The sequence below is a fragment of the Tenrec ecaudatus genome, chromosome 1, assembly GCF_050624435.1.
Source record: "Tenrec ecaudatus isolate mTenEca1 chromosome 1, mTenEca1.hap1, whole genome shotgun sequence".
In the NCBI taxonomy this organism is placed as follows: Eukaryota; Metazoa; Chordata; class Mammalia; order Afrosoricida; family Tenrecidae; genus Tenrec; species Tenrec ecaudatus.
This window is the reverse complement of record NC_134530.1, coordinates 204961940-205034028: the sequence shown is the minus strand read 5'-3', so window position 1 is coordinate 205034028 and position 72089 is coordinate 204961940.

Sequence of the window (72089 nt, the reverse complement as noted above, 5' to 3'; positions counted from 1 at the left end):
ATGAATCTTCAATGGCCGCTATGTTTTGTTTGTGATACTTGCCACCACGGCCATGTCTGGCTTTCTTGAGTCCATCAGCTTTGCTTTTAAATAGCTGCTATCCTTGCCTGCAAAGCTTGGATGCTTGCTAGCAAAATGGCATTTTCATTTGTTCGGCTCCATAGATTCGGCTGATAGAACTTCACAACAAATAACACATTGCTCAATTCCTGCTGTAATTATTGAGGTAAAACCATTCTGTAAAAAATCCTCACTATATTTTCTCTATTTAATGTTCTTCTCTACATGATTCTTTGTCATGGGATAGTTTGCCAATGAATATAATAGAAATAGCTTTAATAATACAAAGTATGATACATGGCATATTTCACTCAATACAGTTCATTAAAGTTTCCAATGATTTACCATTTTGTGATTTTTTTACATACCTGTTACTATCACAAGGGGATAGTATTCACATCACCACAGCTGAATATAAAAAGACCGATCTGCATCCAGATTATGTTCCTATGGTACAGATATTCCCCAAATGTTTTCCCTTTTTTTGCAGTAGTTAATGATTTTACAGTACATGATTTTACATTTATCTAGTAATGGTAATTCATGAAGTGTCATTTTACCTCCAATACTTCTGCTTTCAACACAGTAGCTGCTTTTAATGGAGTAGCTGCTTTCAACACAGCAGCTGCTTTCTACACATGTGTGACTGGTCTGCATAAGTACATTATGGTGCTAACCCTGTCATATACACCTGCATTTGAACAGGGTGTATGTGATGGGGTTAGCGCGATGATATCATGCCGGGTACTCATATGTGGGCCTATCTGCATATGGGTGACCCACCTGGAGATGGATAGAGAGCCAGTGTTTTGGTTCCTAAGACCATTGGAAATACGTGTTTTCTGATTGTCTTAGGCGACTCCTGTGAAAGGCTCATTTGACACCAAAAGGGGCCGCAACCCACAGGTTGACAACTGCTGCTCTAGTCACCCTTCAGCTCAAAAATGAACTTACTTTCTGTGTTCAGTTATCAGCCAGTACAAAAGAGGTTTATAAAGGGAGCAATAACAGTAATGAAGTACACACACTTTATTATAATGTCATTTGAGATCAAAAGGGTGGCATTCATTCATTGAAGGAAAAAGTTCAGAAGGGGAGAATGGGTTAGGGAAGAGGGGCCTGGAAACTGAAAACACCAGGAGAAACTGGGAAATGCGGCGTTTTATTGTGGGGATGACAATCAATGACCTGAAAGAAAATGTGCACGTATTGTAGGAAACTAATCTGTTCTGTAAACCTTTACCCAATTCACAATATAAAGTGTTTATTTTAAAGTCCAAAGAAATTTTGGAAAATCGGATAAAATCAGATTAAATTATATTTTTGAAAGTATTTAATTTGGTAATGTACTCTTTTACTTCTAAAGAGAATGCTGTGTATGGTATGTAGTTTTCTTCAAGAGACAGGTTTATTCATAAAAACAAAACAAAACAAAACAAACCCAAGTTTTAAAAACCTTCTTACAGGATTCTTTGATGTTTCTTTGAACATAAAGTTAAATTAAAATGGGTGTTCATTTAAATCAGTATTCCTGATTTTATGAAAACAAAACGGAGGTCAAGGGATATGGGCAATTGTTCCCCAAACCAAACTTATTGCCATCAAGTCAATACTAACTCCTGGTGACCCCAGTGCATTTCTGAGCCTGTATTTGTTTACAATAGCAGAAAGCCCAGTCTTTGTCCAGGTAGCTGTCAGTGATTTCCAACTGCCAACCATGCAGATCATAGCCCAACACAAAACCACTACACCACAAGCACATCTTGTGTGATTGTAGTGACTTGAAATTACTTGATATGGCTCTTGTAAGTAAAGCTTTGTGACTCCCACCAAGTAACTGAATGAGAGCCTGAAAATAAGGCGTATATAAGTGAGTCAGTGTAGAAATTGAAATGGAGACTTTTCTAGCCAGGGAAAGAATAGAGACACATGTAAGCAAATGAAATTTCTACATTTTAATGTAGAGATTTATTTCAAAACTTTAAAAATTAACAAATGTCCAACAATGTTATTTATGTAGTTGTTAAGTAATTCTACATATAAAAAATAGCAACTGGGAAACTTGAAAAAGTCTTGAACATACACTCACAATCAGGCAATTGTTCACTTTCATTTCTTTTGAAAGTCCTTTATCAAGTGTTAACTACACTGAATTCCCAACCTAGAATTACAACAGATTCCCCAAATTTCTAATTGTACCTGTATTATGGTGCCCAATTTCATCTCCTAAAGCACCTTCTGATTCTAGATCCTTTATTAACTATTTAAATTTGTCTATAGTACAGTGTTGTAGGATTATCTCTCTGTATGTCTTTTTTAAAAAACATTTTAACATCATTAAAGTCATATGAATTGAATAATCACACAGATGTTTGTCAACAAGACATCATTATTAACTCAACCTTGTCAAAAAATAATGTAGTGCTACTTTCTAAGGTATTGAGAAATGTAACATTAAAATAACTAGACTTGATATTTAGCTTATTAATTTATTTGAATGTCTCTCTTACTAGAAATAAGTTTTTGAACACAGACATATAATTTTTTCCATTTTGTGTAATAATAGATCCTTAAAACCTATAATAGTTTATGGTACATAGAATATATATTTGTTGCATGCATTTGCAAACAAATATAAAAAATTAGAATGGTTCTTTACATATTAAAGTATTCATTTATTTTCTCTGATAATAATCTTTAAGAGCATTCAGAAATAATTTTGATAACACATTTGTGATGTATTTTATTTACAATAAAAGGCTCTGGCATGAGTCACAGATAAATTTATTGAAGCATAATATTATTTGATATTCTTATGATAATGTTAAAATTTGGTTAAAATTTGGTAGTATTTTAAGATATTTTCTAGTTTTATAATTAATAATGTATCATTGCTTTCCTCATTATAAGCATATCTAATATAAAAATAGACTAATGAGATTTTAAATAGTATTATTCTAAATGGAATATGTCTATCATAAGAAAAGCAACTGAGAACATTAGCCCAATACTCAATAATTGTTAGCATTTTATGCATGTTAATTTGTTCATTGTAAAGTAATGAAAATCTCTCAAGAGTGTAACCTTTCTGTTCTTTAGTAATGTTGACAAAGACGTTTATATTCAGAAAAAAGTTCAAATGGCATGCAAAAGAAATCCAATTCACCTACCATTGTATTTGAGAAATAATATCTGAATGAGACAGGATTTTTCTCATTAATGTAATCTCAAGATAAAACTTTTACCTTGCAGATATTATACTCTATTATTCAAAATATGTAATAGACCTAACCCAGCTACACTTTGAAATCTTAAATCCATGCATTCCTTTGCATGCTTTCCAACTGAGGTTTCTTATGACTTTCTAAGTATTATCTCCATTTAGAACCACTGACATCACAAGTGTCTAAATATTAATTAAATAAACCAATTGAAGTTTACAAATTTATTGTTAACAAAATACTATTAATGTAGTTATTACCATTCTTTATATCGTGAAGGGATTTAGTTGGTATTTGTGTGAAATGCCTGCAGAAAACCTCTAATAAATATTATTCTACTGCTCTTCTCTACTACATTGCTAAGTCATATACATTCCTTTGTGAGTAAAATAATGCTTAGCAAGGTGTTAGTGAAATTGTAATTTTTCTTTATTATTAAATCCATGCTGATGGAAGATTGCTATTTTTCCTAGTGTTGCTGACATAGAACACAGCAGTTGATTCAACATAGATTTCATTATAATTAAATATATATATTTATAGTAATATCGTCATCCCAACATTGTCTACATTTTTCAATCCAATCTGAATACCACCAAAACCTAAGTGCATGAGTTAAGTGCAAGTGTAGGAATCTTCATCCATCATTTTTCAAAGAATGTTTATCTCCTATTTTCACTTTACTGGGCTTTATGAGTTGAAACATGGTCAGTCATAATGTGTAAATTCTAATGTTCTATGAAAATGAAAAATATTAGTACTCTATACAAATTGATTAATTATATTTACCTATAGATATAACTTAAAATATTTAACCTATACTTCCATAATTATGAATACCACTATATTAAATTTTAAAAATCTTTAACCAACTGCCACTGAGTCAATCTGAAAGAGCAGCTGGTAAATTTGAAGCCATTACCTTTCTTTTCTTTTTTTGTTTTGAATTCAAAAGATTCTATGTTTTATTTTCTCATATATTGGAAAGGAGAATGGCGGGGTGGGGGTAGGGAGGCGGGATCCTTCTTCCAAGCTCCAGTCTCCCTGTCTCTGTTTTCTTTTTTTTTAACATTTTATTAGGGGCTCATACAACTCTTATCACAATCCATGCATATACATACATCAATTGTGTAAAGCATATCTGTACATTCTTTGCCCTAATCATTTTCTTTTTTTATCTTTTCTTTTTTTACATTTTATTAGGGGCTCATACAACTCTTAACTCAATCCACACATATACATACATCAATTGTATAAAGCACATCCATACATTCTTTGCCCTAATCACTCTCAAAGCATTTGCTCTCAACTTAAGCCCTCTGCATAAGGTCCTCTTTTTTTCCCCCTCCCTCCCCGCTCATCCTCCCTCATGAGCCCTTGATAATCCACAGATTGTTATTTTGTCATATCTTGTTCTATCTGGAGTCTCCCTGCCCCCCCCTTCTCTGCCGTCCATCTCCCAGGGAGGAGGTAACATATGGATACTTATAATCAGTTCCGCCTTTCCAAGCCACTCACCCTCCACTCTCCCAGCATCGCCCCTCACACCCCTGGTCCTGAAGGTATCGTCCACCCTGGATTCCCTGTGCCTCCAGCTCCCATATGCACCAGTGGACAATCTCTGCCCTAAACAGTCCTGCAAGGAAGAATTCGGATCATGGTAGTTGGGGGGAGGAAGCATCCAGGATCTGGAGGAAAACTGTGTTCTTCATCAGTACTACATAGCACCCTGACTGACCCGTCTCCTCTCCTAAACCCCTCTGTGAGGGGATCTCCAGTGGTGGACACTTGGGCCTCGAGTCTCCACTCTGCACTTCCCCCTTCATCATTCACTATGGTATATACACACACACACACACACACATACACATATATATATATATATTCTTTTTCTTTTTTTTGCATGATGCCTGATACCTGGTCCCTTTGGCACCTCGTGATCGCACCTGCTGGTGTGCTTCTTCCATGTGGGCTTTATTGCTTCTGAGATAGATGGCCACTTTTTCACCTTCAAGCCTTTAAGACCCCAGACACTATCTCTTTCGATAGCCGGGCACCATCAGCTTTCTTCCCCACATTTGCTTATGCACCCGTTTGTGCCATGACCTTTCTTATACCTTAGCTTATTGTGCTATTTTAAGTAGCTTCATTGAAGTTTATTTTTCACATCATACAATTTTCCCATTGTACATTGAGTATACAATTCAATGATTTTTACTCTCTTTGCCGAAAGGTGCATGTCCATCACAATAAATTGGTTTTAGAACATTTACATTCCCCCAATATGATGCCTCATTGCACCTCTAGCCCCATAAATCTCAGGTACATCACTATATATTTATCTTTTTGAACGTTTGACATAAAAGGAATCATGTAATATGTGCTTTCTTATGTCTTGTTTATTTGACTTAGCATAATGCATTTGAGGTTCACCTATCATACTACATGTATCAGTAGCTTGTTTCTCTCATTGCTGAGGAGTATTCCATTGTATAGGCACACTACATTTTATTATTCCACCAGTGATAGAAGAATGGTGTTTCTAGTTTGGGGTTATTTCAAATAATGCTAATATTTACATTCAGGTAAGTCTTTGTGTATCCATGCATTCACTTTGTCTAGGTGGCCAGTGGTGTAATATCTAGTTCCATTGGGAGTTTAAATTTTCAAAACACTGCTGAGTTTTTTTTTCCAAAGTAGCTGTGCAATTTTATATGGCCAACACAAATTAATGATAGTTTCTAATTTTTCATAGCCTCATAAATATTTCTTTTATAATTTTTATTTATGAGAGATAGTTTATGGGAGAGGAAAATATTCCATAAAGATAAGAAGTTGATAAATAACATTTCATTAAGTTTTTAAAAATCACTAAAAAAGATCTAAGGTAACAAAACTATAGTCAACAATATGTGATAAAATATTTTCAAATCACATATATAAGACTTGCATTAATAACTTGCAAAAATTACTTACTACTTAATAATAACACAGAAATGAAATCTTAAATGTGTGAATAGATTTAGATTTGTAGTCAGAGATAAGAAAAGCCTAATATACATAACAATTTATATAAAACAGCATTAACCCTATCGCTGTTTTTAGATGCTATAAAATGTACTTTCTGTAATAAATTCTCCTTAGCCTTTTGGTGAAGAGATCTCTAGGTCTGTCTCTTTCAGAGTTGGTGGGTCGGCTTGAATCACTAACCACTGGTTAGCAATGGTGGCAGGGTGTGTGTGTGTGTGTGTGTGTGTGTGTGTGTGTAATACAGCGTCAAATGGAATATGGCTAATTTGTATTATTAGTGCAACACAAATTAAAACAATTTTATATCATTTGGCAATGTAGTTAATTATTTGGTTAAACCAAAGTCTCAAAACATTCTCTTACGTTTTCTAACAAAGGTTTACATCTTAGCTCTTTATGGTGACGTGAAAGAAATTACTTGGTATTGCTGTTCTATCTTTGTAATATCCTTCTAATGACTGTATAGAAATATGCAAAGAAGGTGTAGAACATTCCAAGGTAATGAATGGTCAGTTTTGTGAATCCATTGGCTATAAGAATGTGCCATCTGAAAAGTAGTAACTGAGGACACCCAGGGCTATCAAGAAAGAAGAGCCACCTACAGAGCACATGCAAGATAGTTACCTTAAGTGGTTGAGGCAGCAGAAGCAGCAAAGTTCCAGCACTGACACCATGAGAGAGAGAAGAGGGGCAGTGTCAAGATCTTGAGGCAGATTGGTGGGCTTCCTGGAACAAGAAAGGAATAAAACTGAATGCTGGGGCAGGAAGCTGAGTTACAGAGTAACTGAGTTACAGAGTAGGGTGTCATGTTTTAGTGTAGAAGAAGCTATGTAGCATTTTCCAGAGCAGGAAAAGAGAACTGGGCTCATAGGGCTGAGATGTCAAGGAACAGAAAAGTGGGGAGTGGCAGGCCTGGCAGGGAATGATCAAGGGTAAGGTAACATAAAGAAGAGGTATAGCTGTAACCTAGGTGGGGACAGAGCATGATAGTGGGGCAGGAGGAAAGTCAAGGGAAATAGAGGAAAGAGCTAGGAGGCAAAGGGCATTTATAGAGGTCTAGATGAAGACATATACATGCAAATATATGTATGAGGATGGGGAAATAGATCTATGTGTCTATATTTATAGGTTTAGTATTAAGGTGGCAGAAGGACCTTGGGCCTCTACTCAAGCACTCCCTCAATACATGAATACTTTCTTCTATTAAATTGGGATTATATGATGCTCACCCTCCCCACACAACTGCTGAACCCAGAGCATGTGAGCAAGTAAATATGGTGAAGAAAGCTGATGGTGCCCGGCTATCAAAAGAGATAGTGTCTGGGGTCTTATAGGCTTAAAGATAAACAAGCGGCCATCTAGCTCAGAAGCAACAAAGCCGACATGGAAGAACACACCAGCTTGTGTGATCATGTGGCTCCAAAGGGCTCAGTTATCAGGCATCAAAGAACAAAAAATCATATCATAGGGTGCACACCTCCATGATACGATCGCTGAGGACAAATGGGTGTATAAGCAAATGTGGCAAAGACAGCTGATGGTGACTAGCTATCAAAAGAGATAGTGTCTGGGGTCTTATAGGCTTGAAGATAAACAAGCGGCCATCTAGCTCAGAAGCAACAAAGCCCACATGGAAGAAGCACACAAGCCTGTGCAATCACGAGGTTTCAAAGAGATCAGGTATAAGGCATCATCATCAAAAAAAAATCCTACTACAGTTAATGAAGGAGGAAGTGCAGAGTGGAGACCCAAAGCCCATTTGTCAGCCACTGGAGATCCCCTCACAGAGGGGTCTAGAGGAGGTGATGAGTCAGTCAGGGTGCAACGTAGCACCGATGAAGAATACAGCTTTCCCCCAGATCCTAAATACTTCCCTCCCCCCCTCCCCCACAACTGCCATGATCCAAATACTACTTTGCAAGCCTGGATAGAGCAGAGGTTGTACACTGGTGCAGATAGGAGCTTCGGAGGCACAGGGAATCCAGGGTGGATGTATCGCCATACCTTCAGAACCAGAGGTGTGAGGGGGGATACTGGGAGGGTAGAGGATGAGTGAGTTGGAAAGAGGGAACTGATTACAAGGATCTACATGTGACCTCCTCCCTGGTGGGTGGACAACAGAAAAGTGGGTGAAGGGAGATGCCGGATAGAGCAAGATATGACAAAATAATAATTTATTAATTATCAAGGGCTCATGAGGGAGGGGGAGCGGGAAGGGAGGTGAAAAAAGAGGACTTGATGCAAAGGGCTTAAATGGAGAGCAAATGCTTTGAAAATGACTAGGGCAAAAATGTACAGATGTGCTTTATATAATTGATGTATGTATATGTATGGATTGTGATAAGAGTTGTATCAGTCCCTAATAAAATGTTAAAAATTTTAAAAAGAGAAAGGCCTCATAACATGATTTATAAAAGAGAGAGAGCAAGAGGGAATACTTTATGAGAAAGAGTAATTGTTTTGAGAATGATGATGGAAATAAATGTACAGATGTGCTTGACACAGTGGATGGATGTACGGATAGTGATAAGAGTTGTATGAGCCCCCAATAAAATGATTTTTTTTAAAGAAAAGAAAAAATATGCCAGTGGTGTGGTTGAGAAGGGAAGCTTCAGACAAACCAACACATCAACAACAAAATTATATTCTTAACAGTTTACAGTGTGTTGGCTTTCCTAATAAACCTCACAATCATAAATATTGTCTGTGAGTTGTGTGCTCATTCCAATAGATTATCAAACCCATCTCTGAGAGGGATGATTGGTGTCAGAATAAAGGAAAATAGATGAAGGAGGCATACTACATTTGTCTTGTGGTAATGATCCCTTGGCTGCTATGGACTTGGGATCTCCAAAAGCCAGAGGAAGTTAGATGTGGTGCTCATACTATTGACTTACTCTAGAATTCATTTAAAATTATTTTTGTATATACCATATGTAGTTATAAATTCATCTTGCATATCAAACTGGAATGTAATTTTTAGGTGAATCTCTCCCAATTAATTTTCATGTTGCTTTTGTTTAATAGTGACTTTGAATAAAATAACTTACATCACTATTAAATCTTTTCATTGTTACAAATTTATTTTTCTGCTGGTACCATGTTCTTATGCCAATATCACATGTATTTAAACTGAAACTATATGAAAATTTTGAAATCAGAGATAAAAGTACTCTCACATTTTTTTTCTTAAAATTGCTTTTGCTATTATAGGTGTTTGTCATTTTCATCTCAATAGTAGGATTCATTGCAAATTTCTGAAAAAGAACCTTCTGAAATATTAAGACTAATTAATTTTATTTAAATTTGGGGAGAATCACAAGTTAAAATATTGACTTCTTAATCAATAAACAAGAAATAACTGTTCATGAGTATTTATATACCTCTTTTAAAGTTTTCCTCAGCAAAGTTTTGTATATTTTAGTTCTTAAGTTATGCATTTATTTTGCTAAACTGATTTCTAGTTTTTATTATTTTTATCTATTGTGAATATAATTATATTTTTAATCCTATTTACTAATTGCTCACAGGTAGTATATGCAAATACATTTAATATCATACTTATGTGATAATTGATATATTTATATTGGTTTACCTATTTGATATTGCCATATTGTTTAATACTTACAATAGTTATTATTATTTTGGAGGGAGTTTCTTAGCTCTTTATACATACAAGATCATGTTATGTATGCATGTATACAGCTTTGCTCTTGCTTTCTTCTTTTGTTTGATTGTTTTAGTGAGAAACTCATTACTACATTGAAATGAAGAGGCCATGGCAAATATTCTAGGTTTGTTACTGATTTAAAAGGGTAAATGTTTAGTATTTTTTATAGTAGCTGTGAAATTTTTGTGGATGTCATTATTATGTTTGAGAACATGCATTCCCCTGTCACACCCATGCCAAAATCTGAGCAATGTTAGGAAGAATTTTTATCATGAAAGAGAATTGGATTTTCATAAATGTGTTTGTTGTGCCCATGTAGATATTATTGTGTGATCTTTGCCCTCTAACTACTTATCAGATTTATGGCATTAGCAAGTTTGAGGATGTTAAACTAACTTTGCATTTCTGTGGAAATTCCATTTCCTCGTGGTGTGTAATATGTTTATTGGATTCAGTTTAGTAAAATTTCACTGAGGACTTGGCGATGTCTTTGTATGAAGTTTCCTGGTTGTAGCTTTCTTCTCTTGTCGTGTCCTTTTTTTTTTATGATGTGCTTCTTTAACTCTAGTATCCAGGTGATTGCAGGCCTCACAGAATAAGTTGGAAGTGAAGCTTTCTTTTCTATATTCAGAAATATTTTATAGAGCACTGGCCATATTTTTACTCTGAATATTTGGTGAAATAATCAGGGGAGGCATTAGGCCATAGCTTTCAGTGTGCATGGGAGTGGGAGGATTTTAAAGTACGTATGTATGCATGTATATGCTAACCTGATGGCGTTAGCAGCAAGGTAATAATTTTAAATATATCAGGTTGTTCCCCAACTAATGGCGATTCCACATGCAATGGAGCACTGTAATCCATACAGTTCTCATTGTCAAATTTTGGGAGGAATCTTTCCAAACTTTCCATCACACTCTCTCATTTGGGATGCTTTACTTATTATGGTCTATTTCTTTTCTCCTGAGTCACTCTTGGGAAACTTGGGAAATTCTATAAGCATGTGAATTCTATCTTGGCTGTCAATTCTTTTGCATAAATTTGATCATGTTCTTGTCAGGTGCTGTCAAGGCCGTTCTAACTCACAGTGAACTCAGTAGGTGGAGGAGGATTACACCAGAGGGTTTTCAATGCTGTTCACCTTTCCAAAGCAAATCAACAAACCTCTTCTGAACCGCCTCTGGGTGGATTTGAGAAGTCAAATGTCTGTACAGTAATTGAGATCTTAACCATTTGAGATACCCAGGGAATGCTGACATTATTCATAGTACTCTCTTAAAATCCTTTTGTTTTCCAAAGTTTTGTGATAATGACATCTTTCACATTCCTGTCCTGCACTTTTTTTTTAAAATGGCTTTCTTGGTTAGTCTATCTAAAAGTTCCTTTTTTGTAAAAGAAATAAGCTTGATTTTCCTTACATTTGTTTCAGTTTCCTATTGCGTTAATGTCACTCCTTTATTTATTATTCCTGTCCTTCTGCTTGCTTTCAGCATTATTTGCTAAACTCTTTCCAATTCTAAGACAGAGTCTTAAATTACTAATTTCAGAGCTTTCTTCTTTTTTATGATGAAGACACTTAATGATAAAGATAGTTCTTTAAGTAAAAAATTGATGATATAATCATACATCTTGATATGCTATTTTTCTATTTAATTCAAATGAATTAACTTTTATGCAATTTTCTTGAAAATTTCTTTTTGACCATAGGTTATTTAGAAATGTGTTGTTTGAGGTTTAAATATTCAGAGTTTCCTATATTCTCTATTGTTGTTGATTTTAAATTTAATTCCATTTAGGCTTGAGAATATACTTTGCATAGTATTCATTTTTTAATGCATTGAGACATCTTTTACTCTACCATATTGCTTATCTTGGAATAACTTGATGATGGGATTAAAATAATTTAACAATTGGTCTCTGTCTTAATAACTGTGTGATATTAAAAATAATAGTATACCAAAAAGTAGTTTATTAGATAATCCAGTTACTACTCAAATAAGACCAATCAAAGAGGTACACAAAATCAGATTTTGTGATAAGAAATAATCTTAAAACATCAATGAAAAATATTTTTAAATTCTCAAAACTAAGAAACTGTTATTTTAAGACATTTCCATATTCCTTCTTGATTGATATCCTCACTTACAATAGTCTTTGTTTTTTCCAGGCATCACAGGCTGTGTGATTGATCCTTAAGCATCTTAATGTTCGATATGTTCTAAACAGGTGACTTCTCTTCTCTGAATAGATCACGTTCATCTTGGAAAACTCCTTTCTACTTCTGCTGAACTTACAGCAATGGTTCTGAAAATATTTGAAACTCTGCATATTTTCATAATATTGCTAAGTGCATAATTCACTCCTAATATGGCTTGGGAATTTGGGGCAAAATATTGCAAGGAATGACAGCATATGTTTTATGGAACACTGATTCTTTGACACTTTTATCCTTTATGTGATGTTTATTGGAGTAGAAAACACAAAGGAAAGTATAAGTAGTAATTCATCAAAAGAATAATGAGTTTTATTAAATGAATAAATAAATATTACAAACAGTTGTCTACTTTTTACACCTATAGATGGAAAGAACTTTACTAGAGCACTTAGAATACGCTGTTGCACTGAAGAATGTGAAGAAAAACTGAGAATTTCAGATTTGTGATTTCCATATTGAGATGCTACCTTGTCACCAACTGTAGAGAGAACCCTGCTTACCAGTGCCATGTTAATAAGTGGTTCACTGAACTCAACAAAAAATATTTAGGTATCAATTCTGCCAAACCAATGCAAACTGGCTGAATTCCACTACTGAATACATTCCATGCACTTTTGGAAAGTATGTATTTTGTTGTTATGGAGTCCGTAATGGTGACAATACATGTGTACCTTGCTGAATGGAATACGCAGAAATGAAGTCGACTCTACCTGTAGAAAGAAATAATGAAGGAGATCAATGTCATCCTTTCTTATTAGCTTGAATGTTAGTGATGAAAAGGCTAGCTCCTGCTACCTTGTGGATCAACCAAGACATCCCGAAACTGTTCGGTTTACTTGCTCAGAATCAACAATTGCTTCCCTTGGTTATTTTGAAACCTGAGTTATGTAAAGCATTTATAGTAATCTATGAAAAAAATTTTGGAAGATGGTTTTATGTCAAACCATTCGGAAGATAACTGATATGATAATATCATTAATATCACATACAAGCAAAATTACGCTAAAGATAATTTAAAAATATTTGCAGTAGTGCAACCAAAGGTAACTTCCAGAAAGTCAAGTCATACTTTAAAGAGGACTTAAAATAAAGAATATCATTGCTGACAAGAGATGGATCTTGACTGAAAGTAGAAAATATCAGGAAGAAGTTGACTTATGTCTTATGGACTATATAGTGACATGGTGGGAATCCTAATACAATAGAGTTAACATTGTGATGTGAAAATTCCCTAGCACTTAATTGTGTTCATGCAGTACCTATTCAAAGACCAAGATGCAGACCCTCAATCAGAATAAGGATTTCTTGAGTGATTTTACACCCCAGTGCAAGAACAATCAACTTTTCAGATCAAAAGGGAAGCATTTACACAAAGACAACATTCAGATGATTAGGAAAGAAGTAGGGATGGAAACAGGAAACACAGACAGAGGATATAATTAAGTGATGGTACATTGAGGGAATTGCAATAAGTGAGTGTAAGTAAATATGCATGAATTGTTAAGCTGATGCTCTATCTTCTCTGTAAACCTTCACCTAATTAATAAACAGTAAAATAAAATACAACCAGGAGAGGTGTATCAGGCTTGAATTATTTCACCATGCTTATCCGAGCTGTGTGCTTAATAATGATGCATGCCCTTAGAGTGCTATGATGTGATGGGAAGCCTGGCTTCATAAATGAAGGTTCACAACAACCTGCAATACGCAGATGATGCAAGCTTGTTTGGTGCAAGCAGGTGGGACAAGAATCACTTACTGATGAAAATCAGGAGCTACAACCTTTGGTATGGATGGCACTTCTCTATAAGAAAGCAAAAATCATCAAAACTGGACCAATAACCAATAAATGGGGGGACATAGAAGTTGTCAAGGAATTTATCTTTATTGAACTCACAATCGGATCCCATGGAAGCAGCAGTCAGTAAACCAGATAGCATACCACATTGGACACATTTTCTATAAAAGACCTCATTGGAGTGTTAAAGAGCAGAGAGGTCACCTTGATGATGGTTGAGAGCTTGGTGCCACAGTGGTTATACTTAGCAAGTAGCCATCAGGTCAACAGTTTCAAAACACCAGCTGCTCCATGGGAGAAGGATGGGCTTTTCTACTCCAGAAAAGAATAACTTCACAGAAACTCACAGGGGCAGGTAACCCTCTTCTATAGAGTTACTAAAAGCCAGAATTGATCTGATAGGAGTGCGTTTAGCTGGGGGACTCTAACTTTTGCATCATTTATGTATGAATGCTGGACAACGATAAGGAAGACTGAAGAAAAATGGGTTCATTTGAATTGTGGTATTGGTTGAATATACCATTGACTGCCCTAAACGAACAAACAAATGTGTTGGAAGAAGCATAGTTCAAATGTCCCTTAGCAGTGAGAAAGGTAAGACTTTGTCTGAGCAATATCGGGCATGCTACCAGAAGGGACCAGTTCCCGAAGAAAGTAAAGGAGATCAGTGAAAATGAGGAGGACATTCAAAGAGTTGAATTGACACAGTGGCTATCATGGGCTCAAGCAAAGAAATGACTATGAGGATGGCACAGGATGGGGCAGAGTTTCAGTCTGTTGTAATAGTGTTGTTATGAGTGTGAATGATTGTGATGCTATCTAGCAATAACAATCATGTGTAATATTTGCATATATTTTAGAATATTAATAAACTTTATTTAACTTATACTATTTTAATGTAATTTAGAACAGATTAGACACTTGTTATATTTTTCCTTCCATTTGTTAGTTTATCTATTACATTGACATGTTTGTGAGAAATATAAGAAAAAATAGAATTGAACAAAAATAAAACCACTATTTTTAAGAGTTGATATCTTGAAAATAAATGTGTTATTACATATTTTATTTTCTATGTTATAATTATTATTTGGAAAAGATTATGTAGAGATTGCTTTTTAACTAATTATGATTTATACTCTTTTTAAATCTTTGATTTGCCAGAGTGTGTTGGTGTAATATTATAACAATTTACAGAAAATTCTAAATAGTCTGCATTTTAAGAAATGGTGTGACTTAAAAGAATACAAAAGAAAAGCCTTAAATAAAATATAAGTAAAATATACTCTACAAAGGCATGCGCTAGATTTTTAATATTAATAATGCCTATATATGCCAGTCACTTCAAAAAGAAAAGGTTAGTAGATTTATAAAGGCTGCATACCTAAACCAGCTGCTAGCAAAATTATTTTCACAATACACACATATGGTTTTTCTAATTAGATTTGCAACTGTTTCATTTTGGCATTTACATTTTAAAACTTGTCAACACAGAATAGCATTAACTATCTTTTTTGTTTGTCTTCATTTTAAGGAATCCTTCAAAACCCCGTTATATTATTTGTGCTTGTTTTTATGCTTTTGGCTATTTATGAGGGGTGATCTTGCCCCCCCCCCCCCACAAAAAAAAAACAGAAAAAAGCTCAACTGGGATTTAATAGGATGCATTTTTGCTACTAGACGAGCCGTGAGCAACTCGCTCTGTGTTAGTGCACCCAGTAATATCGCCTGGGAAGGTTCTCTCTGGTCACCGTGGAATTTTTTGTAAAAGCAGTTTTGCTCGAACATTGTTTTTTTTGTGTGTGTGTGTGATGGCTGACTTCAGAGAACAACATGCAGCTGTGAAATGTTTCTTCTCAGGAAAAAATGCTGCAGAAACTGTTGTGATGTTGAGCACAGCTTACAAGGACAGTGCAGTGGGAAAAACTCAAGTGTCCCAGTGGTTTTCTTCTTCCATAAAAGGTGATATGTCCATTGATGACAAACCTTTGAATGTCTGTCAACTTCCCTAATGCCTTCATTCCATCGGGTCAGACCAGACCATTAACCAAGCTTTCTATGTAGAGGTTCTGAAAAGATTATGTAACAGTGTGTGACCAAAAAGGCCTGGTTTGTGGCAGAGAGGGACTGGTTTTGCCTCCATGACAATGAAACTGCTCAGACAGTCATCGGAGTGGCCAGATTTTGGCTAAAAACAGCATGCTTTTCTTGCTCCACACACCTGATTCACCTGACCTTGCTCCATGTGACTTCTTTTCGTTTTCAGGAAAGAAGAATGACATGAAAGGACAGTGATTAGATTTCATAAAAGAGGTGAAGAAAAAATGAAGGAGGTGCTGTCAGCCATCCAAACAAATGAGTTTTAAAAATATTTCAAGAAATAAATCACAAATTTGACAAATCTATTAAGTGTAACAGAGAGGACTTTGAAGGTGATAAAGTTGTTTTCTAAAAAATAATTAAATGCATAGCTTTGAAAAAAATTCCTGTTTGAGGGGTTATCTCCTTGTATTTAACTTTATATGTCAAATTCTTCCAGAAGGTAAAATGTCATTTTTATTTCTTAAGCAAAGTTTACATTATTTCCTGTGTCTGGTGTGCAATTCTATTTTCAATGCTGATGGACACTGTGAGTGTGATTTGTCTCCGCATGGAACATCGCGCTTATTTCAAAGTAGATTCCCTTCATTTTCCTTTCAAGACTTTCAGTGTTTCTCAAAACCTGCTCAGCAGGCAGTAGCACTTTATGGAGACTCTGTATTTTGCTGCTTCATCTGACAATTCCTGTGTTTACATCAGGAGTGACATTCAGATGAAGACTGGGAACGTCCAGGCAAATCACAGTTGAGTTTTCCATCTTCTCTTCTTTAAAAGTAAAAACTCAAATGAAATTTGAATACTTCTGAAGCAATCAGTTAAAAGAGATATGCAAAAGCAGCAGGCGATGCAGGAATAAAATTATTGAAATGTATAATGAATAGGAAAATCTCAGAAATATGATATCACAGTAGAAATGCAATAGCATTAATTTCATTTTCTTATGCAAATATGTCTCCAAAATAAAGAATAGGAATGGGTACCCAAGTCAGAATAATGTCAAGAAACTACTCACTGAAGGTGATAAATACATAGTACTTTACAATTAAAGATTTAACAAATATAACTTTATAGGTGCTTAGTGAATTATTAAAATAATAAATAGAATCAGTGGCAGTTCCTAGATCTCTAGAATACTAATATGGTGTGATGCTCTTGTCTAATGGATGATTACTGGTCTAAAATAATGGTAATTTGGTGTAATGATGGATTCAAGCATAGGAAAAATTGTGAGGGTGGCGCAAGACCGAGCAACCTTTTGTTTGTTGTGCATAGGGTTGCTATGGATAAATACTGACTTGTATGATAACAACAGCATCAGCAACAACAAAATATGTTAATCACGCTGAGTCTTACTTTCTTAATCATATATTATTATGGTTTTTTTCTGTGATTAATAAACATGTAACATTATACGTCAGATAACATATTCCTGGTTAGACACTTTGGACCTAGTTTGTAGTCATACTTTGGTGACTCAGGTTTCATGACATAAATAATTGGGACATTTTTCTTTGATCTTTCAAGGTGCACACCACCCTTCACAGACAAATGCAGAAGGATTATATTGGGGTACCCCACTAAGCAAACTGAAATTTACCTTGAACGCAATAGTAGCATTGTGGAATTGGAATACTCCCTCGTACTTTTGACTGAAATTCCATGGCATGAGACGAGGCAGATGACAACCATCCCAAGGAATTAGTGATCAGTGAACTCTGATCTTGTCCTTTGAGGGAGCATGATGTGTGGTGGCCTGGTACTACCATATATTCACTATTTCATAGTGTCTGCTTTTTTATGACATGTGTTAGGCTAGCAGGCTTGATTCTGCCTTTGTGAATCAAGTGTTTCATAAGTGTGAGTGTTATTGAAAGTTTCCCTATCCCTAACTCTCACTCTTTGTATAAATAATGTCCAGCCACTTAAAATTTAAATATGTACAACTCAACAATTTATGCATTTTAAACGAGCTGCCCTAGATTTTCATACTTTGCTTTTGTCAACAATATAATTTTTATTCTATATCATTGGGTAAATTAATGGTACTCTCAATAGTATTACCTTATTCTTCATTGTGTTAGTCGGGATCAACACGGGAAACAGATCCACAGAAGTATATATATATATATATATATACACACACATATATGAGTTTTATAAAAAGAGTAAGTGTACATTAAGAAAGCATCCTAATCTGGGTAAACTCAGGAAACAAATCCACAGAAACTCAGATAGATAGATATAGAAATATAAATATAGATATATGAGAGAGTTTTATATAACGAATATGTGTACATTAAGAAAGCATGCCCAACATAATGCTGTCCAAGAGCATAAGCCCAACATTAGCCCATAGTGTGACACAGATCTACAAAGTCCTCTTCCATCTCACAAAACACACACATTGATGCCAACTGCAGGGGGAAAGCCCAATCATTGAGAGTGTAAGCATTTTAGCGCTGGCAGGGGTCTCCACATTTCTGCCCCAGCACCTAGGGCTGCATCCGGGTAGGTCCAGGTGGTTTCTCCTCAGGGATATCTTGAAGGAAGTGAGCCTTGCCAGCTTAAGCAGGGAACTGCTAAGGAAGTTACACCCTGGCCCAACCATCACAAAGCAAGAGAACTGAGAACTAGAAAGGTGAGGCTCACTGAGCCATTTATCTCTCTGCCCTTCAATTAATCCCACAGGTGTTTCTAGGCCAGGTTGGAATAATAAACCTTAACTATCTCATCCATGGATACAATTCATAATGTTATCCAATAAAATGATAGTGATGTCTCTAAAATAAACCAGGAACATATATAAACTATATGATGGGATTTGAGATTTACATGTAATTGTAACCCTAATCTAAGAATAACTAGTTCTTGTGACATAGCCCTACTTGATATTCAATATCATGGTGAGATCACTGAAAATATGAGTGCTATAGGAAATCATAGTGAAAAGCCAAATGTAACTTGGCTGTCAGAAAAAATAATGACTAGGGTATTAAAGGCTGTTTTAAAACAAGCAATTATCTAAATGAGTCATCAACAAAATTCACATGGAAGATGCATGATAGTTCATATGGTCCAGAGATTTAAATAATAAGCAAATCTGGAAGAAATGATGGCATCAGACTAAATTCTGAACACCCAGTTTTCAGAAGGCTATGGATGACAGTGAAAGCTCATAATTCACTTGCTGATTTCCCATAAGGAGATAACCTCTGGTTAATCCCTTCTGACCATTGTCCAGAAATATGAATAGCCGTGCCATCAGAGAGAGAGCATTGTAAAATCTATTATGGCATATGCAGTTAGGCTAAAATGTAATAATTGTTCTTTCTGTTGACCCATTTTAAATTTATTTTTGTTTTAATACTCCCTACTTTCTGTTGAAACATTTTGTCATCTTGAATTCCTTGATACTAGCTCCCTTTTGTTCCCTCCCCCCAACATTGCCCCCAATAAACTCTTATTTATTTATTTTATTTTTTAATCTTCCCTATAGTAGGTGTTCCCCATCCCCACCCCACCTCTTACACACTCCAATATATCCATTCACATGCAATTCTGCTGTTCAGTCCCATCGAATGGGGTTACACAGTCATCAGTGCTATGAGATCCTTTTTCCCCTAGTCCTTCCCATACCCTCAGGGAGCCATTGCTCCTGCTACTGTTGCTGAAGGGTTGTCTACCTTGGCTTTCATGTTCAGAATGATCTTAAATATACAAATGAACATATGCAAGTCTAACATGATCAATTAGGTAGAACATAAAAATCCCAATAGTAAGGGAAGGAAATATTATAGAACTAGAGGAGTGGTTCAACAGTGCTATACCACACCCTGAATTTATCATTCCTTCCATGTGGCCTTTAAGCATAACTTGGGGAAGAGGTTGTTAGGAGACCACTCCACCCCTGACTGCAGGAATAGCATCAGGGAAGCTTAGGATGCTCACCTTTCAGACACGAATGCTGAAGACTAAAAGGGTGTATGCGTTTCTAGGCAAGCAGGACCCCAGACATGTAGCTCTGAAGAAAGGGGAACTGGACTGATGGTTTTATAGCATGTCGTTCTTTCTATTTAACAGAGAGAGATTCATCTGCTCCATGTCAGTATCCCTGTTAGTCTCATCACTACCTGTATGTTTGTTTGTTGGCTATCTATACAAGATAGGCAGGACAGGCAATCTTACAGAGACAGTATTGGGAGGCATGGGAGGGGAGGAAGGGAGGAGATGAGTGAGGAGGCAAAATGATGGGTGCAGAGGAATAGTTATTGTTCTAAACTTGATGGCAAGGAAGATGTAGCTTTTCTGGTCTTTAGGATCAATCAATTTGAATCTGTGAGGAATTACTGAGAAGTAAATGACGGGTAAACATGATAGTTTAGAGAGAGGAGTAACCAAAGCAAAAGGGGAAAGAAGGAAAAATATGTATATATTTATAAATATATGTGTACTTGCTTATACATGTATATATGCAACTGCAACAAGGAAACAGATGGACTTTGGACCTCTACTTTTATACACTCTGTAATTTTTTTAACATCATTAGCATGACCTCAAAAAACAAACAAAAAGAACACCTTGGCAGTAAAAATTTAAGTTCTTGGCTTCTAACCAAATATAGGCTGTCCAAACCCACTAGTTATTCTAGGTGAGAAAATACCAGTCAGTCTACTCCCCTCAAAATTGCTTCATAGAAAACCCTTTGAGGTAGTTCTACACGGTTCTACTGAGTCACAATGAGACACCATCAATTAAAAGGCACACAAACATGACCTTCTCAAGTTTTACTTTGCAATATTTCAATTTATTTGTCCTAGGAATAAATTAAAATTAGAATCTCCATTAACCTTTCAATAAAACAAACTATTACTCATTGCCACTTAGTGGATTTCAATTCAAAGTAACCCGACAAGACAGGGTAGTATTGGCCCTAAGGTTTCGCCATCTGTCCAACTTACAGGAATAGGAAGCTGTGCCTTCTACTGAGGAGGGGCAGGGTGCTTTCCCTCTCTGACCTTTTGGTTAGTAGCCCAATATGCAGCCCACAATGCCACCAGGGCTTCTGTAGGTTAGGGCACATGAGGGAAGGGGGAGCGGGGAGGGAGGGGGTAAAAAAAAAGAGGACCTGATGCAAAGGGCTTAAGTGGAGAGCAAGTGCTTTGAGAATGATTGGGGCAGGGAATGTGCGGATGTGCTTTATACAATTGATGTATGTATATGTATGGATTGTGATAAGAGTTGTATGAGCCCCTAATAAAATGTTTTTTAAAAAAAGAAAGAAAAAGAATACACAGGAAAAAAAATGGAAAGAAAACAGAAAAGCCAAATGCACTGTTGTGGAGCTGTGATCACAATTCCTGGAAACCCCACAGGAGAGAGTAGAACTGGCCAAGTGGGCGTCCACGGCTGTTTATTTTATTGTAGTTTACTGCCCACCACGTTGCTCTCCTGCTGAGCCGGCGGCTGTCCGAACCTCAGTTAGAAGCTCAGTTCTTTAACCACCACACAGCCAGCAGTCTGTCTATGGCCTAAGTATTGAGCACCTGATCAATTATCCACACACGATCCCTTTCACTTTTCTGGGAAATATTCCTCTCTGTTATTACACTCATTTACTACTGGTCCTGATCCAGAGAACAACTCTCTGCCTAACAGAACATAGTTGGTTGGGCAACCAAGGATCCAACTGACTTAATGAAACGTACTTTTCCTCCAGACTTAGATTATAGGATGGAAAGAGGAAGAGATACGCAGCGTTCTCTTTCTCAACGGTGATCGTCGTTATCTCCCACCAGGGCGACTGTGGCGAAGAAGCCAGTATGGAAAGGGGATAGAGAAAGAGAATCAAACAGACAGCAGAAGAGGCAGAGAAATATATTCTGAGAACCTTATCTGGGACCTTATACCTGGATTCTTTCTGTTCATTCTTAATGCCCTGCATCACTGCTCTATAATACATTCCCTAATCATTGATTATTAATTGTGTGTGTGTTAGCTCAGTTGGGTTTCCATTAGCGTATAACCCTTGTTCTAATGTAAGGCACATTGTAATAGTTGGTACCTCCAGTAAGGTTTCTCTTCAGCACATCTTAACTTATTCACCACTTAAACACCTATTAAACTTCTCTGATACTTAGAAATAGTTACATCTGATACCTCCTGTATTCTGTTGTTCACAGTGTCATTCTGTGGAACCAACTCACTGGCACATAATATTGATTTGGTGGTTGATTAAACGGGTTCCAATAATACAATATTTACAACTTCCATACTTAAAGATCAGTAAAACTACACATATCAATTATAGTACAGAGATTGAGTCAGATAGAGATTACCGTATATAGTCAAGTACAAAGCAAGTTTTTCCAGCACATTTTAATGCAGTTTTTATGGTAAAATTAGGTGCCTCAGGTGATATTTGGGTGGGCTTATACTCGAGTATATACAGTACAATTGCCTCCATGAAAGTCAGGAATATATATATATGTATATATATAACAAGAGGATAGAATTTACCTCCGTTTGGAGTGTGAAGGAAAATCCGGGTTAAGTATTAAATGATACAGTAACAGGGAGTTTGGTAAATAAAGGTATATTTAATATTTTTTTATATTAGATGACAAATATAAAAGTAGTTTTTTGAAATTAAATTCCCTTCTTGTGAACTCTAAACAGGACCAAAAAATGCACGGCCATTGTGTCCTTTCCAACGGACAGCTACACTAAAGGACAGGGTAGAACTTCCCAGGTGGGATTTCTGAGACAAATGCACATGCAAATTTTTAGTGAATCATTTTCCAAGTATTACGCAATAGGATCTTTTCGATAAATATTGACTGACTAAATATTAAAAACTATAAAAATAGTTGCTTTAAGAGGAAAATAATAAAAAGTAAGAAAATTTTGATAATTCAGCTTTCAATGTGATAAAGTTGATTAAATATTTAATAGCAAAATACAAATACCAGGGATTTATAGTATTATAAATCACTAATGAGGAATTGTGTGATGCTTGCAGATATAGTTATGAATGCTCTTTTAAGTTCTGCTCCTATCTAACATAAAATGGTTTCCATATGGTTAAAGCAGCATAGATTGAGAAATGAGGAGAGTTATAAAAATAATCAATTCCCCAATTCAAGTTTTCACCGTTATTTTAATTAAATGCATGAACTCATTAATTTTTTTAAGTTTTTCATGTAAAACATAAAAAATTACCCCATAGATTTTTAACTACACTGAACTATAATAATTATATATTATAAAAGGAACAGGATTATGATTCAATAATATTTTATTTTAAAATCCTTACAACTGATAAAAATTTAAAATATTTTATTACAATTTGATATAGATAGAAACTAAACTTTAAAATTATAAAGTACTTTTTGAAAACAATATTAAAACTACTTTTAGTTTCGGTTGTCTAGAGAAGCAAAACCAGTGACACATGTTTGTGTTTTAAAATGGAAAGATATTTATATCAAGAAATCACTAACACAGTTGTAAAAGTAGGTAAATCCAGTCTAGTGGAAGCCAAGCTTCTCTTCACTGGTGGAAGATGATGAACAGGAATCAGGATGAAAAGGCCGTGGTGGAGGAAACCAGGGTGGTGTGTGCAGAGGTACATGAAGTCGCAGAATGAATGCCCGAATGAATTCACTGTCAGAGGTCCACTGATGGCTCCGGGAATTGGAGATCAGTGACTGGGGTTCAAGATCAAGCTCCAGTAGAAGGGAAGAAGCCAAAGAGAATTGGCGACTGATCCATTTATCTTATATAAAAGGCCACACGCCCAAGGAGGTGACATCAGGCTCCACGCCTACCCTTACTCACGAGTGTTTAACTGACATAATCCCGAGCCCTCACAGACCACCTCTTGTCAATTTGACACCTCTACACAACCCTTTTCCTGTACATAATCACCAAAGACAATAATAAAATCATAATTGTGCTTAATATGATACAACATACATAGAATCAAAAATACACTGGCCTCATTTTCATAGTGTATTTTATAAGTGAACAAAACAAAAGTATTTTGTGCATACATATAAACAGGAATCACTCTTAACAACTGCAGTCTTCATAGCTTCAGCTGGTCACATGGCTGCAGCTGGTATTTAGAACTACTCTCTTCTACTGCAGTTCAGTATTTCTTTTGCCCTCAGAGTATACCTCATCTGGTCATAGCTTTTGACTGGTGGGGTGACCCTAAATTTTATTCCTGAAGAATCTGGTCTTTTAGTAGTCATGTCAGAATTGGAGTGCTCTAATTTACCATTTATTTTAATGATGGGCATGGCACTAAAAGACAACCTAAGGAATCTCCTGTATTCTAGCTAGACATAGTATTCTTTACTACCATTATGCATTATGAATCTAATTTCCCCTTGGTAATCAGAATAGACTATACCATTCAATATATTAAAACCATTCCTTTCATGTTGATCCAGAGGCACAAAATGTCCAAAAGGTCCAGGACCACTCTTAACTTCCAGTTCGATGGACTTGGTGTTGTCTTGACTGACTTGAATTTGAAGCCTCCAGACCTGACGAGTAGTGAGTTGCAGGTACAGGAAGCAAAATTATAATGAGTGAGTCATTAGGAGTAATAGTGAATGGCGCCACTCTAGTTTCTGCCCTTTGGTTCCTGAACATACAGATCTTAGCTAATGAAACAGCACCATATATTATGTTGGTTTAGTGCATATACAAACTCCTTGAGAAGATTGCCCCACACTTGCAAGGTGCTGCCACCAAGCTGGCAATGTAATTGTGTCTTTAGAAGCCTCTTCTATCATTCTGTCAAGACAGCTGCTTCTGGATGATGGGGATGATGGTAAGACTGGTGGACCTGATGAACATGGGCCCATTGCCACACTGTATTTGCTGTGAAGTGAGTCCTTTGAATTGAGGCAATCCTCCTTAATCCACCTGCTACCAGAAATGGTCCCATATCTTGGACTCTGTGTTGGCATCTGTTACTGGCAGATTAAGCGCTGAACAGTGGCAGGAGCTAAGTCAGTCTTGGTGAGTGGAAAGTGCATGTTGATGACATAATTGAAGCATTGCCGTGAATCATCCATGTTGCTGAGCCCACACATAACTTCCATTCCGGCCACGATTCCTTTGTTCATGCACCACTGGGCAAAGACAAGAGTGACTGGAGAAAGAAATGACTGGTTTCCACAGAGTATGGTATCCTACCTCTTACTGTTCGTGACCAACTCTGCAGTGGCCATACTTTGATGAGCATGCATATAAGACTCAAATATCTTCACTTTGCTCATTCAGAGAAGTTTACTCACATATCTATTCCCCACACATCTTTGTCACCAATTTTCTAATTAAACTTCTTTCAAGCCCATTACCATCTAACTAATCCATTGGCCGCAGCCTATGACCTAACATACAGTTGCACAGTTGGCCATTTCCAGATACGCAAATTAAACAACCAGGTGGATCACTTGAAGTTCTTCCCACTGGTAGCCTTGCCCTTCACCACTGTCCTTCAGGGCAGGCGTAGAGAGAGGCTGCAATGCTGCCACCACCTACTTACTAGTGTTATCTGCTTCTCATGCAGAATCAACAATTAACCAAGCACGAGATGCTGTTCCTCAGTCACCCAATAATGAAGAACTCTTCACGATGCTATAGGCGCACACTAGTAAAAAGGAGCTACTTGTGAGGGCCAGCTCACAAATTGAACCAGGTTTGAGAGGGGCACGCTCACAACTGAGAAAGGTAGAGTAGAGATAAAAGACAAGAGACACAGTTGGGGGTGGGGGTTGAAGGAGGAGAGATTCCAAGGCCCAGATCTTTATTAGAGGCAGGCTTATAGCGAGTACTTGTCATGTGCCCTGCCTCCTGTGACACGTTCTCACACAAGGGGCTCATTGACAATGATCTGAAGGCAAACAAAGAAGCAATAATATTATTATAGCAAATGTATCTATGGTATGGAAGGGAAATAAAGTTAGGAACAGGGAGTAAATGGTATTTTTCAGATGCCTCTATTTTTTCAGCTGCTTCCTATAAAACAAGAAAGAAAGTGTCCACTTTATCTCAGGTGAAGGTCATCAGATCATCCGGCTCATAGGTCCCCCAGGTTGAGGCGTTAGCACCTTTCCACAGGATCTTGCCCAAACTGTGTCCTATCCCTCTTGCCCAAGGAGCAAACAGGTTCACCCCAAAAGGTACTGTGACAGGAGTGGAGTGGTGACCATAGCCCTTTGGACCACTTCACGCAGCTTGCTTTTACCTACAGGTCCTGCTCTAGACCAATCGCATAATAGCACTTCTGTTTAATGATGTGCTGTGTGTGTGCCTAACTTTATGAGTCTGTGGGTCAAATGACACCCAGTTCATGAAGGGCAGCTCAAGCCACATGGCTGCTTGGTGGTACATGGTCAGGTGATTAGAATCCAGCAAGGCCCAGTAACAAGCCAGAAGGGTTTTTCAAAAGGGGAGAGTTGTCTTCAGAATATGGCAGCACTTTGATCTCCAATTCCAGTGGTCTGTGGTGTGATTCAAAAATAAGGACCTACCAAAGACTCCAGACTGCATCCCTATCTGTCACGGACACATCACGTGCAATTAGGTCATCTGGGTTATGTAGCCCAAGTGGCAGAGTAGCTTTCATGGTAGCCAGAAATATAGCCTGGAGTAGCACATCCAAGTGAGGGTTAGGTTGCCTCCAAAAGCTAAAGAAAACTGTCAGGAATTGTGTTTCATTTTTAGTTGTGGGAAGGGACAGCTGTAATATCTTTCAGTGTTGTAGGAATATCTCAACATGTCCCACTTCAATATACCCCTGGAAATTTCAGTAGGAATACATTAATATGCCCCTGCAAATTTTACTGAGGCGATACTCACTTCCATCTACTTGATTCCAAACCATAGGATGGGTAAAACTTGCCTATGTTGTTGGGTTTGTTTTGAGACTGTTACTAGTTACTCTGTCCTCTGTAAAAATTTTGTCTTTCTCCAGGGATGATTGACAGGTGGTTTTAAATGGCTGACTTTGTGGTTCATAGCCAAACACGTAACCATTACTGAGATGAAAGGTCCCTGAACTTTTGCCAGGTTAATTTCCCATCCTCAGAAATGACTCGATGGCAGTGAGTTTGGTTTGGGGTTTGACCATGAAGATGTTTTACCAGTAAGTCTGAATTGATTGATATATCTTCATTGTTAGGCCCAATCAGCATAGTGTCATCAATGTAATGGACCAGTTTGACAGTTTTATATGTTTAGTATAATTATTAAAATAAAAATAAACTTTCAAGTGATAATTTTTCTTAAAAAAGAGTAAAAAATGTTTATAGCTACTCCATATTACTTTATAGTCTATAAACAACTAAAACTGGAGAACCTAGCTTATAATTTATTTATAATGCATAAACATATATCTCCCATGTTTCACAGTAAGTTCATATATATATTGCTGGTGCTGTTAGCTATTGTTGAGTTGACCCCTGACCCTTGGCTGCTCCAAGTACAATGGAATAAGATCCTGCCTCAGTTGCTGAATGAACTGCTATGAACCATAGGATTTTCACAGGATTATTTAGATAATTAGATTACCAGTTCTTTTTAAGTTAAAAGCAATATAGTTATTTTTAAAAGAATGGTATATACAGTAATATTTGGACTATAGAAAGAAGTTGTTAACCACAGTCTCCTTTGAAGTAACTGGATAGAATGACCCCACTACCAAATGTTTGAAGTGAAATGACAGTATATTCAAGGAAAAAGATCACAGGGAGACCAGGCCACAGGTTTAAATTTATGGTTCTACCATACCCTCCAGGTAACGTGAATGCTAGCGTCAGCACCAATGGGTATTCCTGAAGACTAGAACTATGTTATTTACAACAAGGGATGGTTATAGACCTGAGTGAGGAAGCTGGGGAGGGCACATGGTATTGATATTATAAATAAACCAGTCAATAATAAATAAATATTCTTGGAATATTTATAACACTCTAGGAAATTGACTAAGGTAAAAGACATGAAAGCATAAATTATATCTCTCACAGACTGTAACCAATAACGATAAGGGAACAACCAAAGTACAAATAGACAAAAGAAAAATATTACCCTAAATAGCAGTCGGAGCAGAATTGGACCAAAGAGGACATTTTCATGAAGAGGAGAACCAGGAGATTATAACAGATAAATGAAAATTTGATGTATTTTACTTAAATTAGTATGGGCATTTATAAAATGATTATTAAACTATCAAATGAAATGCATATAATTTGAATTGGATAAAATTACTTTCTCACAAGAGTAGAAAGTGGTACTGGTAGAGACCACTCCAGCTTTTACTATGTCCTTCAACTGATAATAATTTGTATATATTATTATCATCCAGTTTTACAATCATATTTATTAGGCAATGTGAGCGACAAGATTCCTTTTGTATTTTTTCAGAAGCAAGCATGTAACTTAGCCATCGTGTCACTGAATATCAAGCGGCAATGGGAATTAATGTCAAAATTCTGTTGTACTGACTACGATTCAGAAATTGGCAACTGCATGAGAAGGGATGCCAGCAGGTTGTCTTTGAGATAAAGCAATGAATTTATATGATTAGAAATTCTAAATATAAAAACAGAAAATTTTCTTTTGACATTATCAGTGAAGATAAAAAATTCTGGTTATTCTTTCTTTCAAAGAAATACTGGAAAATTTATATATATATAGTGCTTATAAAATTGCTCCTGTGTTTTTATTTATCTTTGTGGGTATGATGATATAAATAGGAGAGGAAACATTTCAAAATGTTCAAACATATTCTGGAATTCATGTTGACTGCTTGATATTAATTAGATAACATTAAGATCAAGTTAGATAGAATTATGCACAAAGTTATTTATTTACCTCTTTACACTTGGAACCTACATAACTTTGCTTCTAGTTCTCTTGGCTATTCTTCACTTGTGAAAATTCTTAGAGGTATAAATATCAAGCTAACAGTCTGGTTAGTTGACTTTGGACAGAAGTGTTTATTCTTTGAGCATAAGTAAGTGTGTTTTTTTTCATTTGCAAAAATTAGTAACATTTTCAAAAACTATGAAGAGATGGTAATATGAAAATGAGCATTATTTAATGTCAAATGAATCTCCATAAATATTTTATAGAAGATGTGCAGAGGATGTGCTAAATTTTCATGATTGCTTGTTTTGAGGGTATACTTAGGGAAAAAATGTACTTTAAAAAATGAAGTTCAAGCAGGAGTTTAACTATAGCAACATTTTCTCAGGTGTGTTAGACTGAGTTGTTTAGAGAAACAAATCCAAAGAATATATATATATATATATATATATATATATATATATATATATATATATATATATATATATATATATATATATATAGAGAGAGAGAGAGAGAGAGAGAGAGAGAGAGAGAGAGAGAGAGAGAGCTTTATATCAAAGAGTAATTGTATGTTAAGAAAACATCCCAGTTGAACCCAGATCAAATCCATAAATCCAACATTAGCCCAAAAGTCCAATATTAGTCCATAACTCCCTCTTCTGACGCAAGCAGCTCATGCAATGATGCAAAATACAGGAAGATCACTGGCCATTGATTGCAAAGTCTTGTGGCTCCAGTGGTGATGGGAGCATCTCCAGGGCTCTTGCCGGTCTCAGTATGGCTCCATTTGGCTTGTCAACAGAAAGGTGCAAGCAAAGAGAGCGTGTGTGGCCTGCCTGCACAGACAGAGAAGAAGAGTTGGTCCTCAGAGAGCCATTTATCTGTCTCGTCCAATCAAGCTGTGACTTGATTGCAGGCTAAACGGCACCCACATATTCCTATGGGAGCCATGTTGGCACAGAAAGACCTGACTATCACATCAGGTATGTCTGCAGGATTGCCTAAGAACAAAACTGTTTCTCGGGTGGATTTAATGATTTCTCTTGTCCTGTTTGTCCTCCCAACAGTTTTACCAATAATCCTGTTGGACTACACATAGAAATAAAAGAAGGGATATTTTTCCTGCCCCTGCATCTGTGTATAAATGTATAATATTTTGGTCTTTTTTCATCAACTACTATATAACCACAAGAAAAAGAAAAAAATGAAATGAAGCTACAAACAGCTATTTGATCAGAATTAAGATGACCAATGATGAACTTATTGAGGACAGTCTGTGAAGTGCTTTCATGGTCTTGAATATTTGCCTGAATATTTCAGGACTAAACTAGTCCGAAGTTATATATAACAGGAAATTAAACTTGAAAAGCCACACAATGGTCACAGTAAATGAAAACTGTCAACACATACATACAAATACACTTTGATTGCTTGATCATTTTTTGGTACCAAGATTTGCCCAATGTGTCTCTCCAAATTAAATAACACTTTCAAATTCCTTAAGGAGAAATGATGCTGTCAATAATACCTAAGTAAATTCCTCAACACTCAATGATTACATGAACATAATCCAGTTTCTTTTCTATTGGTTCAAAGTAAATTCATAGTGTGACACAAGTTGTCAATGACATGCAACAATAGACATTCACAATTCCGTGTGTCAATGCCACTCCTTTTTATTATTCATCTCAATAGTGCCCAAGAAGCCTATCAAGAACCACAGTTTTTGTGACCATATAGAGGGTTCCTGCATGCTTCTTCTAATAAATATGTGTAAGAGACACACATGGAAAAGCTAGCAGATAAAAAAGAAATGGTCATGAAAAGTTTGAGTAAAATAATGGCCATTCAATAAAGCAATGAACTTTAAGAGGCAAAATGATAAAGGCAAGATTCATCTACTACAGTGTAGAAAAGGCAGATGTCTCCAAATTTCTGAGTACATTCCTTAAACAAATACCTCATTAAGGGAACTGACTATACACAACCTTCTCAGAAATGAAATGAGCCATTCAAGTCTAGAGGCATCAATGTAAGATATAACATACAGGGAAACTATGTATTAGGAAGCAGCCCAATAACTATACTCCCTAGATTGCTAACCAAAACACCAAATTCCTCACAACTGGACAAATATTTAAGAACAAGGTAAATGGAGAAAAGTTAAATTTATTAAAAGATTTCATGTTTCTTGCATCCACGATCAGTGCTTATAGAAACAGCAGTCAAGAAATTACATCGGGTAAATCTGCACATACGTTTTAAAGTGTTAAAAAGAAAAAAAATGTTAATTTGAGAACTCAGGTGCCCTGATTCGTGCCATGGTATTTTCAATTGTTCGTGTTCATGAGAAAGTTGGAAATTGAGGAAGGAAGACCAAAAGAGAATTGATGCATTTGAATTGTCAGTCTGATGAAGAATATTAAAAGTATGATGGAGTTCCAAAGAAGAAACAAATTTGTCTTGGAAGAAGTAATGCCAGAATGCTCTTATGAGGCACAAGGAATGAGACACTTTGTCTTAAGTAATGTGGCAGCTACATAATCTCTCAATTTGCAAAGGGGTGGAGTCTAGCCTGTCAATCCGGTCACAGCTTGATGACCACATTTGGAGGAGCTAAGAAGACAATTAGCTCACTGGAGGCCAGGTACATTCTCTGCTTCATCTTCCTGCTGACAAGACACATGAAGGCAAGCTGATGGAGCCAGAGCCCTGGAACTGGAGGAGCCACATGGAGACCCACGTCAACATGGGGATGCTTCACTACCGCCAGTGGATCCACAGCACTTTGCACTCACTGGCCTGTGATCTTCCTGCATTGGCATTATTGCATGGCTGTGTGATTCTGAAGAAGAATTTATAGACTAGTAGAGGACATATGTGTTAATATTGGACTTATGGACTTTATCTGGATCGGGCTGGGATGATTTATTAATATACAATTACTCTTTAATATAAAGTTCTTTTTTTATACACATGAGTCTCCCTGGATTAGTTTATCTAGTCTACCCAGACTGACATAAGTTGTTTGGACCTTTTTCTAGCAGAGCCAGTGAATAAAGAAGGACATCATGCTTGGCAACGTAGAGGGCAGGGAATAAGAGGAAGATCATCAATAAGATATATGGACACAGGGGCTGCATTGGTGGTCTCAGAACAATTGTGAAGATGGTGTGAGACCAGCAGGTGTTTCATTCTGTTGTACATAGTGTTGCTGAGTCAGAATCAACTCAGTGGCACCTCATAACAACAATATGTGGTTAACTGCAGTTAGAACACCTCTACTAGAGAATTTAGTGAGAAAACTACTAATAAGAGACACACAGGAATTATTTTTGTTCCTAAAAAAAGAGACACACAGGAATACAACCTTAAGCAGAAACCACTATGTAGTAGAGAAACCTTAGTGCAAAAGGTCAACATACTGGACTGCTAAGTGAAAGACTGAAGGTCCCCTTTGAGGTACCTTGGAAAAAATATCTGGCTACCTACATTTGAAAACCAATGCTTAGAAACTCGGTGGAACCAAGGATGCTTTGACAGCACGTAGTCACCATGAGTGACTTACCTTGATGGTGTTAGGTGCCATCAAGTCAGTTCCTTATATGCCACAGACTGAGTACTGCTGGTTGTGTGCCACCCTCACCGCTGCTCCTATGCATCAGTCCATAGTGGCAGCCCCTATGCCTGTCCATCTTGGGGAGGGCCTGGCTTGTTTTCACTGCCCCTTTATTTTACCACACTTGAAGTACTTCTCCAGCGACGGTAGCCATGACAAGATGTCTATAGTATGTGAGACTAAGTCTCGCCATCCTTTCTTCTACACCCATCCTTCTTCTGAGACAGATTGGTGGGTTCGATTAGCAGTTCATGGTGCTTTCTATATTCTTTTCTCACAACACAATTCAAATGCATCAATCCTTCTTTGTTTTCCATATCCACTGTCATATGAAGCCAAAGGAAATGCACTGCCTTCAATTCAATTCCAACTCAGAGCAACCTCGGAGGACAGTGTATCACTTCTTTGTGGGTTTCCAAGATGGTAAATCTTTATAGGAATCTAAAGCCTCATCTTTCTCATGCAGAGCTGTTGGTGATTTCAAACTACTCACTTTATGGTTAGCAGCCCAACACATAACACATGACGCTACCAGGGCTCTGTTCACCTTCATATAAGTTCATTAAAAATACCATGCCTTGCGTCAGGTACACCTTAGTACTCAAAGTTACAGCCATGCTTTCCAATGCTCTAAAGAGGTCATCTGTAAGTGGTTTACCACATGTAACATGTCTTTTGATGTTTTAACTGATGCTTACATGCGCATTGAATGCATATCCAAGCAAGATGAAGTCCTTGACAAAGTCCATCTTTTCTCCCTTTATCATGTAACGTGTGGTCCATTTGTGAGAATTTTGATCTTCTTAATATTGAGTTGTAATCCATACTCCAGCTTGTAGTCTTCAATCTTCATCAGCAAGTGCCTCAAGTCCACCTCACTTTCAGCAAGCAAGGTTGTTTCATCTGGTGTTTGCAGGTTGTTAATAAGCTATCCTTAAAACCTGATGCCACATTCTTCTTCATAGAACTCTCCTTCTTCGAGGATTTGCTCATTTTACAGAAAGAATAAGTATGGTGAGAGGACACAACCCTGTCGCATACCTTTCCTGATTTTAACCCATGCAGTATTCCCATGTTATGTTCTCATACCTGCCTCTTGCTCTCTGTACAAGTTCCATAGCAGCAACATGAAGTGCTCTGGATTTCCATTCTTCTCAAAGCTATTCCTATTGTGTTATGATCCACACAATTAAATACCTCGGGATAGTCAATAAAATAAGGAAAAGGAAAAAAGTTGTGAGTAAATATGAGCCACAAACAAAGAAACAAACAGAAAACAGTAGCCATGGTGATGTCTCCTTGAGGGTATAGCATTTTGAAGAGACACGGATGAGTACTAAGATTATTTTGCACCTGCTTTACCTCCCTATTAGCCTATATTGCAAATCTGGCTCTGGGTTTGGCAGCTGGCCAACCCTGGGAACTGCGGTGCCCTCTCATACTTCTATTGACATGGGATCCATGGGATTCTACTTTCATTAGCTTTTGATCTCTCAGCTTCCCATTTTACCTTCCTGTTTCATCTGCCAGCAGCTACACATAGTCTTCAGTTACACTGCACTGGGTGGGGTTGTTTTGGGGTTTGTTTTTGCCATAAAATTGTTTCTTAATATAAAGTTCTCTCTTATATGCATACATGTGTGTCACTAATTTTTTCTTTAGAATACTCATTGTAACACAACCTGTTTCTGAAGAGATAGAATTTTCTTTATTAGAAATCACTATGACCTAAACGATATTTCAGAAAACAGCCCTTCCATATACCACAGACGTATATTCTTACATACACTTTAATTAACTTTAGAAACCTGACTGTTTCAACCTGGAAACTGGTAAGAGGATAAAACAGACAAGAAAATAGATTAGAATATGCAAATTATCTGTGAAACATGCAACATGCTCCAGAAGGACACAACGTTTCTAACAACAAACAAAACACTGATATACATCCACAGCAAAGCTCTAAATTAGACTTTCTCAACTGAGAATATCAACTGAGACTATCCCTCACTGTACCCCCCAGAGAACAAAAATCATATCATTGTGAATGAGGGGGAGTGCAGATTTGGGACCCAAAGCCCATCTGTAAGCAACTGGACATCCCCTTATAGAAGGGTCACAGGGAGGAGAGCAGCCAGTCAGTGTACAGTGTAGCAACGATGAAATATACAACTTTCCTCTAGTTCCTAAATGGTTCCTCCCCGCCCCCATCCAATGCCCGACTATCATGATCCCAATTCTACCTTACAAATCCGTCTGGACCAAAGGTTGTACACTGGTACAGCCAGGAACTAGAAAAGCAGGAAATCAAGGACAGATGATCCCTTTCAGGACCAGTGGTGAGAGTGGCAGTACCAGGAGAGTGAAGGGAAGGTAGAGTAGAAAGGGGGAACCAAATCCAAGGATCTACATATAACCTCCTCCCTGGGGGACAGACAACAGAAAAGTGGGTGAAGGGAAACATCAGACAGTGTAAGTCATGACAAAATAATAATAATTTATAAATTATGAAGTGTTTGCCTTCATCAATGTCCAACTTTGTCATGTATTTGAGGTGATCAAAAATACTGACTTGAAAAAAATGCTATGAGTTGGATTAAATGTACCTTGGTCCTCAGAGTAACAGCCTTGCTTTCCAACATTTCAAAGAGGTTTTGTGCAGGAGATTTATCAAATGTAATGCATTGCTTGATATCTTGACTGCTACTTCCATGAGCCTTGATAGTGGATCCCAGCAAAAGAAGTACTTGACAACTCTAATACTGTTTCCAATTATCATAACATTACCTATTGGTCCAGTTGAGAAAATGTTGGCCTTCCTTACATATAATTGTAATCCATGCTGAAAGTTTCAATCCATGATCTTGGTCAGCACATTCTCCTCAATTTCAGCTAGTAAGCTTATATTGTCTGTGTATCAAAGGTTGTTAATAAACCTTTCTCCAATCCCGATGCAGCATTCTTCATACAATCCAAGTCTCTGCTATTTGGTCAGCATACCAATTTAATAAGTATAGTGAGTACATACAACCCTGAAGCACACCTTTCTTGATTTTAAACCATGCACTATTCCCTTGTTCTGATCACAGAAATGCCCATAGATCCATGTACAGGTTGTACCAGAGCTCAATGATGTGTCTGGATTTCTCATTCTTCTCAGAGTTATCTCTAGAAGTTATTATCTACACAGTTAAATGCCTTTGTATAGTCAATAAAGCACAAATATGTATCTTTCTGTTCATCTCTGTTTTCAACTAAGACCATCTAACATGAATGATAGTCCTTTTTCCACATCCTCTTCTAAATCCACCTGAACCCTGGAATATCCCACTGTCATTGTCCAGTTATAACCTTTGTTGACTGATCTTCTGCTACTCTTTTATAATTTGAACATTTCATATGAACACCTTTCTTTGGAATGAGCACACATGTGGACCTTTCCAATCAGTAGGTCAAGTAGCTGACTTCCAAATTACTTCAAATTTTCACTCCTGTGGCACTTAATCATAACATAGGTAAAACACATGGAAGAAATGGTGAAGTACAATAGCAAAATAGAAAACGTTAATGGACAGCTTCAGAAGACAAAGTAAAATATTGTACTTAAATGTGCGAAGACTTTGACTTAAAAAAATAAATAAAAAAGAACAGGCTCAATATTAAAAGAATGCACAGAGCCACTGTACCCAAAAGAACTTGGCGATATTAAACCATTTCAAAAGGTAGCATGTGATCAAGAACCAAGGGTAAAAGTGAAAGTCCAAACTAATCATTAGTCCAAACCAAATCTCAAACAACTCATGGAATACCAATTGAAATATTTCCACAAGCTGATGGCGGCCTTGATTTAGTTGCTGATAATGAGTTTCTCCATTTTCTCTTTCCACAGCTATAGTCAACTTGATTTCAGATCTGCAGACACCTAGTGTGTGTTTGCTATGATGAGTCCATTAGTCTTACAACAGTCTATCATGTGACCTCCAGCTTCCCTTCTGTCACCTACGCCATCTTTTCCAACCATTGTTCCTTGCTCTTTGATTCTATTTTTTGCGTTTTAATTGCCAAGAGTTATTCATGCATCTTTAACGCATGCTTGATCAATTTCAGATCAAAGATGGCATAATTCTTTAATTTTTTATTTAGTGGTTGCACATAATTTCAATAATGATTGTATTGAATGGATTTCCATGTGTGTTCATAGATATTATCATATCAAACACAGGAGTGTATTTCAAGACAGAATTTCAAATGTCCTTTTGCAAGATGAAAGCAATGCAATTTCTCTTGAATCTGCCACTTCCAGATTCATCAGTCATATCAGTTTCTGATTTGAATGGCCAACACTAGTTCTTTTCAGTTGAATAATGCCTAGAATATCAATCTTTGTTCAATTTATTTTTGACCATTTAATGTTTATCTAGATTCATGCTTGATACATTCCAAGTTCCAATTATTAATTAAACTCTGCAGCTGTTTCCTGTACTTGTGAGCTTAATGAGATGAGCGAATGAAGGTCTCAGAGGCTTTGGTTCCTCAGGGATTACTATGTCCATGCCATATGGGTGAATCTACTTTGGGAACACAACTTCACTCAGGCATACTTTGATGAGCCTTTGGATCGAGGAGTTTATCTTCCAGCACAGTCTCTGACAATGTTCTACTTCTATTCACGAGGACATTGTTTCAATACTACCCAGAAGGATTTCCATGATTAATTGTACTGAAGGAGACAGATATTCCTTCTTTGAAGTCTGTTCTTAGTCTGGAAGCTCCCCTTAAACCTGTTCACTTTGAGTGACCCTGCCAGCCTTTGAAATACCAGTGGCACCATTTCTAGCAGCACAGCAACACAGAGAACCTCAAAGTATGAGAACCTCACAGACAAGTGTTGCAACAAAACAATTAGCCAGTTCAAATCCCAGGAGAGCTAAGCGAGAGTAACTCATCTGTTTGCTACAGCATGTTTGACTAATTTTTCTTTAAAAATTAAACTTTCAAAGCTGATGTCATTCTCATTTAGTTCAATAGTTTCTCACTTATTTAAATACATTCTTTTTATAAATATAGCTGCAAAAGTTGAAAAAAATCTAAATCTAAACATGCCAACATTCAAAATGCAAATATGTCATGAGCATTTTTGTTTTTGAAAGATTTTATCTATTATGCAAGAAAAAAGAACTATTTTGAGAGATTTCTTTGACTTTCACTATTCCCGGGTTGCTGATGTCAGGGAAAGGAATAAGTCGAAAGGGATATTTTCAGACATAAGGAAAAGCAATGAATGTGATGAACTTGCAAAGTCAAGTTTGTCAATAGCTTTAAAAGTAAGATTCCCAAAGCATATTTTCCTGTAGTTCTAGTACATCAAAATATGAATGTTTTGATATGCTGCACACTTATGTATTATGCTCATTTGATAGCTGACATATGCATATGCATGAAATGCTTTAAAATAATGCATTTTAGGGTGATACATGTATGGAAGGATTTTTTCTGACGTGACTTCCACTTCAAAGGTTAAAACCTTCTCTCCTGAGAAAAAGAGAGAGGGAAGCATTCAACTATCTTTTAAAATTCATTAGATTATAAAATCAGAAATGCATCAACACCAGACATATATTAAGCCTTATTAATCATTACAACTTTAATAAGAATTAATGTCAAAAATTGTGTAAAGTAATAGAGGTTAAAGTCCTAATCTTATTTTTATGTGTTGGGATTTTCCTCCCGCAACCCCTTAAGATAATGCAGGGGAATATCAGTTCAGAGCGGAGCATCAGGTCATTAGTAGACAACTTGAATAGGGAAAGAGAATGCCCGGAGGAACAAACATGAAATTTTGAAACGTGCTAGCGGACCATAGACTAAAAGCTGGCTACTCAGTGGCTTAAACAAAATCTTTAAACTTGTTTACATTTACTTTTTATTGATATTTTAATACTTCTATTTACCTACATAATTGTTGTATGGTAGCTATTCCAATGTTTTATATGTAGGAAAGGAAGCCTAAAATGACTCATCAGTGCATTCAGTCACAGAGCTACTGTGCCAAGGGTGAAAATATGGACTCATGTCTGTCTCACAAGTAAACAGTTACAATTTTAAGTTTGCTTCTAAAATAATTTCATCAGGATTTTTGAACAAGTTATAATGAGTGCTTATAAAGTAAAAAAATAAATAACAGGATACGTTTATACAGTGAGAAGGAATGTAACAGCTAATTAGTCCACACAGCAGTACAGAGGGTCCAGTTCAACTCATTTCCATGGAACTATTAATACTGGAAATCCTTCAACTCACATGGGCTGAAAGGTCCAAGGTCAAGGAAGCAACAGCAGAGTTCTCCCTGGAGCAAGGCAAGCAGAGTCTTCCCACAGGCAGCAAGCAGCAGGGTGGGTCACCAACGGTCAGCAGCTCAGAAGCTTAGTGAAGCAGGCCCAGATGGTATATCTAATGCAAGTAATGCAAGGTGACAGAATCCACCAGCCTCAAGCTCAAGTGATGTATCCACCATCAGCATGGTGAAGCAGGTCTCAAAGGAAGCTCAAGCTTTAGTGACATGCTCTACGGCTGGCCCACAGGTAGTGTAGCTCACAGGTTAAGGCAGAGAACTAGCTCCAGCAGCAGCACAAATGCCCCAGCACACTCTGATCACCAGAGAGCAAATGGGGTGTGTGTGTGTGTGTGGAAAGGGGGCCATCTCACAGAGTCATTTATCTCTTTGCCCTCCAATCAATCAAACTGCTACCTTATTAATCCCACATGTTCCTATTGGCCACATTGGCACTATCAACCGAACTATAACAGGAGCCAATTTGAAATGGGTAAATGAGAAGGGGTTGAGATTAGTGGATACAGTAAAATAAGATTTCAGAAGGAAATGTCTGAATAAACATTTATTTGCTGAGGTCATTAGAGCAATGCATTGTCCTTATAAAACAATGATGCAAGATAGTTGAGTTACCTGAGGAGATCTTGAGCTGTGAAATCCATTAACGTAATCAGCAGCTTACCAAAAGGTTGGAAATTCAAATCTACCCATTACCCCCTCCTCCCACCCCCAGGCCCAAGTAGAAAAGCTTGGCAATGTGTTTTGGAGGGAGGGGGCAGGGAAACGAAAAGGCAATCTGCTTCTGTTGAATCATCTAACAGAGTGCACGTCTAGTTAGAAAATCTTGGTCAATTTGAGAGGTTTAAGAGTGCAGGGCTGGAGTTTAGTCTGTGGATCAGGTCATAACTTGATGACCTAATTTGGAGGCACTCAGGGGACAAATAACTCTTTGAGGCAGGACACAGGTTGGCTCCCTGGAAGACATTGCCCCTGAGAAGACATATGGCGTTACAGCACCGTGCTGAATTGGAGGAGCTTCATAGAGACCCCTGTCAGCTCTGAGATGCCTCCACTGCCACTGCAGTCACAAGATCTTCCACCCATTGGCCTGTGATCATCCTGCATTTAGCTTTATTGCCTGTGTTTTATTAGTCTGAAGTGGAACTTATAGATTCATATTGGACATATGGGCTATTATTGAACTTATGGACTTCATTTGGACTGAACTGGGATGTTTTTTCAATATCCAATTGCTCTTGGATATAGAATCCTTTCTTATACATGTATGAGTGTCTAAGAATTTTTTTCTCTTGTCAACCCAGAATAACACACTATGGTCCCTTGGGAGTCAGGTAGTAGAGAAACAAATCATAAAGATGGAGGGTGGGTGTGTGTTTGACCTCAGGATGATGGTTTTTCTTCTTTGGCTAGCCAGAGGTCAGATGTGGCCATGCAGTTTAGTGGGTTGTTTCTTGGAAAGAATATGGGAAATTAAAATTTTGATTGTTTTGTTTGGTGGTTGTCTTCTGTTAATCCTATCTGATATGGTGAAAATGATTTTGATAAATGTGAATCTAGAAATTGGGTGGCAAAATTGCCACCCTTGAATTTCTCAGAGCTGCTCAGACAAAATGGCTAACCAAAAGTCCAAATGGCTGACAGAAAGCCTGGCTCTTGATTGATGCTGCCAGAGGCCTAATCCCTTATTTTGAATCAATAGAATTGTTTAGATAAGGATTTAGATAAACTAAATAAGGATTGAACTTCACAGTTTTAAGAATCAAGTTTAGTATCTGATTCTACTTGGTTTATACTGATTTCCTCTGTTTATTATTGTTGATTAAATGATTTGAAGAAATTATTTTGGGAAAGTAATAAAATAGAGAGCTTGTAAGCCCACTTGCCTTAAGTCATTAAAATTTCATCTTTAAATGGGTTTAGGACATGCCTTGATAGAAGGTTCTTTTTTATTTTTAAATCATTTTATTAGGAGCTTATACAACTCTTATCATAATCCATACATACATCAATTGTGTAAAGCACATCTGTACATTCATTGTCCTCATCATTCTCAAAATATTTGCTCTCCACCTAACCCCCTGGCATCAGCTCTCAAAGGCATTTTCATAGGTGCTGATATGCTAATTTTTTACATGCTGGTGTGAAAAATACTACAGTGCATTTATAAAAATACATACCAGAGGGAGAAAGTGGCTGACCAGCAAACATAGAAGGCACATCTTAGTTGTATGAAAATATAATATTTTCCACCTTTTAGAATTATTTTCCCTCAATTGAAATGCTATTCTATGACATCATCAATTTCCATATGTACCACAATATGAAGATTTTCTAGTCTGCTTTTTTGTTGTTTTTTTTTAAAACATTTTTAGGGGCTCATACAACTCTTATCACAATCCATACATGTACTTACATCAATTGTATAAAGCACATCTGTACATTCTTTGCCCTAATCATTTTCAAAGCATTTGCTCTCCACTTAAGTCCTTTGCATCAGGTCCTCTTTTTTTTCTCTCCCTTCCAGCTGCCCCCTCCCTCATGAGCCCTTGATAATTTATAGATTATTATTTTGTCATATCTTGCCCTATCCATCCGGCGTCTCCCTTCACCCCCTTTTCTGTTGTCCATCCCCCAGGGAGGAGGTCACATGTAGATCCTTGAAATCGGTTCCTCCTTTCCAACCCACTCACCCTCTACCCTCCCAGTATCACCCCTCACACCCCTGGTTCTGAAAGTATCATCCACCCTGGATTCCCTGTGCCTCCAGCTCCTATGTACACCAGTGTACAAACTCTGCTCTATATAGACTTGCAAGTTAGAATTCGAATCATGGTAGTTGGCGGGGAGGAAGCATTTAGGATCTGGGGGAAAGCTGTTTTCTTCATCGGTGCCACATCACACCCTGATTGACTCATCTCCTCCCCTAGACCCCTCAGTGAAGGGATCTCCAGTGGCCGACAAATGGGCTTTGGATCTCCACTCTGCACTTCCCCCTTCATTCAATATGGTAAGATTTTTTTTTTCTGATAATGCCGTATACCTGATCCCTTTGGCCCCTCGTGATCGCACAGGCTGGTGTGCTTCTTCCATGTGGGCTTTATTGCTTCTGAGCTAGATGGCCGCTTGTTCACCTTCAAGCCTTTAAGACCCCAGACACTATCTCTTTTGATTGCCGGGCCCCATCAGTTTTCTTTGCCACATTTGCTTATGCACCCGTTTGTCCTCACAGATCGTATCATGGAGGTGTGCAGCCAATGAATGATTTTTTGTTCTCTGATGCCTGATAACTGATTCCTTCGGGACCATGTGATCACACAGGCTGGTGTGTTCTTCCATGTGGGCTTTGTTGCTTCTGAGCTAGATGGCCGCTTGTTTATCTTCAAGCCTTTAAGACCCCAGACACTATCTCCTTTGATAGCTGGGTACCATCAGCTTTCTTCACCACATTTAATTGTTTACCCCATAGAAGGTTCTTAGAGATAAGCCTCACCCACTACTTTGGAGTACTCAGGATATTTGCCTTTTACAAAATTCGCCTAGGGAATTGTAGACAGCTCACAGAAAAAGGAACTCTTGAGCTTCTTAAAATTTTGATCTAATGGTTTTAGTCAGATAATGGAAAAAATCTGGAACAATGAAGAAAATTCTTTAGGAAGAAATGTTAAAGGGAGTCTGTGGCAGCCTGAAATGCTTACTAACTGACCACCTGGATACACTTGAGTGAAAGTGGGAGAAAAGCAGCAATAGAGAAATAGGTTGAATCTACTGATACCCATGGTTTACAGGAACAAGAGGAGAAGATAAGAGCTGGTTGACTGGTCCAAAGTTCATGACCTAGTACAAGGGGTACAGGGTTGTTGAGAATTTGTGATGGGACCATGGTCTAAAGGCAAGGCAACCAATGGGCACCATGGTGAGGCTAAGTGAAGCAGCCCACATTTAGTTGCCCAGCACCAGATCAGATGAAGAAAAGATTTTTGACCCTGTGTACTGGTGCTTATTGCTGCAGATTTTATGGATGGTCTTCCCTGATTTAACTTTGCTTATTATTACAGATTTCAGAAGGTTCCCCCTGGAATTAAGATTCTTCAGGTCAAAGAATATGATTGTCTTCTCAGAGCACTGGATTGATATAAGTGGGTACCCAAAATTGGGTGGGGGATAAAGGCATGAAGTGTTTGGCTTATAAACTTTCATAGCTGGGAGAATATATTCATAGGATTAAGGGACTAAGGAGCAGGGATTCCCATAAGTGTAGAATATTTTTGTTTTGTTCACTTGTAGAATGTTATATTTAAATGAGGGTGGCACATATTGAATTGTCTGCATTTTAGTCTTATCCTTTAAGTACAAATATGATTTTATTATTGTTTGATTGAAAATTACATATAGCTAAAGAGTTGTATGTAAGTGTCAAATTGACAAGGGGTGGTCTGTGGTAGTTATATAAAGTTTTGTCAATTTGAGAAGATTATGAGTTAAGGGGTGGAGTTTAGTCTGCCAATCAGGTCATGGCTTGATGACCTCATTTGGAGGTGCTAAGAAGATAAATAGCTCATTGGAGGTGGGACAAAGGCTCACTGTCTGGGAGACACATGGAAACACACTAGAGCCCTGAACTGCAGGAGCCATGTGGAGACCCTGCCAGCACCGAGATGCCTCTACTGCCACTGCATCCACAAGACCTTCCACCTTCTGACCGGTGATTGTCCTGCATTTGGCATTGACTGTGTTTCGTGAGTCTGAAGAGGACTTTATAGATTGGTATCAGACATATGGATTAATATCAGACTTAAGGATTTGATATGGACTAGGCTGGGATTTTTTTCTCAATATTCAGTTGCTATTTGACTCAATTGTATATAAAGCACTTTCTTATACACATGTGTCTCTATAAATTTGTTTCTGTAGTTAACATGGACAAACACAGTACAGTTTTATCCTGACACACATAAGGATATCATGATTTGGACAGATTCAATGAAGTGAATCTATTGTGCAAGCAAATAGATTTAGGGCTGTTTCTCAAGCTACTAGGAATGTAATTTTCAATGTCAACAGGACAAGTATTTCTTCACTTGGAAAATCCACATTAATGTACATAGTTTGCTTCTCACATTGTAGTTCTAAAATATCAAGAATTCAAGAATTAATATTTTCCTCCCTCATCTTTGGAAGTGGCTTTTAATCCTATGGTGTTGAAATAGGACACATACTTCCACATACCACGTGCAGAGCCCAGTCATTAGAAAGGAAAGAAAGAGCACCAGGTCAAGGTTTATATGACCCACGGCTGTTCCTTTTGAGATGTTCATCCAGCCCTGGTGGCATAGTGTGTATGCATTGAGCTGTTAAAGGCAAGATATGCAAATCGACATCACCAGCAGCCATTCTGAGTGAGAACTATGGGATTTTCTATGCTTGTAAAGAATGACAGATTGAAAATCCACAGGGCCAGTTCTACCCTGGCCTATACAGTTGGAATTGAGTCAGAATTCTAATATCTAGTATCGATTATATAAGGAGCCCTGGTTATGTGATGGTTATACCTTGGTCTGTGATCCACCTGTCTGGCAGTTCAAAACCACCAGAAGCTGGGTGGGTGAAAGACTGTGCTTTCCACTCCCATAAAAAGTTACATTCTTGGAAACACAGTGGTTCACTATGATCTGCATTGACTCTATGGCAGTGAATATTTAATATTGAATATAAAGATTAATTTATCTAAATAATTTCCTAACTGGTGCAGTTATTAATACTATATAAAATAATATGCTGAGTCATTTCTATATCCCCAGGCATTAGCCTACAATGTAGTTTACATACATTGCCTTATGTTACCCTTCTTGAATCCTACTTAGCAGATATTACCATCTTTTCTCATCTTTTAAGGTGAACTGATCTTAAGTGAGTTGCCTGAGGACTTTGTGGTATTCCTGTGGAAGTCAGAACTATTTCACTCTAAAACTAGAGATATACTCATTATACTCAAGGTTTCTGACAGAGTCACAATATAAGATTCAACTTATGGAAATATTAATTGAAATCAATTATAATGTAATTGCTATAGTCCTTGGTTATAGTCAGAAATTCTATCATCAGATTCTATATAAAATGCATATATAATATTTATAAACTTGTATACTAACATATATCTTCAGAAATATGGACTACATAGAATGCTATAAAATTTCCCATGAACTGAAGTGAATGAAATGGAATTGCTCTCATTAAACATGTTTTTGTTGGCAACTATTACCACCCAAGGACAGATATTTAAACTAAGCTAGCAAATTCATCTTGTAAATTACAGATTTGTAATATTTTTAAATCATCTAAATGCTGGTGTGTATTTTTCATTCTCATATCCATACATCTGATTATATAAAATGGAAATTTCAGGAGAATTTCAAGTTAATAAAACAAATTTTCCCTACTATGCCGCAAAATCTTCCTTGTTCACATTTGAAAATCCACTGATACAAATTAGAAGCACAGTGTTGCCGGTGAAATGTTTTGAAGGCTGTTATGAAAACATCATTTTCCATTCCCTTAGAAAATAGTTAAACCCAGACCTAGCAATGTAATAATAACAAAGTATCTATTGCAGCTGCTGCATTGCAGTTAAAAACAAACACACAGAAACAAACAAAAATACTGCTGTTTTTTATCACTGACTGCAAATCAAAGCATGGAGTCTGACCATGATTTTATAGATTTGTTTGGATCAATGGGATTAGAAATTCTAGTTTAACTCAGGGGAAAAATGATAAAAAATTAGTCCCAACAAATTGCTCCCATACAGAGATAGACATTTTATGGACAGAACACACATTAGTTACAAGATTTAAAGCAAAATAAACCAAAAATCTCACTGTCATTGAGTAGATGCTAGCTAATAGCAACCTTATAGGACAGGGTAGAACTGTCCCTCTGTGTTTCTGGGAATGCTATGGGAGTAGAAAAGCTCTGTCTGTCTGCCTCAGAGGGCCTGTTGTGAAATACACTGAGGAAAATCATTTTGTCAAAGCAAACAAAACAAAAAAGGAAGAAATAAAAGATGAACAAGCGGGTGGGGGGTAAGAATGAGACAGACAGCAAACTATTAAGAAAAAATATGTGTCTCCGTGTTGTAATCCTTAATTATTTTTTAATATGAAGTACATAGGTATTCACATAAACATGAGTTATCTTCAATACATAGTACATTTTCATTGTGAGTTTTAGTGTTGTGTTTGTTAAATAAACTATTATGTATTCAATTGTCTAATCAGTGAACAAGAACCCCAGAATAGAAAAGACTGAAATAATATATTTGGTGCTTTGTTATCATTGCCTTTATGTTTCATAGACAATTGTAGGGTGGGTTGGTCGACACAACAGAAGGACACACTGCTTCACCCAGTGCCGTCCTCACCATTGTCCTCATGCTTGAAGCCAGTCTTTCAGCTACTTTGCCAATCTCCTTGAGTGTCTTCTGTTTCACTGTCCCTCTATTTTCCCAACCTCTATGTTCTTCTCCAGAAACGTCTGTGACAACATGTTCAATGTATGTAAGATTAACTCTTGCCATTGCTGCCTCCAAGGAGAACTCTAATCATACCTTTTCCAAGACAGAGAGTTGTTTGTATTGTTTCACAGTCCGTGGTGCTTGTAATATGCTTCTCCAGCACCACAATTCAAATGCATTGATTCTTGTTAGTTCTTCTTATTTAACATCCAACTTTCACATGTGAGATAGTTAAAGTTTATTGTGCCAACCCGATCGATAAACACGTGGGATACTTGAAGGGTGGCAAGATAAATGACTCCGTGAACCTCGCCTTTCTAGTGATGGTCGGTCCACGGTGCAATTGCTTTTGCCAGTTCCTTGCTTCAGCTGGCAAGGCTCACTTCCTGCAGGACATCCCCAAGGAGAAGCTACATGGACCTACCTGATGCAACCCTGGGTGCTAGAGCACCTGTGTGGAGACTCCTGCCAGCGCTGAGATGCTTACACATTCGCTGATTTGGCTTTCCTCCTGCAGTTGGCATCATTGTGTGTGTTTTGTGAGATGAAGGAGGACTTTGTGGATTGGTGTTGGACAAATGAGCTAATGTTCTACTGTGGTCTTGGGCAGCACTGGGTTGGGATGTTTTCTTAATGGGCACTTACCCTTTATATAAAACTCTCTCTTATACATATGAGTTTCTGTGATTTTGTTTCTCTAGTGTACCCAGACTAACACAACATGCTTATGAGGCAATTCAAAATACCCATGGCTTTGGTAAGGCCACGTTAGCCCTCAACGTAGCACCTTTGCTTTTCAATACTCTAAAGAAAATATGTGTAGCAGATTTATGTAAAGTACCTTGCCTTTTGATTTATTCACTACTGCTTCCATAATAATTGATTACGGGTTGAAGCAACACAAAAATCACTGATAATTTCCAACTTTTCTCAATTTTTCATGATGTTACTATTGGCTGCGTTGGGAAAAATTTGATGTACTTCACATTGAGTCATCATCCATCCTGCAGGCTGCAACCCTTGATCTTTATCAGGGAGTGCTTCACATCCTCCTTGCTTCAGGAAGCTGGCTTGTGTCATCTGTATATAGGGTTGTTAAGTGGCCTTTCTCTAATCTTGATGCACTTTCTTCTTCATAAAAACCAGCGCCTGATGATTTACTTAGCATATAGAATGCATAAATATAGGGAGAGGATACAACTCTGTCACACGTTTCCTGATTTTAAATCATAAATAACCCCTTGTTATAACCCCAGTGCCTCTCGATCCATGTAACAGTCTGCATGAGCACAATGAAGTGTTCTGGAATTCCCATTTTCATCCAGACTATCCATAGTCTGTTATGACCCACACAGTTGAATGTCTTGGCGTGGGAAAATTCTGTTTGTTACTTAGACAAACAGGACAGGACTGTGGCAGTTCTATAATCCCTTGTCAACTTGAGTGAAGAGGTGGAGCCTGTCAATCAGCCTCTGTGTGGGTACGGCATTTTCCTGAAGATCGTGGGAACAACTTGAAGGCAGGACACACACTCATTGCTTCATTTTCCCGCTGACAAGACACCAATGCAGCCAGGAGGTGAGCTGGAGGAGCCAAATGGAGACCCATGCCAGCACTGAGATGCTTACACTGCCTCTGGATCTATGAAACTTTCCACCCACTGGCCTGTGTTCTTCCTGCATTTGGTGTCATTGTATGTGTTATGGGAATCTGAAGAGGAATTTATAGACCAGTATCAGACATATGGAATAATATCAGACTTATGGACTTGATCTCTATCAGGCTGGGATGTTTTCTTAATATACAATTACTCTTTGATATAAAGCTCTTTCTTATACACATATGAGTGTCTCTGGATTTGTTTCACTAGTCACCCCAGACTAACACAAGAACCAACACATTTATGGCCCAAGGTCATGAAAGCATGATGGCAGCTCATCCCAGGAAGCTGCTTGAAGCAGCCACTGGTATGTCTTGCAACCTTGGAATAATGGACAGGTTAACCGCTTCTCTCTGGCAAGGCTGCAGAGAGCAGCCATCTGCAGTTGTCAGCTACTTCACTTTCCCAAGCCCCATCCTCTCCTTTGTCTTTGAACTGTATGGACTATGAACTAATGCTTCTTTGCAGACATTAAGAATTATAAACTGTCTTTGTATAAATCTTACATGATCTGGAGAGTATATATGATCACCTCTAATAAAGCTCTGGGCTCTGGAGTATCCATACTGCAGAGATTCCTGCACCCTAACTTTTGTCTTTCTCTTTTGTATATGCAAGGTTTCTCATTTCCGATTGATCCCTCTCAGACCTTGTGTAATGTAAGATAACAGTTGGTCTCAACATTATCTTACACCTTGGCATAGTCAATAAAATACAAGAAAACATATTTCTGGAACTCTCTGCTGTCAACCAAGAACCATATGACATCAGAAGAAATATCTCTTTTTCTAGGTCCTCTTCTTAATCCAACCTTCACTTCTGGCAGTTCTCCATGAATGCACTGCTCCACCATTTGTTGGTTGATCTTCAGCAAAAGTTCACTTGCACGTGGCATCATTGACACTGTTCCAAAATTTGAGCTTTCTGTTGGATCACCTCTTCTGGAAAGAGTACACATGTGCATCTTTTCCAATTAGTTGGCCAACTAAATGTCTTCCAAAGGAGTTAGTTCTTCTAGTGCTTCATAAGTATGTTGATATATTTAATTTGATATCCCATCAATTCTTGGAGCCTCATTTTTCAGTTAATGTTTTCAGTGCTGCTTGAACTTCTTCCTTCAGCACCGTTAGCTTTGTTAAGGTGCTACCTCATGAACCATCAAATACAAACTAGTTCTTTTGGTAGAATTGCACGTGTGTTTTTAGTTTCTTTTGGTGCTTCCTACACCATTCAACATTTTACCCATAGAATCTTTTAAGATTACAACTCAAGACTTGGATTGTTTCTTGAATTCTTTGTTTTAGATATGTTGAAAATGCTCTTCTCTTTTGATTGTCTAATTCTAGGTCTTTGAAATTTTCATTATTATATTAGTCTGGATACTTTAGAGAAAAAAATCCACAGAAACTCATTTATAAGAGAGAGTTTTATATAAAGGTTGAGTGCACATTAAGAAAATATCCCAACCTAGTGCTGCCCAATCCCACAAGTCCAACATTAACCCATATGTCCGACCATAATCCACAAAGTCCTCCTCCATCTCACAAAACACATTCAATGATGCTGACTGCAGGAGGAAAGCCGAGTCAATGAATGTGTAAGTATCTCAGCGCTGGCAGGGTTCTCCACATGGGTGCTCCAGCACCCAGGGCTGTGTTGTGGTAGGTCTATGTGGATTCTCCTCGGGGACATCTTGCAGGAAGTGAGCCTTGCCAGCTGAAGCAGGGAACTGGCTAAGGCAATTGCACCCTGGTACAACCATCACAAAGCAAGAGACCTGAGAACTCAAAAGGCTAGACTCACTGAGTCATTTATCCCTCTGCACTTCAATTAACCCCACATGTGTTTATCAGTCAGGTTGGCACCATAAACTAACTACCTCAATTATAATACTTGCCTTTGTCTTCTTAAGATGCCCTTTGAAATTCAGTTTGATGACTTCATTATTTCTACAATTTCCCTTAGCAAATCTATGATTAAGAGCAAATTCAGAGTCTCCTCAACATTTACTTTGATCTTATTTCTCTTTCTTGTCTTTTTAATGACTTTTTGATTTCTTATGAATGATCACCTTAATGCCTTCTCACAGCACATCAGGTGTGTCAGTTTTCAATGCATCAAATCTGTTCTCGAGATGTTATTTATCATGATTTAGGTGGCATAGAGTCAAGGTTGTATTTTAATTTTCTTTAGCTTTATCCTGAACTTACATTATAGCAATAGATGGTATATCCCACAGTCAGCCCCTGGTGTGGTTTTAGCTGCTGATTTGGCTTCTCCATCATTTCTTCCCACAGATGTAGTCCATTTTATTTCTGGGAATTCCATCTGGAAAAATCCATGTGTACTCAGCAGACTTTTGTGCTGTTGAAAAAAGTATTTGATGTGAAAAAATCATTGGTATTTCAAAATTCTATCATGTGTTCTCTAGTTCCATTTATATCCTCCAAACTATATTGTCCAAATCACGATCCTTCCTCTTTGTTTCCACCTTTTGTATTCCAAGTGCTAATAATGATCAAGACATTTTTACATGGAATGTTTTATCAATTTCTGACAGAGTTGATTATAGATTTCTCTAATTTATTCATCACTATCTTTAGTAGTTGGTGCATAAATTTGAGTAATAGTTGTATTGATTGAATATCCTTGAAGGCAGACAGATAAACTCCTCTCTCAGACAACATTTACTACATGGTTGATTTTGCGATGCTCTTTTTAACAATAAATAGCATGGCATTCTTCTTGGTTGTATTATTCACAGGATAGCAAATCAAATTATTTCTGTTTCAAAATGGGCAATATCCATCCACTTCAGTACACTAATACCGATGATATTGATCTTTATGTGTTCCATTGCATTTTTGACAACTTCCAATTTTCCTACATTCATGTCTTGCACATTCCAAGTTCCAATCATTGGCAGGTTTTTTCAGTTGTTTTTCCTTACACTGAGAAGTGCCCCCTCAGGAAATGAAGATCTTAGAGGCTCTATTTCCACACGCTTCACCTGACTCTTGCCTTCAAGGTAGACTCTGTTCCAAGAAATAACCTACTCCTTAGTCACATTTCACATTCCCTGCAAATGAAGGGTCCCATCCACTAGCCTTTATCTCTGACAATGTTCTCTTTCCACTCATAAGTACCTCAACATCTGACAATGTTTTGAAATTATGCAGAAGCTTTTCAGCAGTTTCTTCCTCCAATTTGTGGATTCTTGTCCTTCTACATTGTCTGCTCTTAGTATGGAAATTCCACTGGAACCTGTTCACTTTGATAAGCCTGATGGCCTCTGAAATACCAGTGACATAGCTTCTAGCATCATGATACACAAGCCACCAGAGCATGATAAACTCACCCACAAATGGTGGAGATAAATGAATAATATCTAGCTTAAACATAGCCATCTTAAAACCAGAAATCCCAATAAAATGTTCATGATAGAACAATGCATTTGTTACCTAAATTTGTACATTGTTAACGCTGTTACTTTTGCTGGCATCCTGCCTGCTAGTCAGTTTCCTACATATTTTTAGTGCCTTCATTCCTTATTTTCTGAATAGATAATTTTAAAAATCATTAGATAATATCAAGAAAGATTTCTTGATATTGAGCACCTACCTGGACTCAGGGAACATAGGGGTACATGGCAGAGGAATGAAGTAACAGGCCTTCTGCTGTGAAGAAACATCTCCCATAACATGCTAGAGATCAGAAACGGAGATCATAGAGAATGAGAAAGACACATACACTGGAGGAACTGTAATAGTAAATGAGCATTGGATACACGCAGGAGGTTTTTATCAAACATATTAAGTATAATAGAAGTCGGTCTTATCTATCTATCTATCTATTTGTTTATTTATTCATTGCCATACAAGACATGGCTAGGGGAAAACTGGATAGTTCTGATGTGGAATTCAAACTAAAATAACTAAAATGATTAGTTTGAACTTTTTATTATAAGCCTATACTGATTTTAGTTTTCATTGAGTTGGCCCTTCTGAATTGTATCCTTATGTATAAAGAGCTGACTGTGACCTTGTCCTGCAAATCTTTGTAATTGTTGGTATGTCTGAGTCCATTGTTAAGGATATTGTGTCAATTCATTTCACTAAATTTTTCTCTCATTTTTGATGTCCATCTTTATCAGTTAAAATTTATTTTTATAGCCATTGGTCTTTTCTGATGACATGTATAAACTAAGCCAGATAAAGTTTCACAGAGCCCATTTGTAAGAAGTATGTTCATTTAAGCAAGAAGAGACAGGAAGATCACTTGTGAAAAATTAGCCACTGGAGACCCTGTGAACAGAAGCCGAACACTGATACAACAATGAAAGAGGTGCCCCTCAGGTTGGAAAGCACAGAAATTGCATTGGGAATGACTTGCCTCCTCAAGTTAAGTTGACCTTAAAGGCATGTCAGAAATAGTAAAGCTTTGGGGACTTTCATTTGCTGATATGATGTGATATATATATCAGAGGAAATAGTGACAAACATCCATTAATAACCAGAAAATGGAGAATATAATATATGAATCTCAGAATATCAGATGCTTTAAAAATAAAATACAATATACAAATATGTATGCTCTAAGTATTACTGAGCTGAAATTGACTCTTATTGGCCAATTTTTAATACAACAGTTACATGGTTTAGTTTGAAAGGACTACAAATTTCAAAAGAATGGCATCAATCATCCTCACAAATAGCATTTCAATATCTAACTTGAAAAAACAATGCTAACATTGATAGAATAATGTCCATATTCCTTTACTGAAGGTAACTTACAAGTGTAGTAGTAGTGTATCATCATTGGGGAACTACCAGAAATCCGCACCAAATTAAAGAATAAAGGATATAATTTCAAAAGCATAGTCTTAAAATAGTAGGGATACCATTGCGAAGAAAGGCAATTCCAGAACACTTAATTGTGTTCATGGTGAACTTCTACATAGACCAAGAGCCAGTTCCTTAAACAGAATGAGGGATTATCACATGATTGAAAATCAGAAAAGGTTTGTGTTAGAGTTGTGTCTTTCACTATACTTATTTAATCTACATGCTAAGCAAATAGTCTGAGAAGCTGGATCACATGAAGAAGGACACGGCATTAGGACTGGGGGGAGACTAGTTAATAACCAGGGCTGTACACATGATGTTCCTTCATTTGCTCTAACAGGGAACCTTCTAGCACTTACTGTTGAGGGTCAAAGATGACAGCATCAATGTGGATTATGCCTCAACATAAAGCAAACAAAATTCCTCACAACTGGACCTAGATGAAGTATTATGATCAAAGGAGAAAGTATGAAAGTCGCCAATAATTTCATTTTAACTGGATCCACATTCAACACCGATAGAAGAGTGAAGAAATCTAAAGCTCTATTGCAGTGGTCAGATCTGCTTCACAGAAATCTCTTTTACATGTTAAAGAGCAAATAAACTGTGCCTGACACTTTCAATGGGCTCATAAAGTGAAAACAGAACAATGAGTAAAGAACACAGAACCAAAATTGATGCATTTTAATTGTGGTGCTGGTAATACATATTTAATATACCCTGAACTACCCAAAGAACAAATAAATCTAAATAATTGTAACTGAAATGCACTTTAGAAGGTAGCACAGTTAAACTTTCCCTTACATTCTTTGGACATAATCTCCATTCTCTGAATAAGGATACCCTGCTTGATAGAAAGTATAAAGCCAATGCAATAGAAGGATACTGTGATGAAGTGAATTTAATTACTTATGGCTTTTGCCTGTCAATTTTTCATACTATGTGGGTTTGTGCTTTGTTTTGACACTAGATTTCAAATGACAGCAGAGTCACATTTCCTTGGCTGTATCTTTTACACAAGGTCCTCTACAGTGTTGAAAAGCAAAGATGTTACTCGGAGGACTAACCTAAGCCATAGTATTTTTAATCCCCTCATAGGCATGTGAAGGTTGGACCTTGAATAAGGAAGACTGAAGAAGAATGAATGCATTTGAGTTATGGTGCTGGAGAAGAATATCGAAAACCCCATAGACAATGCATCTTGGAAGAAGTACAGTCATAATGTTCCTTAGAGGCAAAGATAGCAAGACTTAGTCTCCTGTACTTTGGACATGTTATCAGGAGACCAGTTCCTCTGAAAAGACATAATCTTGATAAAGGAGAGGGCAAACAAAAAGGAGAAAGGCCTTTGACAAGATAGATTGACACGGTGGCTGCCTTGATGTTCAAGCGTAAGAACAAGTGTGCGTATAGCACTGGACCAGGCCCTATTTCATTCTGTTATGTGTATGTAGGTTGCTATGAGTTGGAAATGACTGGACAGCACTTAGCAACAATGCCTCTGGTATTCATTTATCCATGGCGCCTACCAAACTGATTGGATGGGATCATTTAAGTAAGTTATATGGAACTCTGACTTAGGGATTGTTCAGTTTTCCATTTCTCTGAGTATGAAAAAACACCTCAGAATCATGAAGCTGGATGCCAGTGGTCACCGAGAAGATCACTGACAGAGCGTTTTCAAGATCCCTGTGAGAAGTAGTAGAGACAGAAGACGAACCATACAAAAACAGAAAAGGAGCTTTGCCACCGAGAGCACAGGGCAGTAATGCAGTGTGGTAGGCAGGTTTCTTGACCCACAGAGCAAGAGGCCTAAAAGGACCTGTCCCTGGTGGCTGAGAAGAGGGACTACTGTGGACCAAAGCCTTACTGTTTATTGATTCCCCCTTGTGCTAGCCTATACATTTCCCTAATAAAGCTCCATACTCATGAGTATTATCTGTGAATGCTGTGTGGCCATTGCAACAGCTCATCTGTCCTCAGGAGAAGTAGGAGAGTGCTGTGGGAGGAATGTTTGGTGCCAGCCATGGTCAAAGAAGAATGGATTATGGAAAATCAAACACTACCTCTGACAACAAGCTTTGAGCTAGTGCGGCATTGTGCTCTCCTTGTTTCTGTGTAGCCAAAGGAGATCGCATTTAATTCTTGTACCATTTCTTCAAATGTCTTTATGAGGACAGACCGATACAGGGCTGTAACAACTGGCTCCAACATACCAAACCTTTTGAAGATGACATATAGATAGTGTTTTATTCTGTTGCACATACAGTAACTATGAGTTCAGTTGATGCAAAGACATCTGCGGTAAAGGATACACTTGGTTAATTTCTTCAGGGACTGGTTTACTCATTTCTCTAGGTGTCCTTGGTATATTCAATATGTTTTGTCAAGAGCATAATTTGAAAAGCATGCATTTCCTCCTCTCTTGCGTCTCCATTTCTTCTATTTGTTCCTTTTACATTTGGAATAAATTGAGTAGAGAGGTAACTCTGCCGCACACTTTTTTCCAATATTGCACAACTTTAATATATAGATGGACACAATATACAGTGAGACTAATTTGCTCTTTAGCTTAATGTATTAATGTCTGAAAGTGTAAGAAGGGAATTCCTAATCATAATGAATAAAATTATAGTCCATATCTTGCTTTCTAAATATCATTATCCATGAAAAAGTGTAAGAGTTCCTTTTTAAATGGTTTATTCAAAAAATGAGACTCGGATGATGGTATTGCTGCCTGGATCATCTTGCAAGATCATAATAGTAATGTTTCAGGAGCACTGGTAGCACAGTAGTTATGTGTTGGGCTGTGAGCTGTATGACAGGCATTTCAAAACCACCAGCACCTCTATGGGAGCAAGACTGGGATCTCTACTACCTCAAACAGTTACAGACATGGAAACCCACAGGAGGTCTCTGTGAGTCAGCATTGACCATTAGCAGTGAGTGAATAATGTATTAAACCAAGAGAAATTAACATTTGACTAAAGGGAACAGAACTAGTTTGGAAATTCTCCCATGGATCATATTAAAGATACATGACCAACGAAACAATTATTATAGTAATATAAAGAGTTAAGTAAAATATTTACAGGGAATTACTCCTTTGTGACACTAATAAAAATAGTTAAATTGTAATGAATAAAATTGGTAGAGACTATTTAGCTAAGTTACTAACATCAAAAACTATGGGGCAAATGATGAATTCTATAGCATCTTGGAAAATGCAATTTTTGGAAAACAGCATCACATTTATGATGTTCCCACCAAAATATGTAAAGTATATTCAACAAAAAGCAGCATCAGAGAAATGCCATCTAAGAAGTATCCTATTAAAATTTCCCTCTGAAAAGCAAGCAATGATAAGAATCAAGAAAAACTACTTTCCTGAAATCTAAAGAAAATTACATTTTTCTAGTAATTTAATGTATAACACAGTCTTATACTCTTTGGATACATAAGATATTGAGAAATTTGGCAAACCTTGAATGCAGTCTTTTGGCAGAAATGGTAGAAGGTATACTTATTAACTATTTGATTTACTTGCTTTACTGTAATTATGTAAAATGATATCAATCTTTGTAATAACTTGTATTAAAATGATGTGTTATGAGGATTTTGTAAAGTTTATTCTTCATAGGTTCAAGGACAAGAAGTTCTTTGTTATATTCTCAAGGCAGCACACAGTTTGTGTTTATTTAAAAAAAACTTTTCTGAAAAGTGTAGTTTTTGCACATGGAACTTGCTTCGACTCTGAAAAAGTTATCTCACTATTTTCTGTATATAAGCTTTTATTGGAAATATAGGAGATCAAATTTATTGGGAGAAATGCTTGACAATTATGCCTATAAAAATCTAATCTTAGACAAAACTATTTGAAGATATTCTTATTTAACAAAAATGTTTAAAACATGTAATTCAAAATAATTCTAGTATTATTATATCCATCAATTCCTGGAACATAACCTTTTATAATTTCTCAAATTCACTTTTCCTGACTGATATCCAAGAATATCTGTGCCTTATGCAGCTTAAAGAGAAATATTACTTGTGGGTTTCTCTGTCACATTATTTTGGACTATCTTTTGAGGCATGTTTTAAGTAAATTTGTTTTCTAAATTACAATGTGGTTATTAGTGAAATACAAAATGTGAATGTTCATTTTAAAATAAAATAAAAAAGCTATTAATCAAAACCCTAAAATCATTTAAATTGCAGAAAATATAAGCTAAAATTGGAGTGATATTGTAATTATTTAAAATAAATTGTATAGTTTCCAAAAATTAGCATCATAGAATCTTCAAGAATTCATAATTGAGCCTTAGATAACATTTTAGCATTATTGGTATAAATATAATAAATGTTGTTGTATCATATTACCTTCTTACCACAGTTACTTTAAAAAATATTCTTGAGGTTGAATTTATGTCTGTGAAAATTGTATATTAAAATATTTTACCCTGCCATCAATCCTACCTGTCTCTCTCATAGCATTTGAATAACATTGCATTGTAGAACTCTGTTGAAGTGAGCTAACTTGCAGCAGTTTGCTCCATTGTACTAAATGACTTGTTTTGTGTGCCGTGTGACAAATACATGATTTATTCTCTTTTTGTATAAAACAGCTCTGCTTGTGTGACTCTGAAGGGAAAGGTGCCTTTGAGGATGAATGCCTACAGCTCCAGAGAGACAAACGGTCTTGAGGGCAACAGGTTAACCTACTCAATCTGTAGTCAAGCAAAGGTGCCCTGGAGATGGTCCAAAAAAAAAAAAAAAAGAATAAAAAAATATGGAAGCTTTTAGTTTCTGTGTTTAAATCCAAGAAAGGTCAGTGCTTGTTTCCTGTCATATTTTGAGTATAAGTGACCTGGAAAAATAATAGTCATCTTTGTCTGTTTTTATGTAAATATTTCCAATTTCAAGAAGTAAACCTTGAAAGCATTTGCGTTTTCTCACCTGTGTCAAAATATTTTACTCTGTATCATTGCCTCTACATAATGTGAAAGCATTACACTAAAGAAGAGAAATAATTGAATTGAATTAGCTAAATTATCAGTGCTCTTTTCAGGTGAACAAATTTGACCTGGCATTTATTAAGAGACATAAAATTGCTATATAGTTCAGTACATTACCATTACATTGAATGCACTATGTCTGTAATAGGAATGGATTTAAACTTAGTTAAAGATTTAGTATTTAAGAGAGTTTGAGTTGGGAAGTAATTTATTGTTATGTTAAAGAAGTATCTGGTAATGGAAGCCAGTATTTCAGAATCGAAGTAACTAGAATGCAGAAATGTATAGCTGGGTGTGAAAGACCTTTGATTAGTGATAGTGGGTAGACCCTTGAGAGTTGATATGGCCCCTTTGCCAGTAAACCTGTAGCTACTTTGTTTCTCCAACTCACAGAGTCTCCAGATTACACAACACTGAATTTCAAGTGTTAAACTGTGAATACTGTACCACCTCCCTACTATCTCGTGTGTGTGTCATTTCCAGCAACATACAAAGTTACTGTGATGCTCTTACTCACTTTTTTTCTTTCTGAATATCAGCCAAGAGCTACTGAGCCATGAATGGCAAAAGGGGTAGATTTATAGATTGTTATCATAAATGATAGCAGCCATCCAAGGTATAATTATTATTTATTCATCTGGAAAAAATAGAGGAAGGCTAGTCAGGTAAATGATATGATATTTATGACTAATTGCTTCTTTGAACCCCCTTTGTCACTAGACCAGAAGAAGAACCTGAGTACCACAGCTTCAGTCTTTAAACTTAAACCAAAAATATACCTGAAATCATCTTAAAATGACTCAGTACCCAGCAGCATTTTGTTGTATTGTGTATAGAGTTACTGTGAATCAGAGCCTATTAAAAGTTGGCATCTGCTCACAGAGGAGTCTAGATGAGGAGATGAGTCAGTCAGAGTGCAATATAGCACCGATGAAGAATACAGCTTTCCCCAGTTCCTAAATGCTTTCTCCCCCCTCCCCCTGCCCGCCTCCCCTCTCTGCCCCCGGACTACCATGATCCAAATTCTACTTTGCAAGTCTGGATAGAGCAGAGGTTGTACACTGGTGCAATTAGGAGCTGGAGGCACAGGGAATCCAGGGTGGATGATACCTTCAGGACCAGGGGTGTGAGGGGCCATACTGGGAGAGTAGAGGGTGAGAGGATTGGAAAGAGGGAACGGATTACAAGGATCTACATGTGACCTCCTCCCTGGGGGACGGACAACAGAAAAGGGGGTGAAGAGAGACGCCAGATACAGCAAGATATGACAAAATAATAATTTATAAATTATCAAGGACTCATGAGGGAGGGGGGAAGCGGGGAGGGAGGGGAAAAAGAGGACTTGATGCAAAGGGCTTAAGTGGAGAGAAAATGCTTTGAAAATGATTAGGGCAATGGATGTACAGATGTGCTTTCTACAATTAATGTATGTATATGTATGGATTGTGATGAGTTGCATGAATCCCTAATAAAATGTTAAAGACAACAACAAAATAAATAAAAAAATAACAGTTGGCATCTGAAAAAAACAATTCCTTAAAACCACACATCCCTACTGCTATTGAGCCAATTTCAACTCATAGTGATGCTACAGGACAGCGTTGAAATGCTCTTTTGGGTTTCCAAGGCTGCTGATTTGTACAGGAGCAGAAAGCCTCATTTTTCCCACATGGAATGGCTAATGGGTTTGAATCTCTAATCTTGTGGTTGCCAACCTCATGTGTAACCCACTGTACCACTAGGGCTACTAGAAAGAAAACAATAGTTTAGCTTATCTATTTTTTAAAAAGGTCAGTCTTGAGCACTGTGCTCTTTTTGAAATAATTCTATAGGATACAGTTGAAAATAGCTTTTCAAAAGATTAGGTAAAATCCTTAACACAATGGATATATGTTAATGAGGAATTGATGTCTGTTTTGCTATGAATATTCTTAACACCATCCACAAAATCAATAAAATTATGTATGACAAAGATAACTCTAATAATGGTTACCAAACTTGTTGTTAGGTACCATTGAGTCACCCATTATCCTTAGTGAATTTACGCACACAGTGATGAAACACTGCACAGTCCTGCACCATCTTCACAATTGTTCCTATGTTAGGGTCTACTGATCCAGCCACTGTGTCAATCTATCTTGTCGAGAGCCTCCCTCTCCTCTTCATGATACAAAACAAGATATCTTTATCTAGGGGCTTACCGTATATACTCGAATATAAGCCGACCTGAGTATAAGCTGAGGTTCCTAATTATTACCTGGGAAACCAGAAAAACTGATTGACTCGAGTATAAGCTTAGGGTGGAAAATGCAGAAGCGATTGGTGAGTTTCAAAAATCAAAACAAATGAAAATAAAATTACTAAAAATTGAGACATCAGTGGGGTAATGTATTTAAATATTTATTTTAAATAAAAAACATAAATAAAATGACAAGTCATTTAACATTAGTAAACCAGCACAGTAAGTGGAAAATAGGTTCAACAAAAACAATGAGTATCAACAATGATACCTTAAAAGTACTATTCCCTGAGCTCAATCAGCAACCAAACTAAAATGTAAAGAGTTAAAATCCTTCACAACTGGATTCCTCATCATCATCCATATCCCAATGCAGAGTTTCAGCTGATGTGTGGTCATCATAGACACTGTCCTCACTGAGATCGCCGTCATCACCATCACTGGTATCATTTTCATACAAAGCACAGTCTTCACTGCCATCCATAGCATTACTAATACTACATTTCTGGCAGGCACGTTGCACCATGTCTTCTGGAATGTCTTCCCATGCATCTTGAACCCACTTTGCTATTAACTCTATGTCAGGCTTCATGAGATTTCCTCCTCTTGTTAGTCGGGTTTGACCAGATGCCATCCATTCATGCCACAACCTACGCACACGGTCTTTAAAAGACTTATTCAAAGATACATCCAGAGGCACCAGTACAGATGTAAGCCCACTTGGAATAACGGCTAAAGTAACTTTACTAGATTTTGTCAATTTTTTTAATGTTATCTGATAGGTGAGCTCTGAACATATCCCAAACAAGTAATGATGATTTTTTCTTTAAGGCTGCTCTGGGTCGTCAGTTCCAAATTTCTTCCAGCCATTTTTTGGTTCCGTCTTCATCCATTCAGCCTTTAACATGTGCACGTGCAGTAATTCTTGGTGGGAAATTGATCATTTTAGGCAAGGTCTTTCTTTTAAAAATAATGATAGGATGCAGCTTAGTTTCATTAGCCAAACATGATAGAACAACTGTAAAGTGTTGTTTTTTTTTTCCCGTTTCCTGTGGTTTTGAGAAAAATGTTGTTTTCTCCTAAACTTTCCACAGTTCTGTTGCTTGGAAGATCAAAAGTCATGGCAGTTTCATCCATAGTCCCAATATCTGCCAGGTCATAATCCTTCTGTGTTTTATAATAAATTACTGGAATGACATCTTTTTTCTTCAAGGTCTTGCGGCAAGTTTTGGGAATTCTTTGTTCTTGGTCTCAAACATAGTAGACCAAACCTATTCATGAAGTGGGTACACTATCCTGCTGATGCAGCAACGTTTTCAATGCAGGGTACTTTATATTTGTCATCGGTAGTCATTTACAGAGCATGTATGTGGATTCCCATGCGTGTTACACAGTAACCATTTTGCCGACACTCCATAACCCATTTATGCAATTCACTCTCTAGAGCCCCATAAAAAGATGTTAAACCATGACGAGCTTTCTTAGCTTTTAGAATCTGTTCCAAGTCAGCCTTCATTTTCTGCCACTCCCTCACTTGCTTTTCGTCAACACAGAATTCCCTACTTGCAATACTGTTATTGCTCTCTTCTGCTCTGGAGTACAACCTTCCTTTTGAAACCAGCCTCATATGACGGGCATTTTGTTTTCATTCAAGAGTATTCATTTCTAATAGGATAAAAAAACAAGACTTTGAAAAATAAATTTCATGGTAATGTGCAGGCCCCCCCACCACCGCGTGATGTCTCAGACGGGAGGAGGTGGGGGGAGTCTTTGCGGAAGGGGGATGCAGGATGTGAATTAACACAGAGACCAGAGGGGAGAGACAGAGCGCAGCCACAGACACATCTTTACCAGTTCAGCTGCAGGTGTAAGTGAATCACTACAGGTGCTTCTGCCCACATTGGAGCTGCCCACATCATAGGATGGCTCTGCTTGGTTAGATATGAGTAAACAAACATTCAAAGCCCTGCAGTGTCATTGTGGCTTTGAATGAACAGCGGAGAAATGGTAATCACCCGCAAGATAAAGGTGCTCATCCTGTTACCTCTGGGGGTGTGGTGGGGCAGCAAGATGTTACACCTCGCTGATGTACCCCTGAGCAATGTATAAACCAAACCCGTTTTTCAGCACATTTATACACGAGTATATATGGTATATCTCCTGACAATTTGTACAAAATATGTAAGATGATGTCTTACCATCCTTGCCTCTGAAGAGCATTCTGAGGTTACCTCTTCCAGAACATAACAGGTTGTCAATTTAGCAGTCCATGGTACCTCCAATATCATACTTGATAGGAATGTGATATTGCTACGCCTTTTATCAAAGAAGAAATCGATTTTTTCTTATTTTAAGTTCATTAAACCTTTAGCAGTACAAATTATCCATACCTCATATTATCAAAAGTTCAACTATTTGAAGTCCATATGAAAATAAAAAGAACAAACATAAAGCAATATAAGGGAGATTCACGTTTCTAAAACAAAAAATTGAGACAGAATTGAGTGAATTAGGTAAAGTTAAAATCTATATTTCCTGCTCTTGAATTTTTGCTGACTAAAGCATGGCAAGACCTGACTAACAAAATATAGAAAAAAGTATACTACACTGGTTCCACGATTTGGGAGTATTATCTTTGGCCTATTATAACCTTCAGACTAGCATACCATTGAGGAACCAGTACACACTACTGGGGGGTAAGACAGCTCTTAGAGAAGAACCAAGGCATTCAATTTAATAGCCAATATCAACCAGATGACTAATAGTAAAACTTTCTAAGCCCATTAGTCACTATTAAAGTGTGTGACAATTGTAGCAAATCAGGTAAGAACTAGACAAGATGAGCACAAGAAATACCTACCCAGTAAACACATATACTCAAGAGAAAGATTAAATGACAGCTATTTAAAGTCACCAAGTATTGAAATGGGCTATTAATGTACACTAGATAACAAAAAGAGAAAATTTATGAAGAGCTGAACAACACAACAAAGTAACTCAATCTAATAGATATTTTCAAAGTTCTTCACCTAATATAAAAAATATATAGATTCTTCTCCAATTCACAAGGCTCTTACTCAAAAATAGACCACATGCTGGGGCCAATGGCAAGTTTGAATTTTGAAACACTTAGAGCTCATTCAGACCCTCTTTTCTGACCACAGAACCATGAAATTGGAGATTAATGATAGAAAGAACAGCAAAAACAAACAAGACACATACCTGCACACTTAATAACACACTTCTCAAAAACAAAACAAAACAATGAGTATTAGCTAAGTTAGTGGGGAAATTAAGAAGTTCCTATATACCAATGAGAACAATACAACATACCAACGTCTATGGTACATAGCAAATGGAGTTATCAGAAGTAACTTTAGTGAAATAAATGCACAAATAAAAAGAGAGAAGTATGGTCAGCATCTTATCTCAGCACCTCCAACAGTTAGAACTGAACCAAAAGCAAAATCCTTCTAACAGCAAAAGAAAATAAATCATAAAATTAGAGAAGAGAAAAATGAACCAGAAAGCAGAAGAAATGGGAAGACTCAACAGAGCAAAGAGTTGGTTCTTTGAAAGGATCAATAAACTGCTAACAAGGTTAACAAAGGAAAAGAAGAGGCAGACATCAATATCTAGAATTGGGGATGAAAAATGGGAAGTCCAGTACACCCCAAGGAAATTAGAAAGATTAATTACTCAGTATTTTGAAAGACTGTATTCCAACAAATTCAATAATTTGGAGGACATGGACAAATATCTGGAAAAATCACTCTTTCCCCAAATGAGTGCATATGAACATTAAAAGCTTAAAACATACCCATAGCAAGGTCATCACAAACTTCCATACTAAGAAAGCCCCAGCTCAGATGACGTCACAGGAGAGTTGTAAGCATTCAGAGAAGGACTGTCAGCAACCCTACACAAACTCTTCCCGAACTTAAGCAGGGATATCAAACTGCCAAACTAATTCTATGAAGTCAGTATTACCACGGTACAAAAACGTGGAAAAAACTCCGCAAGGATAGAGAATAACAGACGGATATTTATCATGAACATTGTAGCAAAAAAATCTCTCAATAAAATCTTAGGCAATAGAATTTAACAACATATCACAAAAAAATACATCATGACCAAGTGGGATTCATACCAGAGATGCAGAGATGGTTCAACATTTGAAAAACAATGCTATCATGATCATCAATGAGAAAATTGGGACAACGCTAGGTGTCCAAGTGCAGGGAATACATGGGCTAGCATAATTATAAAAGGAAAAACCCTTCCATGGATGATAAGATAGATGAATCAGACCTGTTAAAAATAAAACAGTGTTCATTGAAATACTTTATTAACAGAGTAAAGAGAGCTGACAGACTGGGAAAATATATTTAGTAATGACATAACAGACAAAGGATTACTTACTATGATCTGCAGAAGTTTATAAGATTACAGCAAGAAAAAAACAAACTAGTAGACCTCTGAAGGTGCAAAAGACCAGAACAGACTATTCACAAAGGATGATACGGCCTAATGACTAATAAACGCATGTGGAAATGCTCCAGGTAAACTGCCATCTGGGAAATGCTAGTCAAAACAATGAGATCCCACCTAAGGCCCATTAGTGTAGCCTAATTTAAACAAATAAAAAAATAAATCTGATAGAAACAACTGTTGGAGAGGGTATGGTAAGACAAGAAAGCTTATCTACTGTTGGTGGACTTGTAAATATGTACAGCTACTGTGGAAGGCAATATGGCAATATCTAAAACAGATGGAAATTGAAGTACCATATGTCCTAGGAAAACCTTCTCTGGGCATATACCCAAAAGAAATAAGAAAGAGATCACCAACACCAACAGACATTTGTTCGCCCATGTTCATCACAGCACAGTTTATGATAGCAAGAATCTGGAAGCAGCCTAAATTCCCATCAACAGAAGAGTGGATAAAAAAAGTCTGGTACATACAAAATGGAATACTACACTTCTGCAAATAACAGCGATGAAACCATGAAATATCTCAAGTCCTGGAGGGCAATGGAAGACATTATGCTGTGTGACGTTAGTTACACACAAAAGGACAAATACTGTTATGAGTCCACTGAGGTAGGCACAAGCAACGGAATGGGCACACACTCAGGTATGCAGGCCATCCAGTCTTCTTGTGGGGGACCAGAAAGCCTGGTAAAGAGCTGGACCAGTGCCAATGAATCAGGACACACATCATCCACTACAAGTAAGTATAGTGTAATTCACTTTGCCAGTGAACATCTCATGTCAACTGGGATCAAATGATTCGGGGATTGTGGGGGACTGGGGTATATGATGCCATCTGCTAAATGGTAGCCATGTGGACCAAGGGTGAGGTCCCCTGGAGAAGGAGGCAGCCTTGATAAACAGATAAGGCTTACTGATGGGAGGGGCAGGGTAAGAGAGGGAAGAAGGCATGGTTAATGTTGGGCAAACATAGGTGCATGGTGTTAGGGGTAGGAGAGGTAGAGATGACCGCTAGATGGAGTGGATGGGAGAGACTGAGGATAGTCAGGGTCACTAGGTAGGGAGGGTCTACAGTGTTGTGCAGTGGGAGGGCAGAATTGACCTTGGGTGTGTTGGGGTATTCGAGGAAGGCATGCCAAGTGACACAGATCACTGAGACACTGAGACCTGGATCTTCCGGCTGCATGTCATGCTGCAGAGACTGCATCAGTGAAACCCCAAATGGGAACTCCACTGGGTGAACTGAACTCTAACCCAGACACACTTGTAACCTGAGGACTTAAGTCAGACAACACATGGTGTCTAATGCAGAAGAAGACACCTGTACCATGAGCAGTGTACTGTTGGTTGGTGAAAAAAAAGGTCTTAGTACATCAATGCTATATTAAGGCACACATTATCCCAGCAGTCCTGTGACAGCCATTCTGCTATATTCTGTAATTCTTGTTTATATTAGGGTGTACCTCAGAGGTGTGTCACCCCTGGGATTACCCTCCTGAAGCTGTGTGTTTTTAATTTTTAATTTTTGGTAAATGAAAGCCAGGGATATTGAACCTCAAGGTAAAGAAAATATAACAAGGGTTTGTGGGACGAGGGATGCAGAGGGGCGGGGTTCTAAGAGGGAGATGATGGCAAGAAGTCCAGGAAGGAAAAGTAAGTTTTGGAAAACATGAATAATTATAGAAGAAATTACACAATTATCTTTTGCATGATGGAACTATGGAATGATATGGTGCACGTATTCGCTCCCAAGTTACAAACAATTAAAAGAAAACAAACAAATAAACAAAACACAAAGCTATAGATCCAGGAATGGGTTTTGGGATCACAGTAAATCCTAGCTCCAACTTAAGAACATTCCGTTCTTTTTTCTTAATTAATTTTATTGGGGGCTCATACAATTCTTATCACCATCCATCCATTGTGTGGAGCACATTTGTACAGTTGTTGCCATCATCATTTTCAAAATATTGGCTTTCTACTTGAGCCCTTAATATTAGCTCCTCATTTCCCCCCTACTTCCCTAATCCCCTCTCCCATAGGAACCCTTCATAATTCATAAAGTAGTATTATTTTGTCACACTTTACACTGTCCGAAGTCTTCCTCCACCCTCTTTTCTATTGTCCATCCTCCAGTGAGGAGGAGGAGGTTATGTGTAAATTCTTGTAATCGTTCCCCCTTTCTACCCCACCTTCCATGTACCCTCCCGGTATGACCACTCTCACCACTGGTCCTGAAAGGGTCATCTGTCCTGGATTCCTTATGTTTCCAGTTCCTATCTGTACCAATGTACATCCTCTGGTCTAGCGAGATTTGTAAGATAGAATTGGCATCATGATAGTGGGGGGAGGAAACATTTAAGAACCAGAGGAAAGTTGTATGTTTCATCGTTGCTACCCTGCAAACTGACCGGCTCATCTCCTCCCTGCGACCCTTCAGTAAGGGCCTGTCCAGCAGTCTACAGAGGGCCTATGAGTCTCCACTCTGCACCAACCCTCATTTATAATGATATGATTTTTTGTTCTTTGATTCCTGATACCTGATCCCTTCGACAATTCCTGGTCACAGAAGCTGGTGTGTTTTTCCATGTGGGCTTTGTTGCTTCTGAGCTAGATGGCCGCTTGTTTATCTTCAAGCCTTTAAGAACCCAAACGCTATATCTTTTGATAACCAGGCACCATCATCTTTCTTCACCACATTTGCTTATGCACCCATTTGTCTCCACTGATCATATTGGGAAGGTGAGCACCCACTGATATAATTTTTTGTTCTTTTATGTCTGATACCTAGTCTCTTCTATGCCTCATGGTCACACAGGCTGGTGTGCTTATTCCATGTGGGCTTTGATGCTTCTGAGCTAGATGGCTGCATGTTTACCTGCAAACCTATATATTTTGATAGCCAGGCACCATCATCTTTCTTTGCCACATTTGCTTATGCACACATTTGTCTTTAGCAATCATGTCAGGAAGGTGTGCATCATGGAATGCCAATTTAAAAGTCAAAGTGTTTTTGCATTGAGTGAGTACTTGAGTGGAGGTCCAATGTCTATCTGCTGCTTTAATACTAAACCTATAAATATATGCATGTAGATCTATTTCCACATGATCCTAAATAAATATATTTACAAGCCTATATTTAGCCCTCTATAAATACGCTTTCTCTCCTAGTTCTTTCTTCTATTTCCTATTACTTTCCTCTTGTCCTACTATCATCCTCAACCTTCATTTGGGTTTCATTAATTTCTCTCGGTTACTTTGCCATTCATCAAGCCTTACCAGGCCTCTCACACCCTCCTTGCTACTAATTTTGGATCATTTGTTGCTCCCATGTCCCTAGGTTGATCAACACCACCTCCTTAACCCCGCCTCCCCATCTCTTATGTCCCCACGGAACCATCGGTCCCGTTGTTTTCTCCTCCAGACTCTTCATCCAGCCTATCTTATCTAGATAGATCTGCAGAGATAATAATATGCACCAAAACACAAGTCATAGCAAGACAAAGCAACAAAAGAGCACACAACAATGGCAGCAAAAAAGAAAACCAATGACCCATAAAAGAATAGATTAATTAAATAAAGAAAGAAAATGAAAAATATTTAAAAAAAGAAAAACCTGTAAATAGATAAAGGTCTGATTTTTGACATCTAGGCGTATCCTCCAGTCAAGTCTGATGGGGTGCCACGCTCTGGCCCCTGAGTCTATCCCTTGCACTCCTTCGGGAGCTCCTTGCCTGCTCCCTCTGTAGTTCTGGTGCACATCTTTAGTGTTTTGCCTAGGTGTTACAGGGTCAGTCTGGGTCAATCCTGACACTGAGTCTCCAGTGTTGTCTCCTGTAGGGCCATGGGTCAGTGAGGGATGTTGTGTCTCATAGTGGGATCAGCCATATGATGCATTCTATGCATTGGCTGCTCAGAGCAGGGGTATCATCTTCCAGGCCTGGTGTACCAGGATGTGCACCACTCTCTCTTCCTCCCCATTCATTTGCTCCCATGTGCTCTGATCAGACATGTCCTCTCCCATAGCTGCAGCTTCAGTGCCGTTCTCTAAAGTTTATTCTTCTCGGGGGGAACATTCAGTTCTTACATCTGGCCCTTCTCACCTTCATCAAATGATCACTGAAGATGAAGGTGCTACTGTAAAGTGCGGTGAAGAAAGCAGATGGTGCCTGGCTATCAATTAGAATTGTGTCTGTGGTTTTAAAGGCTGTGTTCAAACAAGCAGCCATCTATGGGAGGATTCAACTAAGTATACACAGAAGCACACAGCTTGTGTGGTCCAAAGATGATAATTATAAAATTTGAATATAGTTAGGAGAAAAGCATCAGAGGAAAAAATTACGAACACCCACTAGGAGGGCTATGGGGGATTTTGGGAACCCAACACCCATTTGCAGAGTATCTAACCAGACTGAGCCACTGGGAGATCTGTTTTAGCCACAGGCAAGAGTCTCAAACAGCCTTACAGTCAGACAGCGACCAGTGTAATATTGATTACGCTTAATTAAACTCGATATGTGCCCAGTTGACCACCCTATAAATGCTACCTCTATTTGTTCTGGGTGAAAGTATCTCTTACTGATTCCATGACAAAAATTTTCTACCCTGCCTTTTTGAATGTTGTGGGGATCTTTTCCTTCTTATGCGTTAGCTGTATTATTGTTTGTAGCCTTACCACCTTAGTGGAATTTTTTATTGTTTTCTGTTGGATCTCCCAGCTGTGAACCACAGGAGTGGATTAATAATGAAAATAAATGATATAAGGGGTTATAAAGAATACAGGGGTGGGGTTAGAAAATAGGGAGAGTAAATGGAATTCTGAGAGTAAATAATGGAGATGGGAGGGGCTGGGGAGATTTGAACAGATTGTGATTGTATTACTCATCTCAGATTTGATTCAACCATTGGGTGGGAGCTGCTCTAAAATTGGTGTGGGGGTAATTGTATGCTGTAATTCTCCTTGATATGATTGGATTATTGAAATGTTGAATTACTTGATATGCAAATTACTTGTCAATAAAACTGTTGAAAAAATAATGTGAATGAGGAGAGATAAAGGATATAGTCCTGTCCCTTACACTCATATGGGCAGATCACAACATCTTCAGACTATGTCCCTCAACTTGCTTCCAGAAATTTCATTCTGGTTTTTTTTTTGCAACTCAGAGATAACCCCCCCTCCCTTTACTCCGTTACTTTATTTCCTAGGCTATTATGATGCATCCCTCAAATTACCCTATAATAATTACTTCTGGGATACTCACAAATTCCACCCCAATCTTTATAAACATTGTATTCCACTTTTTCACTGTACCTTATGCATGTTACTATGGGTAAGGTTTATTTACTTTACCCATATCAACTCCTTAGTAGGCTGTAAGTCTTGAGAAGATACTGTATAATATCTATCTTAAAATGCATGCATTTCCTTTCCAACCCCTCAATCCCCCCCTCTATCTGATAATAAATTAGTGTCTTAATGACAATCTGTACTTTGGCTATTGAACAAATGACCATTAAAACATTGCCATCTATAATAAATAGTGTAATGGTACTAAAAGTGCCAAGACATTATCTGATATTAATGCATTTTTCATTGCCATTCAATTATGTTTTTCTAATTTCTACTATGCTTTTAATATTTTATAAGCTAACATTTGGTTTTCTTGTAACTATTAGTTAACTATTAAAATTTAAAACAAAATGGAATCAAAATACATAGTTCATTGAGTTTTTAATCTATTTATGACTGAGTCTAAGATTTTGATCAAAGAAGAGCTATTCATATGAATAAATAATGCAAGATATATATTAGACATTTGTATTCTAAGAGTACAGATAAAGAATGAAAATAATAGAAAGTATTAATTTGTGTGTAAAAGGAGAAGAAACATGGTATTTTAGCAATAGTAATGCACTTGATTCTAAAAAAATGCTTTTAGAATAGTACATCCAATTTTTTAATGATGTAAACCATGCCCTTTGGAGATCATTGCTCAATCTCTCCTCTGCTCCACATGTAAGTAATCCAAGATGCTTTCTTTCAAGATCACTGCTGCTGTAGCTTCTAACGCTCCAGGAAGTTTCAGATTATTTCTCACCAATGCTTGAAGCAATCCCCCCCCCCAAAATTTATTGGTTTCTTTCAGTTTTTCAGATAGAAAATATGGTTGTATTGATAGAAATATCAGGAATCACATTTTGCAAGAATTTGTAAGAACAATCAAGGGCTCATTTATGCCAAATATATAGTTCAATGGAATAAATGGTAATTATGCATATGGACTACACAAGATATGCACTATAGTAATCAAACTAATTTATTTTAATGATGAAGGTATGAGATAGTGGAAAAATTCCTAATTGTTGCCAAAACAAGACCAGTCGGTGTTTAATGAATAGACCATCAATTGTTCTTATGCAAGGTCAAGTGGAAGTTATGAAAATAAACAAAAGCCTACATGAAGCAAAATCACAACTTTGAATACATCCCCTGGGACTTTAGGGAACATGTCAAGAATGAATTTAGTGCAGTGAATATTAATTACCAAAGTTGTGGGAAGATAACAAGGACATGATATTTAAACAAATAAATAGCTCGTTAAAAACACAGAAAAGAAAGAAAATACCAAAATGGATGTCAGAAGAAAATATGAAATTTGCTATTGAATTTAGAATTGCTAAACTGAAATAAAATAAAAGGGCTTAACAGATTATTTCAAATATGGCTCTAGAAAATCAAGTAATAATTATAATAAAATATACAAAGAACTGGAGTTAAGAAAAAGAAAGAAAAACAGGTTGGCTATTATGAAAGAACTGTAAGAAATTGTAAGCCACAAGTTATAATATTGAATATATTGAATTTATAGACAAAATATTGTGTGATTCAGAAAACACCAATAGAAGATGGAAGGAATGTACAGAGTCACCATGGCAAGAATAATTTTTAATATTCCAGGATGTGCAATATGCTCAAGAATTGATGGTGCAAATGAAGACTTAAAAGAATCACTGAAGAAATATGGTAGGAAACAGGGGTCCAAGAAGATAGAATACCAATGGAATGTTTTAACAAACAAAAATGTAAGTTCTCACTCCGCAGTTCCTTGAGAAAAACGTTATTCTTATAAAGTGGAAGATCCATGAAAAAGATGAATACCCCAAGAGAGATGGATTCTCAAAGTGACTAGAGGAACTGCCTTTAGGAAAATAATGTGAAGGTGGCGAAGGGCCGAGCAGTGTTTCTCAATGCAGTATATAGCATTGCTTTCAGTCTAAATTGAATCAACGGCATCGAACACCACAAACAACAAAACACTAGCCATGAGTCTAAAGGAATATGACCTCTGAAGTTTAAAGTGCTTTATTC